Source organism: Quercus lobata, chromosome 5 (genome assembly GCF_001633185.2).
Source record: "Quercus lobata isolate SW786 chromosome 5, ValleyOak3.0 Primary Assembly, whole genome shotgun sequence".
NCBI lineage: Eukaryota > Viridiplantae > Streptophyta > Magnoliopsida > Fagales > Fagaceae > Quercus > Quercus lobata.
In genome coordinates this window covers 18062276-18134364 of record NC_044908.1, presented here as the reverse complement: position 1 = coordinate 18134364, position 72089 = coordinate 18062276, and the positions used below count along the sequence as shown (strand labels likewise).

The following is a 72089-nucleotide window of genomic DNA, read 5'->3' as shown; positions in this document are numbered from 1 at the left end:
TTTCCTGTAGAAGTAAGAAAAGAAGACAACATAGAATCACAAGCAAAGCCAGGACTGAACTCCTGGGGAGACCGCCAATGTAAATGTCCTGCCTGATCAAACAACTCAACTAGGTTAAGACTGCCACCTTTCAGACTAATCCAGCAGAAGATGATAGAAAAAGTATCAGTTGAATTACCATAAAGACCTTTAATTATATCGGGGGATCCCTGGAATTTTTCTTTCACAAACTTCAAATTTCTACACTTAGCTAAAGTAGTTGAAGAACGATCCCACAAATATCTGAAGGATGGCAAAGTGAAGAGATGAAGTGATTACATAACAAGAGTCGCCTTCAACTTCATCCCCATGAAACTGGTCTAGTTGGGAATAGACGTGGCCTAAGAACAAGGGAGCTAAAGGACACTAGGCGCCTCGGGCCAACTTAATTGCCAACTGGAAAAAAATAGACTTGACCCCATACCTGGGGAACTCACTAAATAGGAACTTACTAAGCCAAAATGCTAAGAAACCGGCTCACCTGACTTCCTTATCTTTCTTACGCGAAAGGGTCATAACCCTTATCCCCATTCTGGCCAGCTTACCACTAGGAGAAGCAGTGTGACCACCAAAATGGCTAAATAACTTGTTTTCTACCTCGAGATCCTCTTCAGAAAGACTAATATCAAAAGGATTCTCATCCCCAAACACCGGGAGAAGGAAGTTGTTGACCACATCCTCCAGGGTGATCGTCAACTCACCGACAAAAAAGAAAAAAGTGTGAAGAGAAGGGCACCAACGGCATACCAAATGCCTGAGACCCTTAGCGGCTCTGAAATCCTTAAGATTCCTAGAAATTTCCACTGCTTTCAGGATCCCAACACCCTCCAAGTGACCCAAATCAGAAGATTGGAGAAGAACCAACGTAAAGAGCTGAGTCGGGATCCCTAGAGGCGGCCAAAGGCTTGGGATCCCCGAGGCGTGTAGTACAGCTAAGATAGCTCAAAGGAAATGCCAAAAAACACGAGAAACAAAGAGGAGATACGTCCTTTTCAAGTACCAAAGATCTAGCAAGAAAAAGGAGAAAGCCTAGAGTAACCTCTCACAATGCAAAGGAACGGTACCTCAGGGAACCAGAATAAGAAGCTATAAAAAAAAGGAAGTAGCAGCAAAAAACTTTCAAACCAGCAGAGTTGGATTTCACCCACTTGGGAAAAATGACAAAGAGAAAGGACGGCCAAAAGCTGAACCATAAGGAACGTGACATCAGAAACAAGTGGACTCTGAAATGGAAAGTCAGCCATGGGCTTTCGAAGAAACAACACCAAAAGGAAAAAAAAAAATGAGAAACAGGGAAAGGCTCAACCTTCTGGGCGATGGGCACAAAACGGACTTTGGTACCCAGGGAGCAAAACAGGGGAATCAATAGTTCCCCGGGACTTTAGAATAACACTATAAAAAGGGGGGAAAGCAACCGGCAAGAGGGAGGAATTTTGGTGAAGAAAGCAATAGAAAATCACAACAGAATCATTGAGAAAGTTCTGTCGAAAAACTCAAAGAAAGTAGTAAAATATCTCCCGATATCCCAAAAACAACCACTATAGCACATACTTGGATTCAAAAGGATTCAAACTTTGCAAGTCTTAGAGGCTTGGATAGCCATCTAAGTCTGTAATTTTTGAGCTTATTTGAACCTTGTATCACGTCTTAGTGAGCACATTGTAATCATAATAAAGAAAAATTAATTAAGTATTTATTATTAATTTGAGGATCCCTAATAATTGCTTTGTGTATTTCCTGATTACTTTGCATCCCTTTTGCTGTTTTCATTGTTGTTCAATACAAGTATTCTTGTTTGCTAGTTTATGTGTATTGTAGGAAACATGCCATGTGCACCACTTGGTTCTTTAAAAGCCCTTTAGCTGTGATGAACCAAAGCCCAATCCACCAAACTATAACTATTTGGCCCAGGATCCTTGGGCCTGTGTGCTAAAGAAAAAGGCACTCTCACACATAGTCAGATCCACTTAGAACTTCATCTAATGGCCAATTAAAAAGAGTTGGAACTAGAACTAGGTGGGATAATGATTTTTTTGCAAAATTAGGAGGGTATGACAATGGATGACAGGAAATATTAGGTGTGGGTTCTTGTGAGGGCTGGCTATTATGTGGGCTGGTGGGCTGACAAGTGTTGCCATCATATTCATTCATAGTAATTTCATATAACTTTTCATTGGTTGGGTCATCACCATTCATAAGTCACATCCCCCATGGCACCATTCGCGTCATGACCCTTAGCATCATTCCCTACATCCACCAAATTACCACCCTCCTCAAACTCATCATCAACAAAAGCATCATCCCCATCCTCCACATCAACATCATTATCATCATCATCAACGTCCACATCCACATCCTCCACACCAAAACCATAACCAACCAAATTTGCAGCATCAACAACATTGACATCCTTGATAAATAATTGTTTCTGAACAGGGGTTTCATGTTCTACATAAATGTCTACTTTAAGATCAATGTGGTCAAGACACTTAAATAGCTCCTAAGTATCAGCATCATTGGACAAATATCTTGGGCCATTGTGAAGATCGAACCCACGCAGAACAAAATAAATCTGGACATAATCTGATACCCCCAACTCCGCACAATAATGCTTAAACTCTGGTATAGAAAAGCAGTATGAATCCACATAATCATAAACTTTCACCTTACCACCTATATACTACCTCTTAATCGAGTGGTGTAATACTCCATTGTAATAAATAAACAATGAAAAATTCTGACCAAGCATCTTTCCTGTGACAGTTGTAAATTAAAAAGGCAACACATAACACAACACAAGTATTTTAGCCGACAAAAACAGTATTAAGTACCCCACACACACCAAAATATCAACAGAAAAATAAAGTAGAAAAATAAATTGCTAACCGCTAAGTACCCCACACAACAAACAACTCCAAGTATGGACCAAGTTATTTCGAGATAATAAAACTGCACATGAAGATGTTCAACAAATAGACAAATAAGTAGATTATCCACAAAAAATAAACAACTAAATATAAAGTAGATTATCCCAAAACATTTAATCTCACCTATTAGTCAACAAAATCCAACATAAACAAACAAATGAAATAAAGTTACTCTTCAATAGAAAAATTCACCAGCTCTAAAGAATGCACTGCAAAATCTAACACAAAACCCATCTACTACTAACTATACCCAAAATAACACAAAGCAAAAATTATAGGTTTTCAGAACTTACCCAAATCTATAATTGGTCGGAGCCGAAGCCGGAGCCAGAGCTACCTCTTGAAGCGGCGGAGTAGACCTTAACCTGCTGGAGCGGACAAAGATACCGCAAATTCCCTCTTCTCATTCTCGGTCTCTTCCCCTTTCCCGATATCACTTTCTCTCTCAATCTTAGTCTCGATCTTTCTTTCCCTCACGGTTTTAAATATCTCCCTTTCTCGGTCTCTTAGTCTCTCTCTCCCCCATTTGATCTCTCACTCTCTCTCTCTTTCCCCCTCTTTCTTTCTCCCCAAAATTTCTTAATTAGGGTATCGGGATAGTTTTTGAATTTCATTGGGCAAGGGAACGACGTCATTCCTTTAGCCCTTATTTATTTATTTTTTTTAGTAATTAACGTTTTTAAGTAAAATAAAATTAAGAAATTAAAAAAAAAATCCAAAACAGCGTCATTTTGTTTAGTAAATGGCAACACCTATGGCCTGTTTGGAAGTTTAGAGAGGGAGGAGAGTAGAGGGGAATAGTTATCCTCTACCCTGTTTGGATGTTTTTAAAATTAGTAAGGGAGAAATGGGTAATTAGCCATTCCTCTTGTTTAGATGTTTTAAAAATTAGGATGGAGAGGAGAAGAAATAATTTAAATAGACAAATTTACCCCTATTTGAAAATGAACTTGCAACATTGGTCTATGATTAATTTATCAATTTTGTAAAGTCTTGAACCTGATTATCATTCATCAAAATCTTAGAATATGTTAGTGAATTTTTTTATTATTATTTTTTTTTTTGGAGAAGCATAAATCAAATTAAAAAAAAATTAAAAAAAATAAAGTATATACCCAAAAACTAAAAAAAGAAAAAAAAACATATATATATATACCACTAATACAGAAATAAAAAAATAAACAAATAATCCACACCCACACACACCAATAATTAACCTTTGCTTAAAAAATGAACGTATTTCCATTTTTTTGGGTTCAAATTCTCCATCTTTCAAATACCCATCAAAGAAAACCCCTACTTTACAAAACCCAATTAAGGAAACTACAAAAAATAAATGACTGAAAATGTTCCGTTGACTTTCTATCCCAATATTCTCGGAAAACAAATAGGAATAAAGAGAATTAGAGAAAGAGAGAGAGAGAGGCAGTACAATGAGGGACTGGACGAGAGGGACGATCTCGACGAGGTCTTTGAAAAGGATGCGATCAACATTGTTGCCACTTGGAGTTGGAGCGAGTGAGGAGTGAATCGTTGGGAGGTGAGTCGGGGACGAGTTGATTTGTTGTCGTCGTTGTCACCTGAAAGCCATGACTTTGGGTCTCCGAAATTCGGATTGTCTTGCAAATCCATCAAACACTGCACCTCCAACATTCTTTGGTTTTCTTTGTGATTTGTTTGTGGATCAGTTTTTGTTTGTGGATCAAACGACCCACGACTTGGCGGCGTCTAAATAGTGAGATTTTTTTTTTTTTTTTTTTTTTCATTCACCTTAAATTTTCTCATGAAACAAACAAAGGTTATTTAGAAAATCGGTTTGTAATTTTGTTAATTTAGAAAGGGTAAATTAGAAAATTCATTTGGTCAATAATTTATCTACTCTACTCTCCCTCCAAATCTCTCTAATTTGGGGGAATTAAAAATGATGGGTTAGATGTAGTTGAAACCCCTCCAAATCTCTCCCCCTCATTTCTTAAAAAACTTCCAAACAAGGTAATTGAATTACTCTCACTCCCTTTACTCTACCCCCCCTCCTTTTTTTAACTTCCAAATAGGCCATTAACCAAAGGATAACGAAGGATTGAGGTGACAAATTTGAAACTTAGAGGATTGAAATAGCAAAATTGAAATTTAGAAGACTAAAATGATAAAAAGTAAAACTTAAAGGGTTAGTTTTGAATTTTAGCATTTATTTTATGTCTTTTATTCTTGACCCCCTAGGGCCTAGACTAAAATCAACTTGGGCTTGTCATTGGACCTCCATAATAGGTATTCAGGAAGAACATATATATGTAAATGTTTATGTTGCTTGTTTCTTTTCTTATTTCTCAAAACTGTTGAATATAATAAGCTAAACTATAGTGTAGCACTATAGCCTTTGTTCAAAGATGATTAAAAATGTAGCACAATAGGCAAGATTTAAGAGAAGAAAGCAAAACTGTGTCGTACTATGTGATGAACACAGATCAGAAACATACAGACATGGAACTTGTCCCATTGCTAAGAAAGGGGAATTGACATTTGCTTTCTCTTTTTGGGAAGCATGTGTTTTAGGTTTTGAAAGTTATAAATATTAAAAGGATACAAGGGTAGCCACATTATTGCCTGCTAGAAAACCTTATTTTTTATCAATTTTTGAGAGTTTTTATTTTCTATGGAAGCTTAATTAAGAACCTAAGTTAGGGTTAAGGGTAAATCCCCAATCTTATAAGTTGTTCACTTATCAATCCAAGCATGTCTATAACATTTTGATTATTGAAATTAATTGTTCTCTTTTCATAATTGTTTTGTTAGAATGATCTTTAATCGATAATTCTTTCATAAGTATATTCTTCAATTTTCTTAATATTAGAATAGGGTTTTATAATCTCTCTAGTAAAAAATGATTATCTTATTAGATATTACTTTTGCCATAGTATTGCCTCTAGGGTATGCAATGTTCTTGAGTTTTTCTAGCAAAACTATTATTTTCTAGACTAAACCATTGGAGCAATTGATGAATGTAATCAACTAAAGAGTGTTTTATTATTCAAGTTTATTTCTAAATTTTCCAATCAAATAGTTTATATGTTTACTTACCCAATTGTATACTAAAATTGGATTGGTAGTGGATGCTTAACAATACAAACGGACAAATCCCGATGCTCTAGTATTTTTAATTATTGAATTTTACCAAACTTTAGTTGTGCTACTTTCAATAATATTTTTCTATATATTATTGGTGCTTTTGACTTTTTTTTTTGTTTTCCTTTTCTCGGTGGAACGATAACCTTAGTTACACTACAATTTTCATTACAAAATTGTAAGAAATCAGTGCCAATGTTTAATCACAAGTCAAAACTTAATGCTCCGAGCATTAATGATAGTCAACTTTTTTTTTTTTTTTTTTTTGAGAAAGATAGTCAACCTATTTCTCAATTTGTACATGAAGAAAGATTGGTGGAGTTGAACTATAGTGGTTTTAGTCATGTCTTATTCAAAGAAATTTAGCGAAGGGGATTGGGCCTAGCGTGTCCCAACCTGGATCGCAAAGGACCTTTGGGTCAGGACCCAAGCACTATCCACAAGCTTGCAGATGGACCCAACTAAGCAAATCAATTCGAAATGAACTTCTCTCAAACATGGTAGGGACCTTTGGAATAACTTTTTGGTTAAACAATTAAGTATCATATGAGATGATTTATGAGACTTGCCTGTCATATGTGCAGATCACATATTGTGAAAGGATGGTCTCATGAGATCATCTTGTTCATTCTCTTTGACGACACATAAACCTAAGCATCTTTTACATGTAAGATAAACCATACACAACCCGCACACACCTTTGACTTAATGAACACCCCCAACTAAAGCCCAATAAAAAATCCAAATTTGCATATCCAAGCCCATCACACACAGCTACCAAAATAATTAAGTTCACTAGTCCCCTTTGTCAAATGAATAGTAATGTATACGTAACAAATGCATAAACAATAATTGTAAGTTTATACATGTATCGCAAAAGAAAATTGATATATTTGGTAAAAAGCAACATAGATCGATCATGAGAAAGTCCGAATCACAACATACTAACATAGTGTAACTTAGTAACAAATTACAGATACTACTTTTATTATTGAAACTCTGCTATGTGAAACGAATAATAGAATTAGAATATCACACAAAGATTGATATATTTGGCAGCAAATTACAATACAGTGACACTTTTTTTTGGATATAAGTCATAACTTCATTATACAGAAGCACAGGAAACATTCAACCACCACACACATACACCTCCAAAAAAGGAAGGAGGGACAATTTATTGCAACACATACTAGACCTAATCACAGTAGCAAACTTTGCATGAGCATGGACAACAGAGTTTCCATCTCTTAAAGCCAAAATAAATGAACAATATTCAATTGCAGAAATTCATAATTAAAACGTTGATATATTTGGTAGCAAATTATTACAACATAATAAAACATTGAAACTACGTCACCATTGTACAAACAACTTTTATTCTTGAAATTTGGCTCTCAGGAGTCCTGAAATATGTAAATAGTATCATGGAGAGCCATTCTCAGACTGAGTTTCAACAGGAGTTGCGCAACACTGACAGCAAGAGCCAGGTGGTGCAGGTGTGCAACAAACACAAGCAGGACATATTGGTCCCGAAGCTGCAAGCAAAACAAAAATGAAAATCAAACTTAAAATCTTGTCCCGATTAGTAAGAGTAACACACACACACACATATATATATATATATATATATATATATAAACATTGATGATGAATTATTTATATATATACCTCGTTGAGTAAACCTAACTGCATCACATGTTGATATCGGGGACAAGATGATGGCAAATATGAGAAGGGTCACCAAACTAGAACTCAAAACCTTAGCTGCCATTGCTTATAAGAAAGATATATTTGCTAAGATGAACAAAATATGGTGTAGGATGAACCCTATATATAAAAGATTTGTGGGGGGTTTTAGTTTTTTAGAAACACATATTTTAACTAGATTGGTATGGGAAATGCCGCATAGTCTGAATGTAATTGTTGATTATTCGTGGGATGAATGGATGAAATCTTTGTAACATTTTGCAATTTCATCTTCTTGAATTTTATACAATTAATGGAGTGAATTAATGGACTTCCGCCATATTCAATATTTTCTTCTTTTGACTTGACTGAAGTTATGATTTCTATTTTATAGTTTAAACTTTTCAACTTTCAAGGGCATTTGAGCTGTCGATAAGCTTAAGCTTTGGTTGTTTTCATATTTTAAATTAAAGTCAAACTCAAGACTTGAAGAATTGATAAGTACCCTTACCAGCTGCTATTATAAAATTTACATCATGAATTGAATTATGAAGAATCAAAATAAAAGTCTTGAGAAAACAGGTTTTATAAATGTGTCCCCCCTATTCGATTTCGTTTTATAGTTCTTAAATATTTTTTTGTTGAATGATCGAGCACCTCATTATAAATATTTTAAAATAATACTAAAAAAAGAATTATTGATGTTAGAGATATATTAGCCCATTAGCATAGGCCCAAGCCTAATTCTACTTTCTGTGCAAGCTAAGTCTCCTACTTGTACTAGAAGTCTATTAATTTAGGGTTTAGTCTACTATATATACACATGTTATAATTCATTGTAACACAGGTTATTGTACTACACTCTCATACAATAAAGATATAGCTCTTAAGGGATTCCTCCGTGGATGTAGGTCGTAAGGCTGAACCACGTAACCCTCGTGTTTTCAGTGTTCCTATTCTATGCTTCCTCTTCCGCATCTACTCTAGCATACATAACATGGTATAACACATCACGTTGCTAATATTAATAATAATATTTAACATGGTATCAGAGCCAAACTCCATTCTTGGCATCAAACAAACATCTCTAGCAAGCAAAGAAGATTCTCACATGCACACCACCATCAAAAGTCATATGCTTGTCGGCTGGATCTAGACTCCATGGCATCTCGCAGCCGCTATGGCTCTCACTGCTGTGTCCAGATCTTAAACCCAAGCAATCAGTGTCTCTCCCTATCAGATCTATGCACATCAAGCCTTCGCCTGATGAAACCAACAAGACATACGTGCTCCACGGCATATCGCGACCAAAACCCAGAAACCCGACCTCCAACGGCAGCCGCACGCGCCACCACGCGCGACCAATGGCTCCTGGAACTCTCACACGTGCCGCCGAAGATTCTCGGATCTCAGTCACACGCGCCGCCAAGCCGGCCTTGTCGTCCACCGATCCACTTGGCCTGAGAATCTGGTAATCATACGAGCTCTCACGCGCCTCCACCCGCCGCAGTAGCCTCTGGAAAATCTCCCACGCGCCGCCATAGATTCTTGACTTCTAGATCGTCTTCTGGGCGCACGCGCCGTCCTGTCAGCCTCCTCGTCCGCCGATCTACGAAACCTGAAATTACGGGCCTCAACCGAGCTTACACGTGCCTCCACGCGCCTCACAAGTTTCCGGCATCTCCTCCACGCGCCGGTGAACATCGCACGCTCCTGCCAGGCGCCGGAAAACTCCTGCTGATGTCATCTGACATCACCAGATGACATCATCACTCCACGTCAGTAGCCATGCAAGCACCTCCACATCAGCCCTAGTCCACGTCAGCGACACGTCATCAGCCACGTCAGCAGTGTCATCTCGTCAGCACCACGTCACCTAGCTAACCGTTGACCCGGACCGACCTGACCCGGACCACCCGGATCTGACCCGTGAGCACTTTGACTGTTGACTTGACTCTGGACCAGTTGACTTTGACTTTGACTTTGACTTTTTTGCGTTGACCTTTGACCAAAAGTCAAAAGTTCCAAAAGGGCCTATCTTGCTCAATTTTTCACGTAGATTCCGATTTTGGGCTCCGTTTCTGCATTTGAGACTCTGAAATTGGTCAATTGGAACATTCTTCATTGTGGTTTCTTCAAAGGCTTTTATTCATGGCATCTTCAAGAGATCTTCTCATGCTTATCCAACCTCAAGCCTTCATCGAGCTTCCGCCTTGAGTTTGAGGGAGGGTGTTAGAGATATATATTAGACATATTAGCCCAATGTAATAGGCCTAAGCCCATTCCTGCTTGTATTAGTAGTCTAGGGTTTAGTTGCCTATATATACTCATGTTAGAGTTCATTGTAACATAGGAGGTTATTTTACTACACTCTAATATATTATTGATGTAACCCTTTAGGGTTTCCTCCGTGAATGTAGGCCGTTAGGCTGAACCACGTAACTCTCATGTGTTACTGTGTTCTATACTTGCTTCCGCATCCATACTAGTATATTCAACATGGTGTATCAATGCTAATATTTTAACATGGTATCAGAGCCACCTTCTTGTGGCCATGGTTTTCTGTCCTTACGGTATATTTAAGAGCAATCTTTGTCTTCCTCGGTGTTTTTCTTCGCTGCGTTCATCTTCTTTGGCTTCCTACTACTGCCGTCAAAACTCTCCGGTATAGTCAAGCCACCGTTAGAAGTCGCATCAACACTGTAAGACCATTGCCTTCCTCAAACTACCGTCACAGAGCCAAACTTCATTTAAGGGATCTTCTCAACCTTATCAAATCTCAAGATTTCATCAAGCTTCCATCTTGAGTTTAAGAGGGGATGTTAGAGATATATTAGCCCATTAGCATAGGCCCAAGCCTAATTCTACTTTGTGTGCAAGTCAAGTCTCCTACTTGTACTAGAAGTCTATTAATTTAGGGTTTAGTCTACTATATATACACATGTTATAATTCATTGTAACACAGGATTTGTACTACACTATAATATATTATTGATGTAGCCCTTTAGGGTTTCCTCCGTGGATGTAGGCCGTTAGGCTGAACCACGTAACTCTCTTGTGTTATTATGTTTTATACTTTATGCTTTCAATTCCACATCTATACTAGCATATTCAACATGGTGTATCAATACTAATATTTAACAATTGAAGTATAGAATCCACAGAGAACCAGCAATAAAAGTCTATAAAAGACATAATAATAATAATAATAATCTCAGAGGACTCTACCCAAATCATAAGCAAGGAAGAGCCTTGTTTTGTATAGAGTTACAAAATTGACCACCACTTTCTATTCTAGTTTTGATCTCCGGTCTAATTTTCCTAAGTATGACCTTCATAGATTAATCCTTCCTCCATTTCGGTTTGTCCATAGGAACAAAATATTTTGATAACAGCCTATTTCAATATACCATTTCGATATAACTATTAAAACAAATTATATATATATATATATATATATATATCAAAATCAAGTAATGCACATTCTTAATATCTTCATTACATAATATAAATATATAACATGTCAACTGTTCAACTATAAGTAAAGAAATATTAATGAAGAAAATTATGTCATATGTGAGTAAAGTAAACAAGAAAAACACAAAGGAAAATAATAATAAATTTTCCAAGGGAGACAGTTCCACCTAAATTTTCCATGAAAGACGCATCATACACTACCTGATAGCCATATTGAAGGAACAAACTCAACAGTGTCATTTAGATGCCAATAGTCATGCCAAGGGACACAGTTCCACCTAAACATACCATGAACTTGATGATTGGCCTTGTTATTTATCTTGATTTCAAAATCTTCCTCAAAGACCAAGAGCAATCTGAGGGAATAGTGACTACCCCATGTTGGGTGCACTGCACCATGTTCCAGCCCACACTTTGTCTTAGCTCATTAAATGAGCTTGTTGGACAAGTGTTGAGAAGTCAGCAAAGTGAAATGGGTTTGCTGGAGAAGCTTGTCCGAAAGAGAAGAGTTAGGTTCATCTTTTCCTCAATTATGTATAAAAGTCCAACAACATTTATGAAGGGATGTACAAAAGTCAAGCCACATAAATGATTATGTGATGTTAAACTTGTGAGACACGTTGGAAGGAAGAAAGAAAAGAAAGAAGTAAAAGGCAAGGTCATTCGGCTAAGGGAGAGTTGAAACTGGTTGAAGCTAAGTCAAGATAAGTTGGTTTGCATTTATTGTGACTTGATGTGAAGAGTGTGAAAGGAAGAAAAGAGGTAAAGATGAAGAAATAAAGGTAGAGGCCATTCGGCCATTTGGGCAGAGGTGAAGAAAAGAAGTGAAGTCCCAAAGTGTGAGGACTAGTGCAGTCTTGAAAAGCTGCGTGAGTGAGAGTAAGTAAAAGAGAAAATAAAAATAGAGAGAGTAAGAGAAAGTACACAGTGAGGAAGAGAGCAGTGAGTGAAAAGAAAAAGAAAGTTTTTTTTACTCAAGTTGTATCTCTACATGTTGTAATCTCTATTTAATATAGTGAAATTATTCGGAGTTTGTCTCGTGGTTTTTCCCTTCAAGAAGAAAGGGTTTCCACGTAAATCTTTGTGTTTTTGTGTGATTGTGCTTCCGCTGTGCTTGCTAAAATTTATTCACAGTAATATAGAATTTTTTTCCCAACAAGTGGTATTAGAGCGTAGGTTCGACTGGGAGCAATGGCCGGAGAAGAAGGAAAGACGTCAGGAATCGAGAAGTTTGACGGCACAGACTTTGGCTATTGGAAGATGCAGATCGAAGATTATTTGTATAGGAAGAAATTACATCTTCCTCTTTCGGGAAGGAAACCAAATAGTATGGAAGAAGAAGAATGGAGTCTTCTTGATAGACAAGTGCTAGGAGTTATACGATTAACTCTAACAAGATCAGTTGCACACAACGTTATGAAGGAAAAGACCACAGTGGATCTGATGAAGGCCTTGTCTAGTATGTATGAAAAGCCTTCAGCTAACAATAAGGTGCATCTGATGAAGAAGTTATTTAATCTGAAGATGGTGGATGGTACTCCTGTGGCTCAGCATCTGAATGAGTTTAACACCATCACAAATCAATTGTCCTCTGTGGAGATTTATTTTGACGATGAGATCCGTGCATTAATTGTTTTGGCTTCTTTGCCAAACAGTTAGGAGGCCATGAGAATGGCAGTGAGCAATTCTGCAAAAAAAAGCAAACTCAAATATGATGATATTCGAGATTTGATTCTAAGTGAGGAGGTTCGCAGAAGAGATGCTGGTACAAACAATGCACAAGATCAAGCTCTTGTTATGGAGAACAGGGGCAGAAATAGAAGCAGAGGGCTTGATGATTGGGCCAAATCTAATGACAGGTCACAGTCAAAAGATAGATCTCAGTTTAAAGAGATGAGAGAATGTTTCCATTGTGGGAAAAAGGGTCACATAAAAAGAAATTGTTGGCATTGGAATAAAGAACAAACTGAAGAGAAAGATGAAAAGAATGATGATGAGAAGAATACTGCAACAGTTGTATTTCATGAGGATGTTTTGATGCTCTCTCTTGAAGAGCAAGAATGTAAGCATGTTGCTAAGAATGATGTTGAGTGGGTTGTTGATTCAGCAGCTTCCCACCATGTTATCCCCACAAAAAGGTTGTTCACCACATGCAAAGCAGACGACTTTGGTGTTGTGAAGATGGGTAACTCCAGTTATTCAAAAATTGTGGGAATTGGTGATGTGTGCATCAAGACAAATGTTGGTTGCACGTTGATATTAAAGGATGTGCGGCATGTTCCAGATTTAAGGATGAATGTGTTGTCTACATTGGCTTTGGATCGAGCGGGTTATAGTAACCATCTTGGCAATGGAAGATGGAAACTTTCTAAAGGATTATTGGTTATTGCAAGAGGACGTGCTTGTTGCGGTATGTACAGGACTCATGTGAGGGCTTGCAAGAAAAAGTCCAATGCAGTCAAAGTTTTTGAAAAAACTCAACAGTTGAGAGTTGATATTAATGGTGTTGCAATCAAGAGAGTAAAATTCTCTCTACCTGAAAGTGACTTAAATGAGAAAGTGATATTTGATGAAAAATATCATGATGCAAGGAAGAATGATGAAGTGAAAGATTGTGAAGGTCTTGAGCAGAGGGAGCCAAGAAATTGGATTAAGGATATCCAAGATGAAATAAATTATTTGAAAATGAAAGGTATTAATTTTGATGATATTTTTTCAGTGTTGGTGAAGATAATGAAAAAGGTTGAGTCTAGTGTTGACTTGGCCGGAATGAATTCTAACTGAAGAGTTAGATCGAAGATCTCCTCCATAGTGGGCTGGAGGGGGAGATTGTTGGATGCACTGCACCATGTTCCAGCCCACACTTTGTCTTAGCTCATTAAATGAGCTTGTTGGACAAGTGTTGAGAAGTCAGCAAAGTGAAATGGGTTTGCTGGAGAAGCTTGTCCGAAAGAGAAGAGTTAGGTTCATCTTTTCCTCAATTATGTATAAAAGTCCAACAACATTTATGAAGGGATGTACAAAAGTCAAGCCACATAAATGATTATGTGATGTTAAACTTGTGAGACACGTTGGAAGGAAGAAAGAAAAGAAAGAAGTAAAAGGCAAGGTCATTCGGCTAAGGGAGAGTTGAAACTGGTTGAAGCTAAGTCAAGATAAGTTGGTTTGCATTTATTGTGACTTGATGTGAAGAGTGTGAAAGGAAGAAAAGAGGTAAAGATGAAGAAATAAAGGTAGAGGCCATTCGGCCATTTGGGCAGAGGTGAAGAAAAGAAGTGAAGTCCCAAAGTGTGAGGACTAGTGCAGTCTTGAAGAGTTGCGTGAGTGAGAGTAAGTAAAAGTGAAAAGAAAAATAGAGAGAGTAAGAGAAAATACACAATGAGGAAGAGAGCAGTGAGTGAAAAGAAAAAGAAAGTTTTTTTTTACTCAAGTTGTATCTCTACATGTTGTAATCTCTATTTAATATAGTGAAATTATTCGGAGTTTGTCCCGTGGTTTTTCCCTTCAAGGAGAAAGGGTTTCCACGTAAATCTTTGTGTTTTTGTGTGATTGTGCTTCTGCTGTACTTGCTAAAATTTATTCACAGTAATATAGAATTTTTTCCCAACACCCCAATGACTCTTTCCTTTAAGAAGATTCAAGTGAACTCATGTCATATTGACCTTGCATGAGCAAATAAATTCCGAAACAAATCCCATAATAGCAGCCTTATTCTACTCCTCTAATCTAAAGACAAATTGAGAAACTCTATCTCAAGATGCGTTAGAGAGAGATTTTGTATTTACATATATAGGTGGAATACATGCTGAATCAGTGGGTGAAATACATGCTGAATCAGTGAGAATTTAATACACAGTAGCTGTTATATTCCATTATTAGCGGCTGGAATTGTGGAAGATATGATGCAGAGAAGAGTTGATTCAGAAGCTTTCCAAATCTGTTGCAGCAGATTCTACAGTAGCTTCCATATCAGCACCTTTCCAAATCTGCTGATGTTGACTTTGTTGTAAATTCCATATCTATTATGTTTTCACTCCCCCGCAAACTATGACGAGGGTCAAACACAAGGCCCAGTTTGAGTCTTAAATGAAGGAATAATGCCTTGGATAGGGGCTTGGTGAAAATGTTTGCCAGTTGGTGTTTGGAAGGAACAAAACAAGTTTCAAGAGCACCAAGAGCCACTCTTTCACGTACGTAGTGGTAATCTAATTCAATGTGCTTTGTTCAACCATGGAAGACAGGATTCATAGTCATGTATAATGCACTGAGATTATCACAATGTAAGATAGGAGGGCATGGCAATGGGATACCAAGATCTAGAAGAATGAAGCATAGCCAAGTCAATTATGCTGCACTGGAGGCCATAGCTCGATATTCAGCTTCAGCACTCGAGCGGGCTACTGTGGATTGTTTCTTGGCACTCCAAGAAATGCAATTGCCACCTAGAAAGGTACAAAAATCAGTTATGTATCGCCTAGTGATTAGGCAGCCAGCCCAATCTGCATCAGAGAATCCATACAAGTCAAGGGTGCTTGATTTATGAATGTTTATACCAAGGGTAGTGGTGCCACGAACATAGCAAAGAATGCGTTTGACCATCTTGTAATGACCTATAGTAGGAGCATGCATGAATTGGTAGGCAAAGTTGACACTATAGGAAAGGTCTGGTTTGGTAAATGTTAAGTACTGAAGAGCTCCCACTATGCTTCTATAATGAGATAGATCAGGATATAGCTTCATTGTAACCGATAAGTGTCGTCCTTTTTTAGGCATGGGAGTAGAGATTGGTTTGCATGACTTCATAGAGGCACGACTAAGAATCCTCAGCATATCGTTGTTGGCAAGAAAGAGGACATGCTGACGACGGTGAACTTCAATACCAAGGAGATGGTGAAGGAACCCCAGGTCTTTGATGGAGAATTCCTGACCACGTTTAGTAATGAGCCAATTGATGCGATTAGCATCATTACTACTGATCACCATATCATCAACATAGAGGAGTAATATAAGGAAGTCATGTTGTGAGTGACAAATAAACATGCTGAGATCAGAGATGCTGGAATAAAATCCAAGGTTAAGGAGAAATGTACCGAGTCGATCAAACCAAGCTCAAGGAACTTGTTTAAGTCTATACAAAGCACGGCTGAGTTGGCAAACATGAGTTGTATATTTAGGATCAATATATCCTGGAGGTTGTTGCATATAAACTAGTGTGGAAAGAGGACCATGAAGAAATGTGTTTTTTACATCAAGTTGCCTAAAATTCCAACCTTTGACAATTGCCACTGTGAGAACAAGGCATATGCTAGCAAGTTCGATCACAGGAGAGAATGTTTCTGAGAAATCAATACCATCAACTTGGTTAAACCCCTTAGCCACCAGCCTTGCTTTGAGACATTCAAGGGAGCCATCTACTGTCAATTTAGCTTTGTATACCCATTTACATCCAATGACATTCATATTCGGGCAATGAGGTGCAAGGCAGCAAGTTCTTCATCCATAGCAGCAAGTTCTTCATCCATAGCAGCAAACCATCCAGGGTGTTTCTTGGCAGATGTAATTAACCTTGGTTCAGTAGGTATGATTAGTGGAACTCGTACTGTGTTAAGGCCAAGATACTTGGGATTGGGACATTAAATCCCTCGTTTGGAGTGAGTCACCATGGAATGGCCATTTGGAACTGGAACAAATAGTTCTGGCTGGAGGTCGCTTTGTTCTATAGAAGGAGGAACAAAGCTAGATGGAGTGATGGTAGAGGGTGGAACCAAGCTTTGTTAATTTGATTCAGCTTCAGTTGTAGGGGGCTGAACATGAGGTGTTTCAATTGAGTCTTGGTGACGGTCTATGTGAGAAACGGTTGGTGGTGCAAAACCTGAAATAGGAAGAGCATTAGTCAATTCTGTTGGTAATGAAGATGCCTCCCAATTTGGAAAGGTACTAAGTTCCCCTTCAATTGGATTACCTTCATGTAGTTGTGTTGGGGTGGAGAATGGTAAGATCTTCTCATCAAACACAACATGGCGAGAGATGTAAATTCAGCCAGTGGGTGGATAAAAGCATTTGTATCCTTTGTGCTTGGTGTTACATCCAATGAATACACAAGGGAGAGACTTGGGTTCCAATTTGTTGCTCCTATAATCTCCAAGATATGGGAAGCATTTACAACCTAACACATGAAGTGATGAATAGTCAGGCTATTTTCCATAAGGCTTTGAGAAAGGAGAGTCCATACCAAGTGTTGGTGAAGGTAGATGATTGATCAAGTATACTGCAGTGGAAAAACACTCAATCCAAAACCTGGTGGTAAGTGTGCATGGAACATCATTGTGAGGCTTAATTCTATGATGTTTTGTTGCTTACATTCAGCAATACCATTTTGCTCAGGTGTTTTTGGACAAGCAAATTGATGATGAATACCAAGAGTAGCTAATTTTCTACTAAACTCTCCGCTTGCAAATTCTCCTCCCTCATCACTTTGGAAAATATGAATATTGGCATTGAAATGACAACTTATATACTTATGAAAATGATCAAAGCAATTAGTTAAATTAGATTTCTTGCGCATAGGATAGAACCAAGTGAAATGTCTATAGTCATCAATGAAAATTGCACAAAATCGAAATTGTTCTCGAGACCTCACTAGGGCTAGTCCCCATAGATCACAATGAATCTTATGGAATGGGGTTTTTATGTCATGTTCAACAGATAAGAAAGGAAGTCTACATGACTTTCCCATTTGACAACTAGTACATATGGTAGAGAACTTATTTTTAAGATCAAGAGAGATAAATTTCTTCATACGAAGATGATCTACAACCCTTTGATGAGGATGACCCAAGTGTTGATGCCAACATTCATTGTCAACACGTCTGAATCGAGAAGAAAAGAATTTTGCAGTATTGAAACCATCCTTTGAATCTCCAGCAAGTGCATACAACCCATCCTTCTTGGTTCCCCTTGCTACTATTCTATTGGTTAACCTGTCCTTGATCACAAAACCATCTCCATCAAATTCAAATTTAAGTGGAAGGTCAGATCTAAGTTTACTTACGGATATTAAATCTTCTTTATATCAGGAACTAATAGCACATCATTGAGTTGTAGAGAATTTTTACCAGACTCAATGTTTGCCTGTCCAATATGAGTGATCTGTAAGACATCTCCATTTCCAACCATTACTCCTTCTAAACCAGTATAAGGTGACAAAGAATGGAGATTACTTGAGTTTCTTGTGATGTGATTAGTAGCACTGGTGTTCGAGAACCACTCAGAGTCTTGGCTGTCAGCAATGGTAATGGCAACGAGTGCTTGTGGTATGTTTTTTGGTGTGAAGGAATGATTGAAACGATTGAAGCATTTAAGGGTTGTGTGATTTCATTTGTTGCATATTTGACATATAGGAACTTCATCCTTATTGTTGGATCTAAAAGGATTATTTGCACTTTGAACTTGTGCATCTCATTGATTTGGTTTCCTTGAATGAGATGAGTGTCCTTCAGAAAAAACACGTCCTTTGGAACTGAAGGAGTTCCCCTCCACCCTGCGCGCCTCATTGTTTTTGTTTTTGTTTGTACGTTGGCCATAGAAGGCCATCTGAAGTGTAGGTTGTGTCCAGCTGATGCCTCTCGGAGTGACTCTCCAATAGAGTAACAATCTCTGTGTAAGGTGGGATTGGTGGCTGAAGCATCGTGGTGGTGAACATCTCGTAACCTTTACCAAGACCATTAAGGAGCCACCATGACTTCTTATGGTCTGGTACAGGTTTTCCTATGGTAGCAAGGTTGTCACAAACAGCCTTAAATCTACGTAGATATTCTACCAATTAATATATGGACTAATGCATTCCAGACCTCGACAGCAGTATCGAGACCTACTACAATGCCAAGTACTTCTTTTGAGAGGGTGGCTGTTAGCCATCCCTTTACTAGGCGATCAATCTTTCGCCATTTTATAAAACTGGGATTGAGAATCTTTGACTGTGAGTCAGATTCCTCAATAGTAACAAACTGCGGTGGTTGCTTTGCCTCACCTGTGATGAAGCTCTGAAGATCATAGCTTTCAAGGATGTTTAACATCTGTGACTTCCAAAGAAGAAAGTTTGTGGATGAAAGTTTGAGTGACACAAAATTAGCAACATTCTGTGTCACATGGTAAGGGTATTCTTCAGATTAGGTTGAAGACAAAGAGGAGTTTGTGGTGGAAGACATGTTATAGCTGTGAACAAAGCAAAGAAAAGAAAATCTCTCTATCTCACCTTTAGCTCTGATACCATAAAGACAAATTGAGAAACTCAATCTCAAGATGAGTTAGAGAGAGATTTTGTATTTACGTATATAGGTGAAATACATGTTGAATCAGTGGGTGAAATACATGCTGAATCAGTGAGAATTTAATACACAGTAGCTGTTATATTCCGTTGTCAGAGGCTGGAATTGTGGAAGATATGATGCAGAGAATTATGAAGGAGTTGATTTAGAAGCTTTCCAAATTTGTTGGAGCAGATTCTACAGTAGCTTCCATACAGTACCTTTCCAAATCTGCTGATGTTGACTTTGTTGTAGATTCCATATCTGTTAATCTTCTCTTAAACCACCCTTATATTTTGGTTTTCATATTAGATCCCATTTAATTTGCCCCAAATGCTGAATGGTCAAATCCATTCCACAAAAACTCCCCTGAGCTTTTGTTCCGCAATCTTAACAACCATTTTTGGAAGGATGAAGATTATGGTTTAGTACACTTAAAAGGCTAAAAAAGATTTACTTAATCAATTGCAACCTTCCAGCATAGGGCAGAGACTTAGAAGACCATGAATTTACTATTGCAATATTCTTATTTATAAGAGGACTACATTCTTTTTCAATGAGCTTGCTAGATATGAGAGGCACTCTAAGCTAGCTAACTGGAAATTTGGAGCATGTCAAGAATCTATTGCTAAACAACTCACTCTTGGAACATGGAAGCATTGGCTTATAAGCCAAAAGACTTATAAAATCTTCTAAGGCCTTTTTCACCTCTACTACAGACTAGATATTAGCAAATTTGTGGGAACACCAATAGTTAACAAGCAGTGAAGTATAAAGTGCAATTCAGCAGAATCGCATGCTTTCATTATATCAATTTTCAAGGTACACCTAGGCTGCGTCTATTCTTATGATAGTTCTTCACTATTTCCTGCATTAGTAACACTTTTTTCTGTTATGTTTCTTCCCGGATAAAGGCAGGCTGATATTTGCCAATCACTTCATTCAAAGAAGGTTTCAATTTGATGGCTGAGATAGTAGTAATGCACTTATAAATGATATTACTGAATTTACAGTGACATATAAGAGTGAACTCAGATATTTTGGAAGGATAGGGATCAAGGCCACAACAATAGCATTGACTTCCCCCCATGAACTTGCTAGATTTACAAAATGACTGTATATCTTTAATTATAGACATCCTCATGAATATTAGACAAAGCCATTTTGAAAAACTGTGCTACGACTTCAGCTGGACTACACGCTTTAGCATCATCCATACAAAAAATAGCATTTCTTATATATTGAAGGGTAGAACGGAAAATTTCAACTCCTCTATTATTTGGATTGGAAACTCATGAACTATTCCCTTCTCATTAAGCTTGATGTTTGATGCTAAAATCATACTTAGCAAAAATTCAAGATCAGTAATATTGTTGCCATTAATTACTGTCAAGTAGACATTCGACTATGCTTATAGAAACTTTCCTCAACTTGGACAAGGGACTAACACAAGTGCAGACGATCCAGACAAGAGCTTTCGTCATCAGATATCAATTTTCTCCTTTAAAGTCCCTTTAAGAGCTTTTAGCTTGTTGTATAGCTTAAGCATGGGAACACATTTCACATCAATATCCCAGACATTTTTGATCCAGACAAGAAAATTTTTATGCGCATTTATTAATACAATATTGTCAACAGAGATTATTAAAGGGCAATAAAAGTAGAACTGCACAATATTATCAAAAAAAGATTATTATAAGGTAAAAAAGTAGAACTGCACAGAGCACAACTATTGCCTTTTATTAATACAACATATTAATTACCAAACATAGGAAATATACATCATCTCAAAAAGTAAGATCATCTCTTCTTCAATCGCTAGCTAGAAGCAAATCACTGTCATGCATCGACTCATCAAACTTCAAAGCTCTCAACTTTTCACCATTTTAGCTTCACAGGGAAGTACTGTAACAAGTTAACCCATAGAACAAATAAGAAACCAGTAATTGAGCTGATAAAGAAACTTGTAATCTTCAAATAATACTCACCTTTTCAATCAGAGAGATATAGTATGGCTTGACCTTCTCAACATCAATTCGAACTTTGCTCTTGCTATAGAGGTCATATTTGCTACATTAAAAGAACAAGAAAAGAGAAATTGACATTTAGTATTTATAATTTAAGGAGAAAGTGACAATCATTCATCATCCAAATAGAGTCTTACTTGAATATTTGAAGCCATTTCAGATTCTCAACATCCTCCTCATTCATTAAGTGCTTATATGCCCCCGATCTATGTAAGGCTGCAATATCAAATATTTCCATTAGATCATTTAATAAGAAAATAGGGCATATTTCATGTAAATGGGGAGCTTATACTTATAGCATTTGTCCATATTTCCTACTTACCATAGAATGAGTGGTATCTGATGACGAAAAGACCTGCTGAAGGTAGAGTGGTCTTATTTTCCTTGGCCACCTGACAATGACATACCAAAGTTACAGATTCTTTCATTCTAGTTTATGAATAATACATTGATTTTCATGTATATAATGAAATTTAAACTAATTTTTTAGAGTTCAAAGATGTACCAAATACATGTAGTCATCGTGTCCCCATGACATCATTACATTGTTGAGTCCACATCCCTCAGAGTAAACTCCATATTTAGTATTGTAAGCAGGATTGTAGTGGTCTGGATTTTCCTTGAAATACTGTGGTCAGAATGTAACATTAGGTCAGATGTTTGAACTTTGATCCACCAAAGACTAGAATGTTTCGTAAATTTTTAGTCAAAAGCTTTGTAACCATGTATCTCTTGAAGGGTAAAATTTGTGGAAAAAGCTACCTTGTGATGGACAATTGATTCATCATAAGCACAGCCGACTGGGAATGTGTCCCCTGCATAACGGATTTGAGATTGTGTAACTAAGATTGGCAAATTGGAATGGTATTCTATTTTCTTAGTATCATATATTCCTATAGTCAAACGCAATACTCACCAACAACAGCCCATTGTGGAAGTTCCCCAAAGCTAGGAAGAAGAAGCACCTTTCCAAGATCTAGAACACAAGCAGGAACCAAATTAGATGATAGCTCCTATTATTCACTCTAAATAACAGCAATAACAACCAAGCCTTAGTTCCAGAATTCTTGAGGCAGCTATGGATGCTCAATAGAATTGGCCACATATATTCATTTCCACCATTCATAGTGTGAAATCTAAACAATGGTTATCTATTGCATATGAAAGTTGCCCAAGAACCCCAAGCCAAAGGCATTCCAAAGTCTTAGCTTAAGTAGATGAATAAATTTCAAGTCAGTCCTGGTCATGAATAAGTCTGTCTTGCTTCATTAAAAAAGGAAACATTTTTACCAAGGGTATTATAGTTGCTTACCAAAAACTGCACTGCGCCTACCATGGTAATATTTATTTCTAGCATTTTTTTTTTTTTTTTTGGTGATTTGAATATTTAATTATTTATTTATTTTGAGGATAAATAACGATGTATCATATGTGGTCCTAGCTATAAACGTAACACAAACCGAAATGTCTAATCATAGCAGGATAAATACCATGGATAAGGCCAGTGAGGTGTAGCCAATCTTCATCAGGATAGTCCCTTCTAATGGCTTCAGCGGTTTGCAACAAATGCTCAATTTGGGGCTCGTCCAAGTCCGGGTCACTCTCGTCAACAACTTCATTAAGAAGTTCACAACATTCCCATATGCTCATCTCCACCCTGTCCAATTTTCCATACTGTTCTCTCATCTTCTTAACCTGTAGTTACATGATTACTTATAAACACAACGTTTATACAAATTTCAATTCCTAAGAAAGTTGTGACATGGGTATGAAGTAAATGTAATGCAAGGGTAAGTTGCATACAAAGTCATAAGTCTGGTGAATGTGATTGGTATGGTAGAAGTTCTCCACGCCCTGCCGTCTCTCACTTTCAGCATCATAGTCCCTATATTGCATTTGTGCACAAGATTAGAACTACATTAATCATTAACCAAAAATAGTGAAATTTCTAAGATAAAGACTACTGTTAATAGGCAAAAGGGTGATTATAATTATATAACTCTTTCACTCAATTTCATTAAAAAAAAAAATTACCTTGTTCAGTCAAAAAAAAAAATGATCACATGACATGACATGCACATGAGCAGCACTATTGCCTAGATCTAAAGCCTGATGTGAATCATGTTATGACAGCTGACGTTAATTGGGCTTTGTCCTACTTCTAGGATGGAAGTGACAAGGATTGAAATTAGGCCACGAAAAATAATTCACTATGGTTTTTCATTTTATATAATTAGGAAATTATGACCTCTTTGGCTAATAAATTCAATAAATTTAGTGACAAATTCATAACTAGCTGATTTAAGTAATGGACACTTTCCACTAGTGATTATATAGGCTCACTATTTTTTAAATTTGGATTATATATCTAGTGATTACACAAGTAATTCGGTGTGTTCCCATAGTATTGTTACAATAAATGAGGATGCATCAAAATTATGAACTCAAGGTATCTTATTTTTATTTTTAAAAATTTTTCTGGTAAGTTATAAAAGTATCTAGTAGTTTTTGAACTATTATGAGAGAAAAAAGTTATCGAGTTCTTCAACAGAAATCGATACAAAATTTTTCCAAAAGGGCAAAAAAAGTGAACGATTTCTTTTTTAATAAAAATTTAAATTTAAATTTTTTTTTTTTTTTTTTGGTTGTTGTTGTTGTTGAAGTAACAGAGGATAAGCATGACACTAGAGTCCAAGGCTTAGCAGGATAGGTTTAAAGCTTAATGGCCAGGGCCTCAGGCTTGAAACTGGTCTTATACAGTAATACCATCTCAAAAGGCCTTATGGACCAAATCAGAGAACAAATACAGGCCCAGATTTGGATCGTAACAATTACCATAACTTTTGACAACATCATAAATTTCAACAATTTACACACAAAAAAGAAGAAGAGAGAGACAAGATCAAGAAGAACAATCATAATAATAACTGAAAAAAAAAAAAAATAATAATAACAACTGCTGATCACTCCCTACATGATCTACATTTTTGTTTAAGTCTTCGGATCATGTATCTTAATCTAACTCACTGATCATTCCTGCTATTTTATTGTCAAAAAAACACAAAAGGAAATATCACTGCCAATCTCTCAATCAAGATTTGAATATCATGTTTTGGAAATTTCAAACTGTCAAAATAACAAAATAAGTGAATAGAGATCACGAGAAACCTATGACCAGGAGAAAAGTAAATGAGCTTATTATATTTGCCGGAAAATATGAATCTCCCTTATATATTTAGAGCCCACACCAAGTCCAAAGTCCCATACCCTTATCCAAATTTTTTTTTTTTTTAAATCTCAAGCCCCTAATAATTTATTGGCTTGGCTTTCAAACAGAAGATAAAAGTGCTGCTCGGCCTTTTTGTGTTCAATAGTGAAGCCTATCATTTAAGCCCGTATCAAAGTTCTGTGCTGAATGATTAGATAAGAACAACCACTGCTTTTGACCTTAGACCAAGAGCCAAGATACGTATTCTCACAAACCTATGTCCAACACAATATTTAGATAGTTTTGCTCATAAACATGATCTACATGCAGAATTGCAGATTACAGATAATTTATAGAACACTTTTATTTTCAGTGATTATATAAAAAAAAAATATATATATATATATATATATATTATAGATCTCGGGGCTCAATAGGCTAGAAAATTGCAGTTCCAGTTTTTTGTTTTGTGGGGTTTAAAAAAAAATAAAATTAATGAAAAAGGAGCAAACCTAAAGGTGTGGCCAAATGAATTGATCTGTGGAACAACAAATCCACCATCCAACACCAATTCTTTTTCATCAACAGGGACCTTCGTTTCCTCAGCTTCAACTCCTGTGTGATTTAACCAAAGTCAATTTTAAACAGTGTGTGGAAATTATATATGGGTTTTCTATTTAAACATAACCAGTCAATTTTATTTTGATAAAAATCATAAAATCATGGCATATCCAGATATCAAAATTTTAACTAAAATACCAAGTAAAATAAAGAATTCTTTTCAACAAAAATAAAGAATGCTGTGTAGGATTTATTAAAAAAAAATTAAAAGAACTACAAAGGAAGAAAATTTTCAAAGCCTATTTAGAAAAGTAAACTAAACTCAGAATTTAAATATTTAAAAATAAAAAAGGATGAACAGTGAGATTATAAACAAGAAGCAGTGAAAAAAAAAAACAGTAAGAAAAAAATTACCAAATTCAGGCTGCTCAATGAGAATAGTCATCCTGACTCAAAAATAAAGCAAAAATGAGAGAAATCTAAGAGATAAGTTTTAAGAATATGAGTTTTGGTGGCATTGTGGGTGTGATAAGTGGTTGGTATTTATAATTGGCCGGAGAGTCCTTCCCTGAGAATTGGAATGTCCCGAGTCCTTACCTGAAAATTTAAATTCCTTTCTTTTTTTTTTTTCTTTTTTTTATTTATTAATTCCAATATATATTAGATAATTTATGATATTGATAAACGTTTATCTTACAACAAAGTTAAATAAGAAAGTTAGACAAAGTTGGAAACAGAAGGAACTCCCATTCAAGTTGGCAACGGACGGACACAAAGGGAGATAATTTCCTATAAACAAAAAATAAAAATAATAGGAGATATTGTGGGTGTGTAAATTTGATTGAAAATTTCTCTATATTTATTTTAGTATAAAAGCTTATTTTATTTATACTTTTAACAATTATTTTTCCAAAACTATATTATCTATTACAATCTATTTTATTCAAATATTTTTTATTTATTTTATATAATAAATACAAAATAAATAATATCAATATAAATTTAAACGATATTGTAATAATTTTACAAATTTTACTTACCTTTGATTTGATTGATATAAGTAATTTTGGAACATAAACTTGTAAAATCAAGCCTTTTTTTTTTTTTTGTATTATCTGATGTAAATACTCTAAGTGTAAGTATAATTAAGAGATTTTAAATAAATTTTATAATTATAACATTTTTATAATAATTTTACAGTAAATTGTAAGCTATAGTTTTTCATTGAACTACTGTTGTGTCGGTACTCGGTAGTACTACTCAAAGATATTTTTCATGCAAGTGTCTCATTAGTTAGCTAATCGTTTTTGTTTCTTTGATAATTATAATCTTTAAGGGGCCCATTTGAGCAATCTTTTCGTCATTTCTGAGTCAGCTTAGAGTTGGACATCACAATCTCATACTATTAACTATTTTTGTAGGTTCCCCACCTGACGTGTCATCTAGTCAAGACGGTTACCTACATTTCTTGTTTTTATCAGGAACTTTTTTTTTTTTTTAATAATCTATCAGGCATTTTTTGTTCTTTTAAGAGAGTATTTCAGCTTATGGATCTGCTCTTAATAATAATTTTTTTTATTATTAAATCAAAATATTAATTGATTTTTGGTATAAATAGAAATTGATTTTGGGGTCTCTTATTCACCTCTTCAAAACTTTACCGGACCACTTATTTTTATTTTGATAATCTATCTGACACTTGTTATTTTCATTTTCCACTGCTTTGTTTTTTTCCTACCGCCAAGCCACTTTGTTTTAGTCAACCACTGATACGGGCATGAGCGTGCCACGTGTCATGATCTTGCCACAGCACCTATGTTAAGTGTTGACACGTGTGGCAGAATCTACACGTGTTTAGGTCAAATGTACTTTATTGTAATAAAATTAAGAGGGATGCTCCGTCTACGATATTTTTAAAACAAATCATAAGTGGTTATTTATTATTGGTTCAAATTTCAAACTAAAGCTAAGATTACTTTTTTGCCCTAACAATAACAATTAGTAACAACTTGCCACTTATGATTTGTTGTAAAAAAGTTGTAAACATATTATTTTTCTAAAATTAATTTTGATATTTAATTAGGTGTGAAAATTCAAAAACCGACTTCTACAAGATTTATTATATATGGAGACCAAAGGCAAGAGATTTGGGTATGTTCAAGACTTTCAAAGCATTGAAAAAAAAAAAAAAAAAAAAATTCAGGGGTTGTTTGGTAGACTTGATTAAACACATATTTTCAGTTTTTAAATAACATTACACGTATTTTTACACATTTTCAAACACATGTAACTAACACCCCCTCAATTTTCAAGGCCAATTTGATTGTCCTATATAGAAAATGGTCAAGAATGACATAAATTGAAGCACCATAAGAGATGAGGATTGACAATGTGATAGGTTTCTCTAAGAAGTGTGACATTAAAAATGAAGGAGTTTGAACTTTGAATATGAGTTTGTCCATTAACAGAAAGGAACAAGTTTGAAAAACTTAGCTTGATAAGATAAGTTTAATACTTTTACCCACTTCTAATTACCAAACAAACAAAAGAAATTAAAAAGTTAAAGCCTGCAAGAAAATCAAATAGACTTTTAATTTCTTTGGTGAAGAATTTATTCAACTAAGCCTTTGTTATTAATCTTATAAAAAAAAGGGCGTTATTATTATTATTTGTTGAAATTAAGAATATATTCGACTAGAAAAAGTCTATGAATTATAAACATCATTCGAAGTCCATGACTAATAATAATATATCCATAAAGTTAATGTACATAATTTTTGTCATAATTTTTTTCCACAACTTTTTCAACAAGATGATGAAAAAAACAAGACAAAATTTTGTGTCGCTTAATTTATTGATATTTTCATAACTTTTTCCTTTTTTTTTTCACCAAACAAGTGTAATGTTTTGCTTCGAATACATTTCACATTTTTTAAGTTGGAATCATTTCCAAATCAATTAATTGTTCATTTGATCTCACTTGATTATTATAATGCAAGCATCAATCTCCGTTCTCGATTATGATTCATCATATTTACTTCATTAACTCACTTAAAAAAAATAACATTGTATATTTTTCCCCCTTTTTTTTTTTTTCAAAATTACATCACTTGTTGGGTGGATTAACAACAAAACTCCAACCTATATTAACAGAAGAAATAAGTTAATATTTTTATAATACTAGTGATTGAGATTTTTAAGTTTTATAACTAGGAAAGATTTAGGAGGAATCTCAAATTTAAACAATGTATATAGTATCTAAATTTATTGTTTTTAAATCTGAATATAGTTGTCAAAACTTTGGAATGTGACACCATTGAAAAGTGAAAAATGAAGCTAAAAAACTAAGAGTGATATTTAGGATGTTACAAATTTCAATTAAAAAAAATGTTACAAATTTTATTATTTAAGATTTATATACAAACTGATGTGCCATCAATAACAATAAATTAATTTAAATATTCATTAATTAGGTTGTTTAATTTACCAATCACATTCATTATTATCATGTATGATGTAAACATATTTTGTAATAAATTTAGTAATTTCTTTTTTCTTTAAAAAAAAAAAAAAACTGCTGACAATAAAAAAAAAATATATATTTTGCCAATTGAAAGTTACAAGTGCAATAACTATCTCCACCCATAACCATAAGCCGAAAGAAGAGTATCAATTAACAGGGATGAAGTATTTGACTATTTGTCTCCTCATTGCTGTAAGAGAAGTTGTAATATCTCAAACAAGGATGAAGTGTTTCTCAATATCATGAAACATATCAAGAAATTAAGATGATTGTAATGTAATTTACTCACTAAGCTACTAGCTTTCACTTCACCCGATCAAAATCTCTCATTTTATTAGTGGAAATTTTAACATTTAAGCTCAACTTTGTTCACAAGTCTTTCCCTATATCATGAAACATCAAAATCACTTAGGGAAAAGCACGTACGTTGCTGTCAAAGTTGTTAATGTCACAAAAGTTTTCCACCCGAAAGTCATATCACATTTGTAGTGAGAGAAAGAGAATAGTGGGATTTGGAGTTGGAAAAACCATCTATAGGGTATGGTGAAAATTTCTATTTTGATCCCAATGCTTTTTTTTTTTTTTTTTACAAGATAGAAATTCAACTCTACCATAATATAAGTGTATATGTGTGTAAAACTTTTTTCTAGAAACTCGAACCCCAGCCATTATCCTCCACATCCCACAAACACTTAGCATCTTTACCTTCTTTTCATTAAAGTTTTTTAACTTCTAAACTTCTACCCAATAGTTCATAGTAAAATCTTTACTATTATCCAATAAATCATAGTAATCCCAAAGTTTATCACTAATCCTAACATTAAGCTTTCACCTCTTGCTATTCTCAACTCTTGCTATTCTGGTACTTATGTCTCTTCTCTTTTCCTTACGTTTGGTCATGCAAGAGGTTTTGTTCAAGTTACTCTTTCTTTTTCCATTTTTGCCACTTTTTCCAATGTTCTCGAATCTCCTCATGTTTCTTTATATACGTTCCATGCATGATTTGGACCTTTGTTTCTTATGTTTGGATTTGCTTTATCATATTTGGTATCATCCTCATCCAAATGCTTCTACTAAATACATCAATTAATCTGAAATCTGTTGTTCATGTTTAGCCTTAATAGTGGCTCTTCACTAGTACAGTACAAGTACAATGCTGTGGATCATTCCTACCATGCTAAATATGTGTGTCAACCCTTTTGGTCTTGCTTCGATAATTTCTTCTCTCCTTGGATGCTATAAGTGCTTCAATCGTGCCTATTCTCACTTTAATTTTAATGTATTTAATCTGATGGTATGCCAAATTGTGAGAAGCATTTTTGGAAACTAGAATTACATAAATATTATATTATTGTTGTTCAAGTGTGTGTCTTTGGTTTCATTTGTGCAATAGTGCCCGTCTCAATTCTTACTGTCTCTATACTAAAGGGTTCATTTTTGCTTCTTATATTTTTTTGAATGTCTAATAAAAAACCAAAAAATAAAAATAAAAATCACTAATTTCAAATGTTGGACATGAGGACAAACTTCTTTACAGATTAGAAGCCCCAATTTTTTCCTTCAACTACTTTCTTAGTAACTTGAGAGAAAAAAAAAAAAAAAATGGTGTCTATGGCTTAGTGGAATAGGAGATGAAAACCAGCGTTAAAATCATTCATGCTAGGTTATCTTTTTTTGTTCATATAATTCAAATTCTTTGATTTTCTAGACATATATGTGTGTGTATATATTTGTTTTATATATATATATATATATATATATATTTTTTTTTTTTTTTGTTGAAGTTTTGTTGTTTCATTGCTAGCTAAGTTTTGTTACTCATATATTTAAATTGTTTGATTTTTCAGATATATATTTGTTTGTAGTTTTATCATTTGATCGTAAGGTTAAAGTATGTTTTTTTGTACCTTCAATTGTGATGGAAATTACGATTTCACTATAGAAAAAAAATTTCTTTGCTTGGCTGATGAGGAAGTTTGAGGAATAAAAATTGAAGCTTTTTACCTTTTTCTATTGTTTGTTCTTTAGGGAATTGATCAATCAAATTGGACATATAATTGTAAACAATTGAAAATTATTAGGTTTTAAATCTATATTTGCTTTCACATTCCCCTATATTTCTCATTTAGAATAACAAGAAACCTATGAAATTTATGTAAGAAGATATGAATTTCAAGCATTCATTTACCCAAATATTTACATAGAAAGTAGCATCTCGGAAAATTTTTTTCCTGAAAATATTCCTACCAAACTTCTTTATATACACCTATACATAATCTTTCATGTCATCCCATATCAAATACACACAGATTAAAACGATGTTATTTACTTTCAATCTTTGACATCTACCTAGCCCCATTATTGTTGTCCTATCTAATATTAACCTGTATGAGTTGGCTACAATCAAGGAAGGGAGTTTGCATTTTATATTGAGTGACAACTGCAATTACGATTTTGATCAAAGTTAAGGTCGAACATTGTGGACTTGAGGGTTTTTTAAAGGCCGTGATGACTATGGGTATTTGGGATGTTAATGTGGGAAATTCATAAGTGTATTTTGTTTTAGAATTAAGGAAAAAGAGAAAGTCACATTCTATATCAATTTTTATTCTACAGTATTATTCCAAAGTTATATTTTTATTGTTCATTACTTAAACTAAATAATTATGATTAATGTGTATGCAATTTATAATTATTGTTTTTATGATGAACTCAACACTATCAAACTTATTTAACAATTATGCTATAATATATGTAAAACATTCTTCAAAATCATCTTACAAAAAACATTACAACATATATTATTCGTGCATCGTATGGGCAACTTATTAGTTATTAGTAATTGAGAGACATTTAACTGAGCTTTTATACTAATCCTTCACATCTAGTAGATCATATTCAAAAGAATAAAATGTAATTTCTTTTCCAGCTTATATGGATGGATAATATAAAAGCTGAACTGCGTAAAATGGGAAAAAGTATAAGTTTTCTACATCTTAATAAATAAATAAATCACTAATTATAATTATAATAATAATAAAGGATGGAATTTTTGTTGTTGATCCTTACTAACTATAACCAAGTTATTCAGTGGGAGAAAAAAAAAATACTAAGTATACCCTGCTCAAGGTTAATGGTTTTAAGTTCGTAAAGAGATCAGACAAAGTTGCTGCGGAAGTACTTACATTTGCATGTATGTTTGCGTGTTTGAGAAACAAAGAGATGGCAATATATGGGTGCGAATGAAACTGTGACTCTGTGAATATAATATCTATCTTTACACATGTAAATGTAAGGTCATTTTCATGCTAGCTGTTTCTTGCTAGTATATAGTGTACATTTCTTTCCTCTCCTAATAATCCACGGCATAGAGTTGCACATATTAGCTGGAACCCATGGCCTAGAAGTTGCTACATGTTCGATTTTCTTACCAATAAGATTCACAATTCTTTATAAAAAATTTGTTTTCACAACTGTTAAGTTAGTATTGCTGTGTGATTGATGCTAAAAAAGATAGTTGTCAATGGTATACTATGGAAATAGAAGAAGAAAAAAATGCTAAAAGTTTGGTGTCTTATACTAACATATCACTTTATTTTTATTTCTTTCAGCAAATTAGGCATAATATCATGTTGTTTTCATGACCAAGCCAGCGAGAATGGATAATAGTAAGTTTTTAGACCCCAAACACACAATGTTTAACCTAATTTTATTGCCAAGTTGATACTTAAGTCAATTATGTAAATTTAGGTTAAACACTCATCACACATATCTTACAACGGAAAAGTAAATAAGATAAAGATATCATTATCCTAAAAAACCAATGAAACAATTCAATTTCAAGGTAAAATAATCTAGGGGGGTCAATTCCAAGAAGAACAATTCACGTAGCTAATGACTACAACTCTCATTAAAAACTCTAGTCATTATTATCATTATTCTTCGTATTATGATAATTTTATGTCACATAATTAAATTTTGTATGATTTCATGGAAATACTAAAAAATATTTGATTTATCATAAACCTAGTATGCACGAGGTAATTATCTAAAACCAAAGTTTATATACCAGATTAGTCCTCACCATAATGTCTAATACTATAATAGCATTAGAAAAGATCCAATAAAAAAAATTAAAAGCAAGAAAGAATACATGTAAATTCACCTCTTATTAGTTAAGAAAAGAAAAGGAAAAGAATCATAACAGTTTTGGTGTTTTCTTAAAAATATCTGGAGCTGTTGGCCAAAGATTATATATTTATAATAAAATAGGTGCCAGTTTGATAGGTCTGTATTTATAAATCCCATACTTCCTTCAGGCTTCAGGTGAAATTGTTTAGTGCACCGAATCTATTATAACATAGATCTTTCATTCATATATGGATCCCACCTATAAGTTTTTTACATCAAGGGTATATCTTATATGAGAGAATTATAGTATTCTCAATGCACAATATATATATAATTTCTACACTTTCACATCATATGATAAAAAAACTGTAAAAACAAAAAGCAAATTCTGTGTTTGGGTATATTCTTTGTGGACAGGACAAGACACAACTAGCTGTAGTTCATTGTTCAATAAAATATTAAAAACTGAGGATAGGAGTTAGTAAGCTTAATGACTAAGTAGGCCTATCACAAATGAAACGAGTGCTAACAGAGTGTATTTCTTCTTTTTCATTTTTTTTTTTTTTTTTTTTTTTTTGCCTGAATGCTAACAGAGTGTAGTTGTGATCAAAAGTTGAAGAGCTCTCATAGCTCCATAACCAAACTCCCTCAAAACTTGATATAGGCACTGGAGTTTCAGTTAATCTCACTCAAGAAAAACCTATATATACCACCACAAGTCAGAAAATATTGGAGGAATGTTCAGTGTTCACAAGAAACAGTGATTCATATATTCCTATTTCGAACTCAAGAAACCAAAGAATTAACAGAATTCTAGGAATTAATAAGCTATTTATCTTGCAAGTTTGGATCCTTAGCACTCGAATCTCACTCAGTGTTGCATGTTTGAATTTCTTGGTGTGATGATGCATCATCATCATTATTATGCAATTATAGAAGGAAGAGATAGGAAAATGTGAAGGAATATTAATACCATCTTATTGCCTTTTAAGTTACAATTGAAATCGGCTTCAAAAAAATAAAAAAATAAAAAAAATAACAATTGAAATCCGAGATGAATTTGTATCTTATACTTACCTTTTTAATCCATGTTGAGGAAGGGCTCAGCCAATCATGACACTTCAAAAGAACATTTTCTCATTAAGGAAGTTTTAGGATAATTGGGGATAATGACACTAGCTTAAAATTCAATTACATGAAAGCAACTCTTTAATTAGGTTCTAATACTTTTTATTTTTTTAATGAAGTTTGTCTCTCATAAAAAAAAAAAAAATATATATATATATATATATATATATAAATAAATAAATAAATTTAAAATACTTATTGATCCCCCAAGTTTTGGTTCTTTGTTATTTTGGTCCATTAAGTATAAAACCTTGCAACGAACATCTCTTACTTTAAAATCGTTGTCAATGTTATCTTCTTGTCAAGATCTAATCATGGTTAATTGATTTTAACTGAATGATCACACATTTGACAACCATTTCAAAGTTGAGGGTATTAATTACTAGTTTAGGCTGTGTTTGGTTCGCGTAAAATCATTTTCCGGAAAATATGCTATTTTCCAGAAAGGAAAACGTTTTCATGTGTTTGGCTGTCACAAAATTCATTTTACGGAAAATTAATTTTGGTGTTTGGTTCGTTTAATCAGTTTACCAAAAAATACATCAAATCCGGCGAAACGCTCGTCCGACGAGCGGCGCTCGTCGATCGACGATCGCGATGGACGAGCGCGCTCGTCGATCGACGAACGCGCTCGTCGATCGCGCTCGTCGATCGACGAACGCGCTCGTCGATCGCGCTCGTCGATCGACGAGAGACGAGCGCGCTCGTCGATCGCGTTGCTCGATCGTCAGACGAGCGGCGCGATCGTCGATTGCGCCGCTCGTCGGCGCGATCGTCCCTCTCTCTCTCTGATCTGGGCTCTCTCTTCTCTCTCTCTCTTTTTCCGGAAGTCAATTGAAGTGAAAATGAAGACAGAAATCATTTTCCGTGGTCAAGGCTGAAAATTTCGGTCAACAGGAAATCAATTTCCGGAAAATAATATTTTCCGTGACAGCCAAACACAGAATTTTCCGGAAATTGATTTCCGGAATTGGTTTGAAGTCGATTCAAACGCACCCTTAGCTTCAAACCATTAGAGCTATATTCCTCTAACCCACTATATGGCAATTAAAAAAATCTATATGTAGTTTTAGTCACTTGAATTTTTAAATGAATCATATGAGATGTTTAAATACACATAAATAGTTTTTAAAAATATATAAACAGTTTTTTAAATTGTCACATGATGGATTTGAAGAGATAACTCCAACTTGGAGCTAAATTAATAATTAATACCTTCAATGTTAGAATACTTATCCATGTGATCATTCGATTAAAATCAATTAACCATGAGAAGTTAAATGTCACATGGATAATTTTTATACAATTATGATATATGAGAAACCCAAATAATAATGATGGAAAAGCTATAGGGACCAAGAGATAATCTAGCCATTTAATAATTACTTATGAAAAAGAAAAGGATGATTTTTTTTGCGTTTTTTTTAATAATTTAATAATTGAGGTGAAACTATTTGAACCTAAGATATTATCGTCTAAAGATCGAGAGGTACTAGTTATTGGCAAAAGATGACCTTTCTAAGTTTTAAGTACCACATTAATATTCAGTTTGGAAGGGTCAATATCATTTTGGGTCGAACTAGCAACATAGGAGCTAACCCAGAAAACCCTTTTTTTTTTATTTTTTTTTTTTATTTGTACCGATCTAAGTTATCTACTCCAGTAGCCATGCAACAACCACAAAAGGATACTATACGCTCAATCCCACCATTGACATGAATACCTCTCCTATATACATTAACTTTAACCTCCATATATGAACTATCATTATCAATCCAAAAAAAGAAAAGAAAGAACCTTCTCATCACCTAAAACAATAAAATCAATATTAATCCTACACATCTCACACCAATTTAATACCTTCTTAGCTCAAATAGGGGGTGGGGGGAGAGAGAGAGGAATTGGAAACACTTAAAAAAGAAAAAAAGTACCGAACACTTGCTTGGAGTTGAATGGAACTGATTGAACAAATTGCACATGTTGTATATCCCTGATCCTTTTCAATCTAATTTGACCAGCTGTATGTAAAATGCTTTACCTAGTCATCAAATGTAGAAATGTTAATTAGCATTCATGTTCATGTCAAACGACTACAATGTTCATGTTCCTACAAAACTGATTAGAATGATTTACACATTTTATGAAAGTAAATTTTATAGACGGAACTTTCAGTATTAAGGTTTAAAAGATAAATAAACATATAAAGAAAATGCTGTTAGTGTGTTAGTTGACATTTAAGTCAGGGAAACGGATGTTATTCAAAATTTCATTCTTTTAGGAGGACCTTGATCAATAATGGGATCAACTGGAGGAGGTTGTACTTCTCCAGATTGCTGCACTTCGGGTGCTTTCTCTGTGTCTGCACTGGCAGGAGGAACATAACCTTCTGGAGCTGGTGGTGGCGGAGGAGCTGGTGGTGGCAGAGGTACAAATGTTTGACAAGCAATTAAATTTACATTCCTTGAAAATATATCTGACTTCTAACCAAACTGAGACCTAACTTATCCAATTGTAAGAATCATAATCCCACAATCATAGTATTGCATTATTAGATTCTGCTTCCATATATAGCTATAGTTTTGTCAGGATTTCAATTAGCCAATGGAAAAAAGTTAACGGGAAAAATGATTCTTCCCATAATAAAAGATAAGAAGTATGCAAATGCCTTGATGGTTACATTTACCACTGACTCAAATACACTGTAATGCAAAGGCTATTCAATTGAATTGATTTCAAGCATAGATTTGAAATAGTCACAAGTATCTCAGCTATCTAATCATTTCACTTCTATGGTAATGCCCACCAACACCCCCCCCTCTTCCCACAAAAAGTAAATAAATAAATAAATAAATAAAACTTCAGTGAATAACATGGAGGAAAATTTCTAGAGATATACAGAATTTACCTTTCGTTGCAAGGATGCAAGTATATGATCTATTCGCTTAACTTCCTTAAATCAATTGTCTCTTTAGCAACCTTTGATTCCAAGGCTACACTCTCATCAACATCAACTGCATCAGGAAGGACAACAAACAAATCAACATGATAAGAAAAAGATAATTAACACAAATTTAAAAGAGAAAAGACCACAATTAAATCATATGGTAATTGTATAAATGCACATGTTCCTATGCACATAGAGAGACAGAGAGAGATTGATGGCAAAAGACTTCCTCTTCTTCTATTAGATGTAATAAAAATGTATTTAAAAAAGAGTAAAAGGGCTTTGCCGCCTAGGGCACTGGAGTTCAAACAAAACCCTTCTAACATTTGAAGAATTGAAGTTTTGAAAAAAAAAAAAAAAAAATCATCATTTATAGAATTATCAAGGCTGGATATCTGTTATCTTTGATATCATAATACAACCAAGCCAGCCACCCATGCTTTAGACACAAGATTGCCAAGATTCTAACCAAGGCTGTTTAATTTCAGCCCCTTTTTTTGCACTTTTCAATTAAATTTTATTACTTATCTAACAAGATTATTAGAAGGTAAGACAATAAAAGGTGAAATAAGAAATGAATCAACATAGACACCAGATACTGCACCAATCAGACAGGAGAATGTTGGACACATGTTTGAGCCAGTACAGGTAAAAATCAATGATTACACCGTCAAAATATTAAAGTTAGATGTGCAATCAGGAGGGGTTAAGACCAAACGACCTATAACTAAACAACGAAGGCCCTAAATTGAAAGGCTTTGTTGAGTTTGTTCATTAGTGACTATTCCTCTATAAATCTCTCAATCCATAAGGAACTTGCAATAACACAACCAAGATTCTCATATTCATTATAACAAATCTCAATAATGAAACATGAGGTAAAGCTGTAATGATTACCATAATTAAGCGATACTTGAAACTATCAAACAGTGATCTATAACGAAAATATTAGTTGCAAAATCAGAGGTTCAGTTCCCAAAATTCAGGCCCTAGCCCAACTGTTACATAAAAGTAAGTAAATACGAGTTAATTAGAGAATTGTTTGTTTCAAATGTTTTCAATCAGTCCTACTCTTCTTCTCCCCAGTGCCCCAACATCCAGCAAAATCAGGGATCAAAGGTACAACTTGACAACACCAAGATCTATTGCTTACTTAAAATCCCCCAAGGCCATGTTATGAGAACATAGCGTATCCAAACAAGACATTTCTCTTTTAATCTGGAAAGATTATAGGGGTATTAGATACAATAAAAATTAACAACTCTTAGTAAGATTATGGGGGTATTAAACATATTTATTGCTTTCTACGAGGCCTTTCAACTTTGTACAGCTTAGTTGTAGGTATATTAGATAAAATAAAAATGAACAACTTTTAGTAACAATGTGAAAGCACATAAAAGGTCAAAAGCAATGCACATAAAAGAAGAAGAAGAAGATTCTTAACAGTTTAAGCAATGCACCTCCAAAAACCAAGATCTTATACTAACACAAAAGGTCAAAAGCACATACGCCATCCCAAGATGAATTTTCTTTTTGAAAAAGACACTATAGATAAACAATAGGTCAATAAATGCATTGAGTTAAACTTTGGCTTTTACAGTAATGTCCTTCTTTGATATCTAATGTAAACAACTTTTTTTTTTTTTTTTTGGAATCAAGGAGTGGCAAGAATTTAAAATTTACTTATACCTTTGATAATTGAAAATAATTTTGGCAAAAACAAACAAGGAGAAATGTCCATTTTGGAGGCAGGGAACATGATGAAAAGAAGCAAAGTATGTAACAAGCAGTTACCATATCCAATCTTCTCCAACTTTGAAGCAGCAATAGTAAAAGCTTTGGATATATGATAAAGAGACCGGCTCTGCAACAGAGTACATAATCAATATCATATGAAGGTTATTTTTCTAAAATTAAAATAAAAAACTATGAAGAATATTTTCAATGCAGTCTTTCTAGTATTATAAGCAGGATGTAAACATCCAATATTCTGCTGTATCACTATCTGGCCTCTGCAATGACATTTACTACATATTCTACAATAACAAATAGTGACAATTTTTTTTTTTTTGGTAAGTACGCACCCAATGGGTCTTTAACCCATAACCTTTCCCTCCATCCATTATTACAAGTGAGGGTAGTGCCAGTTGAGCTATAGCTCATCGGGAGAAGAGTGACTAACTTTGGCTTCCATATGTCCAGCGCATACCCTAAGTATGAATTTGAAATCTTTTGCTCTTAGGAAACTGAGATTTTCATCATATCCCAAAAGTTACCAATGTATATTTTATTCAAATTAGTGCTGACATACTAACATTGTCTATAGTTTCAAGAATATCAGTGAGCAAAGAGATGTTTAAAAAAGAAAAAGAAAAAGGAACTTACAATTCGAGCAGCAAAAACATTACAAAGCTGCGGCGCTTGGTAAATTGAACCATCCAAAATATAGTAAGTCAGCATTGGTGTAACTTTTTCAGGACCATCCCTCTTTTGCTTGCGGATGACAAATAAATGGGGCTCCATAACTTCATACTGTCATTTTTCTGTTCAATAAAAACAATAACAATCTTTAACTGTGCCATACTTTAAACAGTTGGGGCTGGCCTGCCACATGAACCAAAATCTTTAATATTGCCTTTAAAATGGGATCTCCATAAGTTCAAAAAGTTACTATCACCTCACATAAAAATAACTGAAAAACAACAGAAGTTTTTGGTTACTCATGCTAACCACCATTATATTAAAGGAGGAAGATTAGTTTTCTGCTATATGAAAGTAGTTGAAGCTCTTCCTAGAAGACTAATATAACCTTAAGGGTGATTAGTAATGTATCAAATTGTAATTTACACGTGTACATGAGTCAGTTAGTTTGCTGTATAAATATTGGAACAGAGCTTTGTATCATTTGGTTAAGCTCAATGCAAAAGATCAGTTTCTAGATATTTTCTTCTCTAAGATTTCTCTCTAGATTTTTTTTATATGGTATCAGAGGTTGCATTAAGCCTCACCTCTTAGTGTCAATATCTTCTTCATTCTCAAGCTATTTCCTTGGCATCCGATGCTAATCCCAACACCAACAATTTGAATGCAAATTCTATTTCCAATCTCAATTCTAGTTCTGCTTCAGGAACAACCAGAGATGATTCTACCAATCCTTATCTGCTTCAAAGTGGAGATAATCCAGGAAATGTCTTGGGTTCTCAGCTTTTGATTGGTGACAATTATCCTACCTGGAGCAGAATAATGCTTTTAACACTAACCATTGGATTCAAGTGTTCCAAACTTCTGGGCTTGGAGAAGATGCAACAATTTGGTGCTGTCATGGATCTTGATCTCAATTTCCAAAGAGATTGGCAACAGTGAAATTTATGCAAGCACAGCTTGCGAAGTGTGGCTAGATCTGAAGGATAGGTTCACTCAGAAGAACAGGCCAAGAATCTTTGAATTGAAGAAAGCCATTGCTTCCTTGAATCAGAAACAATCCTCAGTTAGTGCATAGTTCACAAACCTCAAGTCTCTTTGGGAAGAACTGGCTAGTTACCGTAATTTACCTATATGTCCATGTGGGGTTACAAAGGATATTCATGAAATTTTCCATCAAGAGTATGTTTTGCAATTCCTAATGGGATTGGATGATCTTATTAATGGGGCCTATGCCTACAATTAGCAAATTTTTCTCTCTTGTTCATCAAGAAGAGAAACAGAGAGCTGTTGGATTTCCAACCACTACTGTGTCAGTTGAGCCTGCAGCCTTGTTGAGCTAATCTGAGAACTATAATTCCAGATTTGAGAATTCTAATTCCAAGAATAATACCTCTGGAAAGTTTGAAAAACAAAGACAAACCTGGATGCACTCACCGTGGATTGAAAACCACACAGTAGACAAATACTAGAAACTCCATGGTTATCCACCAGGATTTTGTAGCAAAGGTAGAAAATCTTGGCAATCCTCACAGGTCAATCAAGTATCATCTATGCAGACTCGATCAAATGAGGCTGCTTCACAATTTGCATCTCCAAGGCAGTTTTCAGCACCAAGGTTATCTCAGAGTTCATGCCAAGAATTGATGGCCTTTCTGAATGCTCAAGCCAAAATTGGTAACTTTCAACCTGAGAATTCTTCCACATCTGCCAATCTTGTTAATCAAGTCTCCACTGAAGGCTATAATCCTTTTCTGCACATGTCAGGTATTCCAAAAAATTTGAACACTCAGTTTTCTCTACTACATTTTCCCAGCATTCGCTCATGTCTGCTAATGATTGGATTTTGGATACAGGTGCAATAGATCATATGGTCAATTCCATGTCCCTTTTCACTACTGTCAGTTCAGTTTCTCACCTTAGTGTTAAACTACCAAATGGTCAAACTGCTGTAGTCACTCATATAGGGACTATCCATATTACATCTACCTTGACTTTAACCAATGTTCTTTGCATTCCTTCTTTTTCATTCAATCTAATTTCTGTTTCATAAATTGACCAAGACCTTGTCTTGTTGCCATATATTTTTGGACACATTATGTTTCATTCAGGACCTGCAAAATTGGAAAAAAAAAAAAAAAAGATTGGATTGGGTAAAGAAAAGGGAAGCTTATATGTTTTGGAAATTCATTCAAAAATCCTTCAATTTCCTTTGCCCAAGACATGCTTATCTTCCAATGTTCCTGCACACTCCTTGAAATCTTCTGCCAATGTTTCTTCTTAGTCCTTTTCTGCTTTTTCCAATAAGCCATCTGTATGTAAACATTGGCATTCAAGGTTGGGACAACCTTTCTGGTCTCATCTAGTTTTTTTTATCTTTCACTGTACCTCAGTTGAATGCTGTTAATAATGCTGGTCTTGTATGCGATATATGTCCTTTGGCCAAGTGAAACAGACTCCCATTTCCTAATGTAAAACATTTGTGCAAATTCCCTTTTGATTTTATACATATTGATACTTGGGGTCCTTTTTCAGTTCCCACATTAGCTGGTTTTCGATATATCTTGACTATTGTTGATGATTGCACTAGAACAATATGGGTTTATTTGATGAAGCATAATTTTGACGCTAAATTTCTGTTAGAGACATTTTTTACAATGGTTGAAACTCAATTTCATTGCAAAATTAAGTCTCTTAGATCAGACAATGCACCTGAGTTTGAACTCAAAACCTTTTTGGCTCCTCAAGGAACCCTTCATCAACATAGCTGTGTTGGTACCCCACAACAAAACTCTGTTGTGGAAAGAAAACACCAACATCTTCTTGCAGTAGCTAGAGCTCTCAAGTTTGAGTCCAACATTCCCATTCATTTTTGGGTGGACTGTGATCTTACTTCTGTGCCTCTCATCAACAGAAGTCCTTCACCATTACTCAACAATAGAAGTCCCTATGAACCTCTTTTCCAACCATCCCATCCTACTCTCATTTAAAGGTTTTTGGCTGCCTTTGTTTTGCATCTACTCTTCCTAATCATAGACTGAAATTTGATCCTATAGCTAACACTTGTGTATTTATTGGATACCCTTTTGGTGTTAAAGGTTACAAATTACTTGACCTTTCCACCAATACAACTCGTCTCTAGAGATTTTATTTTTCACGAACATATATTCCCTCAGTCCTATGTTTCTCCTTCAAAAAGTCTATTCTATGCCTTTAGTTCAGGATATATTCAGTTTTCCCTTGGCTTCATTTCTGTCATCCAATTCTGCAGACATTTCTTTAGACGTTCCTGCAGTTTCTGATCTTGATCTTGCAGCTCCCATTCCTGATACTAATCATAGCACTGATATTCTCTCATTTATACCACATGCATCGCCTGCACAACCTGAACCTTTAATCCACCTGAACCATCTGCCCAACCCGACCAACCTGTTCTTAGAAGATCTATTAGATCTCACACAGCTCCCACATATCTCCAAGATTACCACTGTGACCTGGCTACAAATCCAACTACTGTGGTTCCAAATGAAACTCAATCCTATCCTATCTCCCATTATCTTTCCTACTCCAAACTCTCACAATCCTATAAAGCCTTTACTGTAGCTCTCTCTTCCCAAACTAAACCAGCAACTTACCATCATGCTATTCAGTCTTCTCATTGGGGAGAGGGTATGGATGCTGAAATCTCAGCTTTGCAATCCAATAATACTTGGGTTCTCACTCCCCTTCCCCACAAACAACCTATAGGTTCAAAGTGGGTTTACAAAACCAAATACAATGCAGATGGTAGTATTGAAAGATATAAGACAACACTTGTTGCCAAGGGTTTCACCCAACAAGAAGGCCTTGGCTACCTTGAGACCTTCTCACCAGTGGCTAAGTTTGTGACTGTGAGGACCATTTTGGCCTTGGATGCAATTAAAAATTGGCACCTCATTCAATTAGATGTCAACAATGCATTTCTCCATGTAGATTGACAAAATCATTCTATGGGTTGAAGCAAGCGAGCAGGAAATTGTTTGCCAAACTCACCGCCGCCATACTAACTCGGGGGATTCACTCTGTCCAAATCTGATTATTCATTGTTTACAAAGAATCAAAATGGCACCTTTCTTGCTATCCTAGTATATGTGGATGTCATATTGGTGGCAAGCAATAATTTGGTGGCTGTAAAACAGTTAAGAGTTTTCTTCATGATCAATTTAAGTTGAAGGATCTTTTTTTTTTTTTGAAAGTAAGAATGATATATGTATGAAAGACTACTCTATGCACGAAAAGCACAAAGCAAACCCAAAAATTACAAGAAGGAAAAAAAAAAATAGAGAAAATACATAAAAGAAAACCAAGCAACAGATTAATTACAAAAGAGAAAGAGAGCTAAGAAAAGAAGGGAGAGAATAATTAGTTGTGAGTCCCCAAGCCCAAGACTAATCAAAAAGAGTTTCACTAAAAGAAGCAAATATCTGATCACCGAAACTATCCAAATCCTCAAAGTCCGCCAATTCCGTTCCTTCCAAAAACATCATAGTATGCACAACGGAACTAAATTCCATATCTGAGATGAATGCTTCCCCAACCAATTCCACCAGCCAAAAAGCAAATCTGGAATTGATCTAGGTATGACACACGACAATCCAAAAGTTATAAAAACAAAGCTCCACAACCGATAAGCTATCTCACAATGAAGAAGTAAGTGGTCCACCGTCTCCCCACAGTGTCGACACATAATGCACCAGTCCACAAAATCTAAGCCCCTCAATCTCAAGTTATCATCCATTAGGATCTTATTCCAAGCTGCACACCAAACGAAAAAAGAAACACTCCTATGAACCTTAACTCTCCATATACCTTTCCAAGGAAAGACAACTGACGGAGAATCCCGCAATTTGTTATAATATGATCGGATGTCAAAATTTCCATTAGACTTCAACTTCCATCTCGTCCGGTCCCCCACATCCATTGGAGTATTGGCTCCCAAGATATGAAGAAAATGCAGCCCTTCATCCATCTCCCAATCATTAAATTTCTGAATAAAACGAACATCCCAAATTCTTCTATCCTCCGCCCCCTACCTTGACAAAGAAGCTTCTACACAGGTCTCCTTGTCAATAGCAATACTATATAGCCATGGGAAAGCCAATTGGAAAGGTTGATCTCCATACCACCTATCTTGCCAAAATCTCACTCTATTCCCCAATCCAACAACAAACTTAGCATTTTTGCTAAAATCCTCCCAGCCCATATGAATACCTCTCCACAAACCACACTTATGAACTACCCTACCTAGCTTATAAGTCCATCCTCCCCCCCCCCCCCCCCAAAAAAAAAAAAAAAAAAAAACACTCTTCCCCAAACTTTGAAGCTACCACCCTCCTCCACAGCCGATTCTCCTCTTAAACCACCATAGCCATTTCCCCAATAAGGCCTTATTGAAAGTAGTAAGTTTCCTTATACCTAAAACACTGTTGGCTATAATCACACAAACTTTATCCCATCTTACCAAATGAGTCTTGCTATCACCCCATAGAAAATCCCTTTACAACTTTTCAATTCTATTAGGCACATAAGTAGAAATGGTGAATAGCGATAAAAATAGGTAGAAAGACTAGATAATGTACTCTTGAGTAGCGTCAATCTACCCCCCTTGGACAAATACAACTTCTTCCACCCAACCAACTTAAGCTCAATTTTTTCCAAGATAAGATTCCAAATTGAAGGAGAGTTATGCGAAGCCCCCAACGGCATGCCAAGATAAGACATAGGCAAAGTTCCAACTCTGCAACCCAAAATTTCAGCCAAAGCATGCACATCATCTACCTCCCCTTTTGGAACCATTTCACTCTTCTGCACATTGACCTTCAAACCTATCACAGCCTGAAAACAAAGTAACAACAACCGAATATGAAGAATTTGCTCCACATCTTAATCACAAAATAGACTAGTATCATTTGCAAATAATAGATGTGAAACACATTTCCCACCACCCCTCCTGCCCTTAACTTTAAAACCATGGAATAAGCCAACTCCCTCCACTCTTCTCAACATCCTACTGAAAACCTCTATCATAATAAAAAACAGCATAGGAGATAGCGGATCCCCTTGTCTTAAACCCCTTGAGCTACCAAAAAAATCAACTAAAGACCTATTAATCAAAACAAAAAACTGAACTGTGGATATACAAGTGTGAATCCACTTACACCACTTCACCCCAAATCCCATTTTATTCAACAAATCCAAAAAAGCCTCCCAATTCACATTATCGTAGGCTTTCTCAATATCAAATTTACATATGACCCCAAGCATCCGACTCATCCGACTCTTCACTCAGCTATCAATACATTCATTCGCAATAAGAACCGAATCAAGGATTTGTCTCCCACCCACAAAGCTATTCTGAGTCTCAAAGATCAACTGATCTAAAACCATTCTCAGACAATTTGCCAAAACCTTAGCCAAGATTTTATACGCACTCCCCACCAAGCTAATAGGCCGGAAATCTCTAATATTAGAGGCATCATTCTTTTTTGGAATTAAAGCAATGAAAGTAACATTAAGAGATTTTTCAAACTTAAAATGTTGAAAAAACACTTTAAAGACTACTAAGATATCTTTCTCCACTACTCTCCAACAATGACGATAAAAAGCCATAGTAAACCCATCTGAACCTGGAGCTTTGTCCCATTCCAAGTCTCTTACAACTTGAAAAATCTCCTCTCTCAAACTTCCTTTCAAGCCAAACCCTCTCCATATCCCCAATACAATCAAATTCCAAACCCTCCACAAAAGACCTCCACCCCTAAGACTCCTTATACAAATTTTTATAAAACTGTACTACCTGAGCAGTTACCTCGGATTCCTCCTCAAAAACCACCCATCTACCTCCAAGACCCTCAGATGATTATACCTTCTATGGGAGTTTGCCATCTTATGGAAGAAGTTGGTGTTATTATCCCCTTCCTTAATACATAACATCCTAGATTTTTGTCTTTAGAAAATTTCTTCCAAAGAGAGAAGATGCTCCACCTGGGGCCTCAAATCTACCCTATAAAATTTATCCCCATCAGTGAACCCAAGCTCCTCTTCCTTAGCATCTAAAATTTTCAACTCCTCCAGCAATTGTTTCTTTTGACGATCTATATTACCAAACTCTCTAAGATTCCACTGAATTATGTCCTCTTTCAATGCCTTTAATTTCTTGGAAAGCAAAAAACTAGGTGTACCTACAAATGAATGCTGATTTCACAAGAATTGAACTCTATCCACAAACCTATCTGTCTTCAACCACATGTTTCCAAACCTAAAAGGACTCTTCGCCCTCACCATTCCCCTTGCCTCCAAAAGAATTGGACTATGATCTAAAATGAGACGAGTTAAAATCCTTTGAATAACATCCAAGTAGTGTTCCTCCCAATCATGAGTGATCAAAGCTCTATCAATCTTAGACATTGATGGTTGATCTGTACCACTAGACCAAGTATAGCTACCTCCTTCCAACGGCAAGTCAATCAAATTAAGGTCCTCAATAAATTCAGAGAATCTTTCCATAGCCAGAGTTAGAAGTGTCCCACCCAAACATTCACTTGGAAACCGTACAATATTAAAGTCTCCAAAACAACACCACGGTATCCTCCAATATTGTTGAATATCGACCAACTAATCCCACGTGTCCCCTCTCATTGTTATCATTTGGGCCATAAACCCCTAAGCATGCCCATATAAAACCATCTACCACCCCTTGCCACTTAACCGATACTGAGAAAGAACCAACCATGGCCTCCATCTTTTCCAAAGCCCTCTTATCCCACATAATCAATACCCCACCAGTAGTCTGATCCACCTCCAAAGCAACCCAATCCACACACAAACAACTCCACAAACTACAAACCATTTGTCTATCCATCCTAGCAATCTTCGTCTCCTGTAAACATACTACGTCACACTTCCACTCCCATAACAAATTTTTCACTACCAAACGTTTCTGATGATCATTTAAACCTCTAACATTCCATGAAATCATTTTTAGCTTCATAACAACTAGAGTCTCCCAGCTACTGACAGAAGCACCAATTAAAAATTCTATCTCCCATCATAATTCACAGAAGAGACCAAATTTCTTAGCTCTCTTCTTCCCTTGTTCTTAAATTTAACAACTTTTTGATTACCACTGACTTCCCTATGTAACACATTGGCTGCCTCCATCTCAGATTCCAGCCTTTGTAAAAGAGCAATGCATAGTTTCTCATGACGGCTCATAGAAAGCCCATCCAATTTACTGAAACCAAGAATTCTGTGCTTCACCCATCCAAAAATATTCAACTTAGCCTCAAAACTCAAAACCTTAGACCCCCTCATGTTCTACCAAAGTAGTCAACCCATTTGGAGCAATAATCTTCAGAGAAGCACAATTTGAAAATTCCTCACTCTCACCAAAACCCACTGATAAATAAAACTATTGCATCTACCGCTAAAAAGAAAACCCCAAGTAGGCTAAGAGAATCTACATGAAACATTGCATTTGCCTCCCCACCCATATCTACCAAGCTTGAAAGACCAACTCTTAACAACCCCATAAGAAGATCAGAGAAAGAAGGGCTAACCAATCGCGACAACAAGATGAGGTTCGACAACCATAGAACTGTCGAAACCAATCCTCCATTCATCAACTTGAAGCCAAAAGCACAAATTCTATCACTGATGACACTCTCTACCTTCTTCTGAGGCTTCTTGAGATAGTGTGTCACCTTTTCCGACAATTCTATACTCACCGAAGACACCAAAGGACTCTCTTCATCCTTCTCGGCGTCACAACAAACTTTCCGAGGCTTAGCGGGTCAGTGTACCACTTGTGTCGGCGTCACAACACTCGTCGAAGACACTGAAAGGCTCTCTCTAGCCTTCTCAGCCTCATCACAATCCTTTTGAGGCATCACGATGCATCGCGCCACCTATATCGGCAAAACAATACTCAGCAAAGGCACTAAGAGACTCTTTCTAGCCTTCTCGGCCTCAACCCGTGACTTCTGTGGCATCATGAGACATCCAGCCACCAGTGCCGGCACCACAGAATTCGTCGAAGGCACCAAAGGGCTCTACCTAACCTTCTCGACACCAAGGGCAGAGAAACAAGGCCCTATGGAATCTTTGGAGCACTCCTCAAGCTCAAAAGAGTTTGGGCTTGTGGTACTTGGGCCTAAACTGGAAGTACTAAATGTCTGTTGGGCTAACAACTGGTTAGGGCCCAAACCCAACTTACACTTGCCAAGTTCTATAGAGGCCCGTGCTACCCATTTAAAAATTTTTACTCCCCCTTTAGTGCTATCCCAATCCTCATCAACCTCCACAATTAATACACTCCCTATCCAGCATGATCTCCTAACATCACTCCCCTTCCCATTTTCATTTGATTTTGAATTCGAACTGAAACTTAATGGGAATCGTTTCCTATTTTCTATCGGGATTTTCTCTCCTAAATTAGTATCCACATTAATGGACTAATCCCTCCTATCCCCTCCTCCCACCACTATCGTACCAGGCTTGCCCGCCAAAATATCCCCCACCTTAGCACCTGTAAGTTTTGGATTCATCGCCAGTAACCCCCTTGACTAATTTTGCCTCTTCTCCACAAACTCCTCTTGAATCATATTCTTATCTTTATCCTTGGTTGTAATATGTTGTGACTGAATCACATCCCTTGACTGCACCTGACCCTTCAATGTCTCGACAAAAGTCGGAGAGGGATGAAACCCTGACATTCTCCTCTGTGGCCGAGACCTGGCCTGAACAACCTAAAGCATATTGGTCAAGTTCCAACATCTTCCTCAATTCAAGCCCAAAGACCTTCCAACCATTTTGTGCTTTGCCTCCAGGGATTATGACAGACCTTTGACGCCCGCCAACTTTGAGTTCAGACACTAAAAGGAACTAACCAAAAGAGTTTGATCCCCACTGCAAAGTGTACGCAATATCTCCTTCCCTAAGCGTAAAAAACTGTTTGGGATTGATTCCAACCATAATGTGTTCTATATTCTTCATCAGCCATAACGCTGCATTCTTGCCCATGAATACAGACTTCATGAAGTGTTTGTCCCGTTCAAAAATACATAATGAGAAAAAATTTCCTCCTTCCTCAACCACCAATTGAAAAAGCTTAAATTCAATGAAAAAACTACGAATCCCACCCATACTGATCAAAGCGAGAAAAAGTTGTATGGAAAATTATCTAATTAATTTGAGGTAGCCGAGCCTCTCTTCACCATGATGATAGAGAAAAAGGGGAGTGTGTCTTGGTTCCTTAAAGTACTTTCTTGGATTGGAGGTGGCTAGATCTTCAAAAGGGATTTCATTGTGTCAAAGAAAATATACACTAGAGCTCATAGTAGAAGCAGGCGCATTTAGATCCAAAACATTGAAGACTCCAATGTAACAAAAGTGTAAACTCTCTAAGTAATTAGTATGAAGGTGAACTACTTAAGGATCCTTCCATGTATAGAAGAATTGTTGGTAAACTGCTATATCTCACTCTAACCAGACCTGATCTGAACTATAGTGTTCACTGGTTGAATCAGTTCATGGATAAGCCTAGGCTACCCCACTTACATGCCTATAGAGTTCTCAGTACCTTAAAGAGTGTCCAGGACAAGGAATCTTCTTTGATGCAAATTCAGCTTTACACATTAAGGCCTAAACTGATTCTGACTGGGCAAGCTGTCCAGACACAAGATAATCTCTTACTGGGTACTCTGTCTTCATTGGTAACTTTTTAGTTTCATGGAGAACAAAGAAACAACAAATCATTTAAATCTTCAGCTGAAGCTGAATATCGAGCAATGACAGCTACAGCTTGTGAAGTGATATGATTAAGAGACTTACAAATTCCACATCCACAATCTATCTTGCCGTACTGTGATAGTCAGACAGCATTACATATAGCTGCAAACCCAATATTTCATGAGAGAATGATGGGGACAAGGAAGAGCTCAAGGAAAAAGAAGATTAAATACACCAATATTCAAGAATTGTGGTCCAGTTTTGATGTTGGACCCTCTTAGCACCTTTGATAGGTCATTTTAGTTATTAGTATTGAGTCTTTTAGGTTGAGAAGCTGCTGGATCAGTTTTAATTAAGTTCTATTAGAATAAGGGCAATTTGGTAATTTCCAGAAATCTGGAATGGGCTGTCTTTGGCTGTACCAAAGGCCCATGAGTCTTATTTTATGTTTACATATTATTAAGTCTTTTATTTAATTATTATTAGTATTCCTATTCATTCTAGGAATAGGTTATTTAGAGTCCAAGAACTACAAAGAAAAGGATAAATATAGCGTCTAGTGTTTGCTTAGGAAGAACTAGGTGTGATTGCCTAGTGTTTTATTTATGTTATTTTCTGTTTATCCCCTATTTCAGCCCCACAACCATCAACATTCATTCTTTCTAACCTAAATTCTTAAACATCAATCTTTATTCAAAAATTCATCAAGAAACCTATTATAGTGCTGAACTTCTTAATGACCCTGCATCAGAGAACCAAGCATATTAAAGTGGATTGCCACTTTGTGAGAGAAAGAGTTCAAAGTGGTTTCATTAAAACCTTCCACATATCAACAAGATTTCAATTAGCAGACATATTTACTAAAGCCCTTGGAATATACAACAGTTTTCAAAGCTACTAAGCAAGATAGGTGTCATTTATATCTTCGCCCCATCTTTAGGGGTACGACAGTAGTTTAATGTATCATATTGTAATTTCCTATTTACACGTGTACATGAGTCGGTTAGTTTGCTGTATAAATATTGGAACAGAGCTTTGTATTCCTTTGGTTAAGCTTAATGCAAAAGATCAGTTTCTAGATATTTTCTTCTCCAAGTTTTCTCTGGATTTTTGATACATTAGCTATGAAATGGATTAAAATTATTTTTACTCACTTGAGCTCGTGGGCAGTTCTCCCCTTTGCCATCACTTTCAAAGTTCATTATCCTATTTCCAAATAAAAAAAGATCCGAGTCAATGAATTTCACAACCAAATTTTAAAACAATATTCTCAAAAATTGCCTTATTATCTTAAAACTCCAAAAGAAAGATTTCCCCTTGCATTTTACCCCTTTCCCTAATTCCATCCTAAATATCTAATCAAACACCATAAGAAGAACAAGGAAACAATTCAAAATCTATAACTTTTTATTCACCCGTTCATTCAACAACCAAATGGGCACCACTCAAAAACTTACATAACCTCACAGACCCCAAAATCAAAACCGCAACAAAATTCTAAACTACACTTCCACCAAATCAAAGTATCCAAATTTATCACATTTTCTTGCTCCCTTTACTCAGCAACCAAATGAGCAACACTCAAAACTTCAAAAAAATACAAAAAGCAAAGCAAACCCATGTGCCAAAATACCCCAGCAAAGCTTCTAAAACTACAAATCCAACCAAATCAAACACATACCCACAATTACAAATTGGACAAAAAGTAGAAATAAACTCATAAAGTTGGCCACTTACGAGAGGTGAGACAGGTCGAGTGGGTGAATGGAGCGCATGCGGAGTTGCTCATTATTGCAAGTCCAGTCGTAGAATGGTGAGAGAGCAAAGTAATCGAACACCAAGTTTCGGTCCAGAGGGTTAGTGTTGAGCCACAACTGGTCCTTGAAGCATACATGTCTGTCCCCGGTGCCGGAGCCACCGCCGTTAGAACCTCCGGGTTCATTGCCGGACCACCAGCCACCGGCAGCGTCGCCATGGTAATATATTAGTCCCACTCGTAGGGTTCTCTCTCAGTAGTTTGAGGAGCTTTGGTTCGACTGAAGAGAAACTGAGAGAAAGTGGGAAACAGAGAAAACCCATCTGTAATTAGGCAAAAATGGCCCATTAGCATTAATTTTTGAAATATTTAGCTGTTTCGGAAATAAAGAGCGAAATGCCACTTGTTCCGAAAACGCCGCTATAGGGCCCGAAAACGTCACTATAGGGCTTAAAAAACGCCACTATAGGGCCCTTTGAACCTGTTATGGGGACTTATAAAAAAAATTTTGCAGGAAAACGCCGCTATAGGGCCCAAAAACGTCACTATAGGGCTTAAAAACGCCACTATAGGGCCCCTTGAAACTGTTATGGGACTTCAAAAAAATTTTGCAGGAAAACGCCGCTATAGGGACCAAAAACGTCACTATAGGGCTTAAAAACGCCACTATAGGGCCCCTTGAACCTGTTATGGGACTTATAAAAAAAATTTTCAGGAAAACGCCGCTATAGGCCCGAAAAAGTGGTAGATTGCTATATGGTTCAGAAACAGTGTTTCTGAGCAAATTATTTCCAAAATTGATGGTAATGGGCCATTTTTGCCTCTGTAATTATGTAAGAAAAAGTGCTTGAACTCAAGTGGGCTTGAATTCGGCCCAAGAACATTGTGAAGTGTAAACTATTGCGAAATCTTCATTAACCAAAGTTGGCCCTCAAGCTTTCGAGATAGTGGATGTATTTGCGGGTACCTCGGAAAGTGAGCACGGAGGAAGATTTACGTTTGGGCTATGAAAATTCTTTGTTGGGGTTTTTTTTTTTTTTTTTTTTTGATTACTAATTACTAGCTAAAGATTGGATTTTTAGTAGTTCTTCTCTTTACTTTAGTAATAAATTTCAATTTTTTTAAAAAAAATAATTTTTATTAGTTGCTTTGGATTTTTATTATTTTATTACATTTTGTTTTAAGTTTATGCAATTTCAGATTTTAAAGAATTTCTTTTAATTATTTAAAACTTTTTAGGCTATTAAATTTGACGTAGAATAGTCAATAACATGCATCATGATTTGATTGGATCAAATAATACACATGACATGGTAATGTGTCACTTCAAAAAAATTATCAACATTTTTCTAGCAAATGAACTAAAAAAAAAATTATATTTAATTTTAGAAAATAAATCCATATTTTGAAATTTCAAAGTGTAATATTATAACAAATATATATATATATATATATTGATAAGTTCAAGTTATACATGATGTAACTCCATAAAAGCTACACATTTTTTAAGCCATAGATTTCTAAGAGATCTAATTATTGAAAAAATATCATTAAATGTTAATACTTTCTATCTTATTATCTAATTAATACTCGCATTTTTTTTCCCTCTCCTTATTTATTACCTTCCACTTGATTAAAGGGCACTACCATTTTCAATAACCTACAAACCTTACATTTACTAGCACCCCATCATAGCCAACCTCCCACATCTCCGCAAAGAAGCTATTGAACAGGTACTCTATAGAAAATGTTGGTTGGACTTTCTGCTTCACATTCCAATTAATAAAGAACTGGTCGTGGTAATAATAATGTCCACACGTGCGCGCGCACACACACATATATATAAAATTTTCATTAAAATATCAACCAAATGATGACTAACTATTACCTTTACATAATAGTTTTGATTACGAACTATAATTTAAAGGCGAAGGAAAAATATATATTAAACATAGTAATCTATGAACTATCAAATTACTGATTCATGTGACAAAATAAATTAAACATAGATACAATAGAATAAAATAGTTCATATCTACGACAAAGTCTAGAAACGTGGAGATAGAGAACAACTAAAAGCAATAGTTGTGTTATTCAACAAAGCCAGCAGCAGTGGCTTTTTTTTTTTGTTGCTACCAGTGCCGGTGACTTAGCCGTGGAGGTGGAAGAGCTGTGGAGGAGATAGAAAGAAATGTGCAAAGAGAAAAAGAGAGAAACATGCAAGTGGAGAGAGAAAGAGTCAGATGTATAATTTTTTTTGGGTTTAGAAATAAATGTGGAATATATTAAATAAAAGATAATAAATGAAATCAATTAGAATATTAACATTAATGAGGGTCTTTTTTTTACCGTTGGATTTACTTAAATCCATTGGTTTTAAAAAGGTGTAACTTGAATCCAACTATATATGAGTTGGGTTCAAGTTACACCTGGTGTAACTCTAAACAATGTTACACTACTCAATATTTTTTAATTGGATGCGAATATTGACAAATCTGCCATTAGAGTACATTATCTTTGTATATTCTTTATGCTTACAAAATTTCAAGATGATCAAAAATTAATATCCATGTCATCAATCAATTGTTAAAATTCAAATTTTTATAATTTAAAATAATGCATAAAATATGAGTTTATAGATCAAATGGTAAATAGCATCCGATTGATATGAAAATTGGCATGCATGTTAAGAACATATAGAATATGTAATTCAACAATTGGATTTTCAAAATATTAACTCAATAACAAGGGTGGTGTTACATTTCTTAGAGTTACACCAGGTGTAACTTGAATCCAACTATATATATATATATGTGTGTGTGTGTGTGTGTGTGTGTGTGTATGTGTGTGTTTCTTATATCTTTTCTTATAGACAAAAACAAAAGCAGTATTAGCATGTGCATAATGTGTGTTAATAGCTCCAGTATTAACTATTAAGTAGAAAGATAATTTTTTTTTTTTTTTTTTTTTTTGCTGAAGAAAGATAAATTCTTTTGAATGACAAAGATTTTCTCTTATGTATTATTATATGATATTCAATCATAAAAGAATGGTATGGTAATTGCAGATTGGTTACAAATTTTGGCAGTTTCAACTCGACAGGTTAGGTGGGTTCAGCGGGTTGGCATTAACAATATTCTTTTAAAAAAATTATCACAAACTACAATTTGTTATTGAATAATCTCAAAATATAACTAATGCACACAAAAAATTTAAAGGTGGATTTCATTGAATAATCTCAATTCCAACACAAACATAGGATCAATGAAAAAGAGATATATAATCTCTAATAGACCTTGTCTCCATGCATAAATAAATTTAAAAAAAAAAAGTAGGTTGTTGCTTTACAACCAGGGGGAATTAAATCAACAAACCCAAAGTCTTAACGTTCCCAAAGTCACATCAATGATTTAAAATAATAACATACCAACATAACAAATAAACTTCAAAATGGTATGCAAGTTCTTAAAAACAATTATCACAAACTACATTTAGTTACTGAATACAGAGTATATATATATATATATATATATATACTTTTAATAAACTATGGAATATATATAACCAACCTTGGTGCCTAAACTAACCGTATTACAAACTATAAGAACCAATAAGAGTATTACACCTGCACAATAATATAACTAACTCTATTATTAGAAACTAAATGACCTTCAGCTTTTCAAAAATGTCAAGGAAGAAAAAAAAAAAAAAACAAAACAAAACAACAAGAAAAAGGGAGGGAGAGGAAGCGGTTGAAGGTGAAGGCTAAATACAAAGTGTAGTATATGGCTGAAATGAGTGCATGGTTTCAATGTTGACTTTTTTATATTTTGTTTAAGGAATTGATTACTGATTAGCGGTAAAAATTGATTAGGCAAATTGATTAACTTTAACTACAGAATATACAGTTGAACAATTTGAACTAATATTTGTGTGTGTATATATATATATATATATATATATATATATATTGAAAGCTCAAATAGTGTAAAACACTATAACTTGTTTAGACCCCCAATTTTAAAAAATTGGCTTAATTGCTTTTACTCTAACTTATCTAAGTGCAGAATAAGAGTAAATGAGACGCAATAACCATAACAACTCTCTAAGCCATAACCACAAGCAAACAACAATAAATATAAAACTTAAAGAGCAATAAAAGAGAGATGCAAACACAAGATAACACCGAGACGTGTTATCGAAAATGAAACCTAAGTACTCAACAAAAAACTTCTCCCGACCCTTCAAGCCGAAAAGTTTTGAAAGTATGTCTTGAGCTATGAGAACTATGTGAGCATTTGGGTAGAAATTATCTACCCTGCGTCTGTGTTTCATGCCTTTTTTTTTTTTTTAATGCACGCGTTTCAGTGGGTAGGAGACAAAGTGCACTGTTCACAGGACCCACAACCACTTTATTCAGAAAAAAATATATATTAAAAATGGGTCCCACGGCACTATTCACACATTTAAAAATTATTTTACTACAGTGTTTTCAGTTTTCAGCAAAATAAACTGTATCCAAACGGACCCTATATATAAGATGGTATATCCTCTACATACCTCCTCCATATAACTCAATATGTAAGCTTAATTTATAAGCATCTTGAAAATTATATGATTTTACCATTCAAGCCATACTATAAGTAACTTGCTAGATATCTAAATATATTCAGATTAAATAACAATTTTAGCATTCAAGAAACTTTAACGTGTGGGTGGTCATAAGGGTGGTCATAAAGGATTAATGGCTTTTCATCACATGGTCTAAATAACAATGATTATTAACAAACTATGAGTTAATAATTATCTGCCCAAATTCAGACAATATACACAATCACTCATGCACTTTATCAAACACATTGTGAGCAGTACTTCGATATTTTAAAATTCTAGGAAAACAACCCTCAAGTCAAAAACCCATTCACAAATAACATGACATTACTTAATAAAAATCACAACCTCTTAAACACACAAACCAATCATCAATCATATCAGCTACAAAATCATAAACATGTATAAGAACCTAGTTATTAGATATAAACTAAAAATCAACCAAAATCTTAAAATCCCATAAATAAAAATCACAATTTCTATAGAACCCGTTTACCAAAACCGTAGAATACATATGTCAAGACCCAAATCCATGGAAAATGGATTTAGATGCATGACTAACTTATTGATCTTGCATATCTCAATAAACATAATTAATTCCAAATTAAATAAAATTCCAAATAAAAAATGCCCTTAACAAACCTCATACAATATCTAAAATCCATAAAGTAGAAATCTCCAAATATGGTAAAATCTTAAGCGAAATAGAAATAGCTAAAAATTCTATAAGGCTTCAAGCATTATTGAAGACACCTAAAAACTCCCACACTCTACCTTGCACCTTACAAAGATCCAAATATTATGTTTCCCAACTAAACTTTAATATGAAAATTATAATTGATGGGGTGAGTGGGCCACACATCTAGTAAATAATTATACACAATACACAATAGAATAGAGTCAAACAAAGCATGAGTATTTAGATTTCACAAATCCACTCAATGATATCAAATATATATTTCCAAACATATAGTGAGCCACTTAATACATATGTAATCAATCTTAAAATCATTCGAAAACACATATAGATAATTGATAAGCGAAATAGAAATAGCTAAAAATTCTATAAGGCTTCAAGCATTATTGAAGACGCCTAAAAACTTCCACACTCTACCTTGCACCTTACAAAGATCCAAATATTCTGTTTCCCAACTAAACTTTAATCTAAAAATTGTAATTGATAGGGTGAGTGGGCCACACATCTAGTAAACAATTATACACAATACACAACAGAATAGAGTCAAACAAAGCACGAGTATTTAGATTTCACAAATCCACTCAATGATATCAAATATATATTTCCAAACATATAGTGAGCCACTTAATACATATGTAATCAATCTTAAAATCATTTGAAAACACAAATAGATAATTGATCAGAGCATAATATCGCATATTCTTAGATACAATCTTGTAAGCGAATACCAACATCTAACCCCTATTGGTAAGGGTTCAACACATATTCTCACATTCAACCCTGTGAATGGGCTCACACATATATCTGATCAATTTTAAAAGCATTTAATGAGTCACATATCACGAAAACAAAGTTTATACAAAGTAGAATAATCTACTTAATAGTAACAATCACTCCAAATATAGAGGCTTATTGAAGATCACAATATCAAATTGAACATAAATCAAAGGATGCTTGACTCTCTTATGGAATGAATAGGAACTGAGAAGTTTATATAAATATTTTACAATTCTTGAGTAACATTGAAAAATCAATTTTCTAAAAGAAACGTTTTAAATACCATTTGGAAGAATAGGAATATGATTTTGAAATCACTTGGTCTTAAACAAATTTAAAGAACAAGAATCTTTTTAGAAAATTTACCTTGGAACTCAATTCTTTTCTGAAAATAGTTTAATTCATAAATCATCTTTTAAATGAGATTCGGACATTCAAAATGTTATTTAAAATTCAAAGTTTCTCTTTAAACCATTATTTAAAAGTCAAAATTTCTCTTTCGATGGTGTAAAAATGCTTTTGATAAACTTTAGACAACGTATGCTTAAAAAAACATAACAACCTTTGACTTCTAAGAACCTAATGGACAAAACTTGTGAATACTATGCATAATTACTTACCATTCTTGCTAATACTTGTAGTCTAGATCCAAAATCAAATGAGCTCTTCCTCCACACCCAAAAGTAAAGGAGTAACACAATTATATAATTAATCCACCTTGCTGTATACCATAAGGATGTAAGGGACACTTCCTAATAATTTACTAGTCTTTAAACATCTCTACAATCCTCCACAATATATTACTTCTCCTTACTATTATGTCTTTGAGGCTAATAGAAGCATTACCACCCGTAAGCATATCATCTAATGAGAATATGCATGCTAGCGGTTCACCAGGATTTTCATCAAATCCTAATAGGTTAATACCAATACAACCATTGTCTATTTATGTGTCAAATTCATATTTTCTTCAAGATTTAAATGCCTGTGGACACAAGAAATGAGTCACCACCTAGTTTTTGCAATCGTCTAGGAACCATATATATATCGTCCTTTTTGAGGAAGGACCTTTGATCTTACTACTAGAGTATGGGTTTGGAGTTTAGATGGAAGGTGTTAGGCACCCAAGATCACCCAACCCTAAGGTTGGTCTCCCATCATTGTGTCTTATGTCTTAACCTTATTAAAAAAAAAATCAACATTTGTATTCTAACTCACACACGCTAGCATGCATCTAACATACAACATGACATCATTCATCCCAAAACACATATCTATCCATAAAGCAATAAAGAGTCAAACCGCACACTTATACAAACCCTAACATTCATCTAACATGTGAAAACCTTATCATACATCTAACGCAAGACATCAACTTAGTCATAGGAATCACAAGATCATGTAAACATCCATACTCAAAACCAAACATCATACAAGCATATTCATCACAAAAGATGCATGTTCAATGCATGACCTACCTTTACTTACCTTGCAGTAACTCAGCACCTATGACATTAATGCATGGGCATGTGAATGAATAGCACGGTATTAAGATTAAGAAACAAGAAGACAAACCCTAATCTAGCATATGAGAGATACCAACAAATAAAGCATGTGAACCAGAGACTCAAATACGTATATACATATGAAAAGGGTTTAAACAGAGGCAAGACATGTGAAGTAAGCAAACCAAACAATATAAGAGATTTGAATTAGGGTTTCTGGACAAGTGCCTACATACCCAGCTAGAGATCTGCATATGCAGGGTTTAATCTACGTTCGCATGCTTATGGCATGCGTGCGTGGGACTTGTTCAAAACCCTAACCCAGAAACACAAAATAGAAAAACAGAGTACAAAACAAAACCTTAATTCTAACAACCTAGCATCAAACAAGCATAAAACTAAACAAAGCAAACATGTTATAACACAAACAAAGCAAGAAAAATATATTAAACAGCAAAAGAAAGACTAAAAAGAGAAAAGGAAGGTTGAAACTTAATACCTCAAAAAGGAGTTCCCAAGCTTTGATTTTGAATGTACCTCTCAGCCAAATTTATCACAAGTCATTAAACAAACTATTAACAATATTAAATTAAAAGGATTGGGTCAGAAAAGGTCTCAATCAATTAAAATTGACTTGAGTGTGTTCTGTGAAAAACTCTCTTTTGATTCACTATTAAAACTTTCTTTTAAATTTTTAATACAACGATAATTCCAACGGAAAAAACTATAACATCTCCAATATTCATAACCCTAATTATCTAATTTACTTATAAATAACTTTTTCGTGATTCATTTATAAATTGTCATTATCATTCTTCATGTCATTGCACTCAATAATCCACAGGCCCCACTTAATGATTATAACTATACAAAATACATATTATATTGAAACCAACACTTCAAAATATTGTTTTTCCACACAATTAAAGTCTTGAACAATTAGTCATTCAAAATAGTCTTTGATCAATTTTTCTCGGTGAAAATAACAACTTTAAAAATGAATGACTATATATACATTCCTAGCTTTGAAAGAGTATAGAGGTTGAAAAAAAAAAATCACTGATTGGAATGCTATAATAATGTGGGTTGTAAGAGACAATAATAAAGGCTAACATGGTTAATAATAAGAGACAAACTATTTGGTACAGTAATTGAACACATTAACAAGTGACACAAGAAACTTTAAAGAGTTTGGGTTTAAGGATCCACATCGACTTATTTGGAGAAAGAAAGTTGTCATTAGGCATGGTTGTGGCCAAAATGGCCAAATGGCCATAAAATCGTAAGTATATAGTTAGTAGACCCAGTTTACAAACATTATAATTTACTAGCATGTCAAGTCTCAAAGACTCGATTTTGGGACTATAAATCGAGTCTTTGAAGCTCGGTTTGTATGTTTGGATCAAATCTGATGTGGCATTTTTTTCCACGTGGTGTACTTGAAAATCGAGTCTCTAAGACTCGATTTCTAACCCAAAATTTTTAAAAAATTTTTTAAGTTTGTACATGCCGAAATACCCAAAACAAATTTAAGAAACCGCTACTCAGATCAGATCAGAGGGAGAGAAAGAACTTAGAGGGAGAGAACCGATCAGATCAGAGGGAGAGAAAGAGCTCAGAGGGAGAGAACCTCACCGCTAAACCTCACCAGCGCGGCCTAGGGCTCGCGCTGGCCAGCGTCGCGCGCGGCCAGGGGCTCGCACAAGCCTGGGTCCCACGCGGCCTAGGGCAGGCTCGCGCGAGCCCCAGGCCGGCGCGAGTCCCTGGCCGTGCGCGACCCAGGCTCGCGCGGGCCTGGGTTGCGCGTGGCCTAGGGATTGCGCAAGCCTGGGTCTCTGGTCAGTTTCTAGTCATGCCGCGCGCCTGGGTCTCCGATCTCGATCTTCTCTCTCTTTCTATTTCTGGTTTTCTTTTTTTTTTTTTCTCTGGGTTTTCCTCTGATGTTCTGGTGTTTGCTCTGAGTCGGTCCTATTTATAGGGGTTAGAAATCGAGTCTTAGAGACTCGATTTCTATGTGGTCTACGTGGAAAAATATGCCACATCAGATGTAATTAGAGCATGGAAATCGAGTCTATGATACTCGATTTATAGGTCAAAATCGAGTCTTTGGGACTCGAGATACTAGTAAATTATAATGTTTGCAAACTGGGTCTACTAACTATATACTTACGATTTTATGGCCATTTGGCCATTTTGGCCCATGGTTGTTGATGAATAGAAACTGATAAAACTATAGTTTAATAATGGCGGAAAAGGAAAACAATGAGAGAGAGAGAGAGATTAGTGAGAGAATGAAAAGATCAGCAACACTAACTCATTATTGTGTACATCAATACATATATACATATATATATATATATATATATGTATGTATGTATAGCATATACAGAATCTATGATGGCTTAAGCTAACTTCTTAACTATAATTCCGTAAAGTTTGGGTGCAGTTATTCCCCCATCACACACGTGATCAACATGTCATTAACTGAACAATATCTAGCTTCTAGAATAATCTCATAACCATTACTGCCATTCACTGTGAGGAGAACACTGAGTCTCTGATTCCCGTGGAAGAAGATAAGACCAGAGACCAGGGCTTAAAACGACATCGTGCAGTGCCAGATAATCAACAGCTAAACTTTCTGTCCAAAACGTCATCGTCTAATTTAATGAGAAACGATGCCGTTTTGGTGTTGAAACAAAATGTATCCGTTGATTTGAAAAAATAGCCGTTGGGCAGTTCTTCTATTAGTTGATTCGATGCCAATCATCATGCCACCAAAAATGCTAGAAAACGTATTGAAAGAGATATTATAATAATAATAATAATTGTGGGTACCTAAGGCATGCTTAGGCATGCTTGCAACGTCCTTGACCGTCCTCGACATGTTTAGCAACGTCCTAGACATTCCACATGGAAGAGAAATCCCCTCACTTTCTACCTTTTAAGCTTTGAAGCGAAGGAGTAGTGTACCACTACTTCTTTAAAGATTACCACTACTCTACTCTTTCGCTTCAAAGCTTAAAATGTAGAAAGTGGGGGGATTTCTCTTCGATGTGGGACGCCTAGGACGTTGTAAGTATGCCGAGGACGGCCAAGGACGTTGCAAGCATGCCTAAGTATGCCTTAGGTACCCACAAAAATAATAATAATAATAATGATAATAATAATAAAATTTTTAATGTTATATTGATAATATTAACAATAACAATAACAATGACAATAATTATAACAACACTAATTATTTAAAAAAATATAAATTTTATTAATGTTTATGATTCAAAAATTTTCATAACCCCATATATATGATTTATTCAAAATTGATGACTATGTAAATAATATAATCCAGGTTTTTAATTTTCTTTTTCAATTTGACATTGTCGTTATTTTCCTTAAGATGGAATGCCAACCATATTTGAGGGAGATCATAAACCAATCACAAGCAAAATCCACATTAATTACAATGGTTTTGATGGTTTTGGATATTGTATGACATTTTTTTAGCACACACAATGTACATTCCGTGTGTGCCTAGTATTAATCATCACAATGTTGAAAATTGCCTTAATCCCCCCTCTACTTGTTTTGTATTATATAGGCATAGGCACCAAGAAAAAATCACACAAAAACCAAAACTACTTGACAAACAAATCTCTCTCTCTCTCTCTCTCTCTCTCTCATTTACATCTCTTGAACCTAGCAAAAAACTCGAAATAAAAGCTCTTGATGACTTATGTGGGGTAACAATAGATTTAAGGTTAAATATGTTATAAACTTCTATTCTATGATAATGGATATATATGTTTCCTTGGTAATGGTGAATAAATCCTCAGAGAGATTTTTCCTTCTAGGCTTTTCTCTTTACCTTTATACCACGTGTCTAATTTTATTTCTGCTGTTTATTATTTACAATACGGTATATGATTGTTTGACTGAGGTTCAAATTATTTGAGCATAATTGTTTAATTAAATACACTTAGTTTTAAAGGATCTAAATCTTCCAAAACATTTTGTTTATATTTGCGAGGCTCCAAAAATATAAAAATACTAAAGAAGAGACTGGCTAAAAGCAGGAGCCTGGTAAATCATCAAGTAGTGTCCTTGTTTATGACTGTTATTCCTTGTGACTTTCTTCAATTGATATCCAGTTGTTGAAACTGCATGAGGGATATTGTGCAGGCTTTGTGTGTATAAAATTGGAGATAGTAGCTCAAAATCAAAGAAGGGATAGTTTGTTTTTATTAGATGGTGCAAGATTGGGCTAGACAACCAATACATCTCTTATCACCTTTAAAGGATAGAGATGCCATTTTGGTTACAAGGCCCATGCTTATAGTATAAGTTTCTCATTGATGACATCATAATGGTTCAATAAATGGTGCAAGGAAAAGTTCACCTTTTGGCAAATGTTTGATGTCCTTTAGGGCCAATTCTTTCCAAAAGCTCTGTCTCCCAAACAATCATCAAGCACATTTCGCGACATCACAAGCTCAGCATCAAGATCCCTCAGGTGGGGTAGTTATGAATCCTTCACATTTCAGTAGAGATATTCCACTAACGGCCCAAGTCTCAGTCTAACTGATAATCTCATCTCCAATCTTGCCATTCTAGGCAACATCATGTATAGACTTTCCTTGAAATGGGACCATCAGAAAGTATTGACTATGTATGGGACCATCAGAAAGTATTGACTATGTACAATTAGCACACTAGCACCAGTAGGTTACAGGATTACAGTAAAGCACATGGATATGCCCAATTTAAGTTTCTTTTCCTCCAGCGAATTTATTCTAATAAAAAAAAAATGTTTAATTCACTGACCATATACATTCTTTCAATTGTACTAGTTCATGAATGATTCTACCAACAATGCCACAACATATTTTACTTGATGTAGTAGTGAAAGAATCTGACAAATCAGCAAAACAGACTTGTAAAAGAAGGATGACAAGTAACAGAAGAATAGTAAGACAATTAGTAGTAGTAATCAGTGGTGTTCCAAATTAGAGGCATCTAGCAGCTAGTCTCCAACCCAAGAGATGACATTGTTCCTGCAACCAGATTCTGTATTTTAGAATAAAAAACCACAACTATTCAGGTATACCAAGTTGCATCAGACTGAATTAAAAACTTACAAATGAATCATAATAATTATTCCTCCCACTGTGACAATAGGTGCTTCCATATGACACTGAAGAATAAAGTTTTCAGTCAGCAAAAACCATTGGCCTAATTAGTACTTAAATCCCATATTTTAAATTGAAATGCAGCAGCGTCAACTTAATACATAGATTCTGCACTTTAGATTGAAGTGCAGCGGCTTCATTTTGTACATTAGCCTACTTCAGTATCCTGTTTCATGCTGAACTGGATAGACCTTAACAAACTTATATGAACAGTAATATATTGTACATTCTTATTTTCCTTCAGATTATAAAGTTTCCGCTCCATTCATACAAGAGTGCTGTCAGAATATTAAATTTATCAAGTACTATATTTTAAACCAGCATTAGGCTTACTATTTGCAGGCATGAGTCTTTTCCATTTTACATAATTGTCTACATAATGAGATTTTTGTTTGCAAGTGAAAGTAGGACTTTGGTACTGGGAACCTTTCTTTTTTCCCTACCTAGTTCGTGGGCTTTTTCTAGTTAAATGCTGTGAAATACTGGTTTCAATTATGAAATATCATTTTGTGCATCTTTGATCTTTCGCTGTTGTTGAGTCCTATTAATGAAACTTAAAATGCTCCATTTCCCTACCGTTTGACCATGTCTTAATACAAAAAACCTAATATAAAAGTTATACAATTAAATCTAGTCTCTATTTTATATGGCCTTTAGGTAGTTACAAATGCAGCCTAAGATCTTAAATCAACTGAAGCAGAGTATAAAGGAAGAACCAGAGAAACAAGTTAATGTACATAAAACATCCCCCCCTCCCCCCATCCCCTTTTTTTGGGTATCAAGCTTAACGACTTGATTGAATTAGTAACCCAAAAAAAGAAAATGCTCAATGCAGATAGCAGACAGTCGTATTAGCTTCAAACAGATTATAACAAGTGAACATCTAACAAAGCATGATGCAAATCGCTTTGATTAAAATATTATATGCTTATAAATTGGAAATAACATTGATTTTGACGCTCAAAATGTTATGATCATGAAATGGAAAATTTAAACCATTAATAACTAGAAATAAAATGAATGAATTATTGATCTGAGTATAGGCAAAATTAAAGAGATTTGAGAAAAGAATATGGAATATGGAATATGAAATGAAGATTCCAAGGTCAAAGAATAAAATAATGAACAAATGAGTTAAGGTGCACCTCTAGAACCATTAAACTCAGCGGCAGCAGCAGTAAAAGTTAGAAACCATCTGCATGATTCTCCCGTCTACCATACTGTGAAACCATGAATTGTCTAAGATACTGAAGCTTCTTCAGAATTTCCACCACTTCTTGCCTTTTTCCTTTTGTGATATAGGTACATCTAGATGTGAAATAGCATCTAGAAAGAAAATTAATTTAAATTATTTATACAACTTGGTGAAATAACTATAGCTGCATTGTCATGTTACTGGAAAGTTGTTATTATCAGGAGGCAACAGTTCAATATACATTTAGATTAAATATATAGCCTATGCTGCCCCTTCTTTAACTCATTATTCCATCCCTTTTAATAGATTTCTGGAAGTATTTTTGGTATTAGTATCAACTCAAGCTAGGGACTACTACTGCATAGCCGCCTTCATTTAGCAGCCCATATTTTGAGGTGTGTTTCCAAGTAGTGCTTTCCCCTTTTATTTACAATGGTCATTTTGAAGTGGGATTAATTGGCAAGAGAGAGTATTTTGTTTTGGGAATCTAGCTTCCCTTCTACTTGATTCTTCTTATGCAGGCTAGGAGCATACTTTTAAGTCCACTAATAGAATGGATCCTAAGGTGGGTTATCTAACCACAAAGCTCAGCATATGTTGAGTTATGAAGTTTATAGTTATATAGATGTTTACCTGCTTCTGGATTAATTGAATTGTAATGGGTCTCTGCCCAAAAGCTTAACATAAGAACTGCAAAATCCACAATTCATTAATTTCATATTTACAGTTTACCAAATATAAAATTAAGGCATGGCCCAAAAAGTAAGGGGCATGAAGTTGCCACTTTATATAAGAATGAATTAGGAAAAGTCATTTGAGTGAAAAATTAAAAGTGGGTCCTAATAAAAAGTCTTGACATATCTAGCAATTAGAACTATTATGAACTTGATATAAGTTTGTAATTCGCATCAAGTTTCATAGGGATAAAATGAGTATTTGTAAAAAGTTTACCTCTTTTGGACTTTTGAATGTGGGGAAGAATCTCAATGTAACAAGTATCCTTAAAGGAAGTAATCAAAAATATCTTGACACCAAACTACAATCACAAGGTAAACATGCATCAGTTATCAGAAGAAGAAGAAGAACTAGTATAGTGGCAATCAAATTAACAAAGAAAAAAAAATGGTAAATCACAAATGTACATCAGTACATCATAGGTTGCATGAACCCATACAGAAAAAAAGGAAATTTCTATAAAAATCACAAGAAAGTGATGATGAAAAAACATTAAGGCACTTAGTGTTTTCCTAATCAATAATTGACCAATTTATTTACAATTAGATAAAGGTAAATTTTGAGTTTAGAAATAAATTGCTCTCATAAATTTTTTTCCACCAATAAAATTCTGAATTTTGCAATTTGAACTTCCGCATCCAAATTTTAATGTCAAAGTTGTTAGCAATTTGTAATCATAAAATAGCTAAAATGAAATTAAGGAAGAACTGTTAATTAGGACCCTCTAAGCAGAAACTAATAAATGTGACCTCATACAAATTTTTGTGGCTATGAAGTAATAGAGGGTTCAATGACCTAACATGTTCAAAATTTTCTAAGGACAGGACAGCTGAAAGCAAATGGAGAATATAGAAAGGTTTGAGAAGCTCCTCTTACCCGATCTGCGGCAGCCTGTAATGTGACATGATCACCCCATTCACCTTCCCTATTTTATTTATGTCAAAGAGTAAGTATGAAATAGTTCCAAGTAAACATTCATGAATGCTATAACTTGAAAAGAGAGAATGCCAAAAATACTTGCTCATTTTCTCCAAGTAGTCATTATAAGACATAGGAACGTAATTCTGGTAAAGTTCCAGCTGAGACTTGAGCTGTTGACATCAACACCCCAAAAAAATCAAACTTTGACTTGCTTCTGGACATTAGGACTCAAATTCCTTTATAAAAGAGTAACTTTATTGGAATAGAAACCAACCTGTTCAATAACCTGTTCTCTTACAAATGTATGCAGGTCAGGATCACCATATAGCTGATCTGCTAAAGCACGAAACTGGAAGAGTACAAAAGTAATGACATATCTTTTGATTTAGTAATATTGAGGACACATGATCATTACTACTAAGGTTTTGCAATAGAAAGAAAGAAACACATGTCAATAAAAGTCATACATAAGGCTGAACTAAAACTACTTAGAAATCATGGCAAAAGATTGCTAGACAAAATTTGGAAGCAAAGAAGAATTTATGCCCATGTTGATGATCAACTGAAATATTATTTTTGCATGTAATAAACTTTAGCATTAAGTTGTAGAGCTGACATGTTAAAGGTAATGGGAAAAAAATTATATAGTCAAAATGTTTGGAACAGTCAAGATTAAGTTATGTTACGGTTATTATGCAGTAATTTATGAAAAGCCATCTTGAACTTAAGGTAAGGATTGACCTGACAGTTGCCATCTCCTTTGACCTCATTCTCAACCAGATTGTACAACTTCAGTCTGAAAGATAAAACAATTCTAACATCAGATATACAACATTTTAATATCAGTTACACTGATACAAAGTACACAAAAAGAAATATAAACATCTTACAAGTTTTATAACCTTAAATGTGAGGAAATAACTATAGGTTTGCAGGAAATGATGATCTTGGTTTTAGTTAAGATACTAAAACTTTCTTACCATATTGTATTTAATTGTGAATGGATAATTCTTTATTCAACTATCTATACAGCACTCAAAGGTAAAGTTACATAGTGAGTCATTTTTTTTCCCCAAAAATGTACTTGATGTGTAATCTTGTATATGTTTTTATTAATTGCTCTACCATTCACTATACTTATAATTTTAATGTAGCAACATCAGGGAGGAATTAGCACTGAACCTTTCTAGCAGTAGTTGATGATCGGATTTCACATCATTAGCTGAGGGAACTTTTGCATTTGTTTTAGGAACGAACTGCCAAAAAATAAAACGAGAATAAGGCTAACCCACAAAATGCCTGTATAACTTACCAGTAAGAAAAAGATGAAAGAAAGGAAATATTACAACTTATTTTAGACCAGAATACAGCATCAAAACACTAATTCAGATAACAAATGAAATCATTGTATGTTCAACTACTAGTTCTAGTTGCTTCAAATTTTTTTTTTTTTTTTTGATGAACAGTTGCTTCAATTAAATAACACACACACATATATATATGTATGTATGTATAGAGAGAGAGACAAAGATAGAGAGAGTAGAATATGATGGAAAATTTTAAACTTCTAATTTAATTAAATGTCCATAAATGTTTTTTGGATAATTTATGTCATTTATCTTGTCTTATTGTTAAATCACTTTTAATTAAAAAAATAAGTTATTTTTGGAAGTACAAATAAGTGAAAATGAAAGACTAAGGAGTTCTATTCAAATTGTGTATAGAGAAGATTAAACTTTTATTTTCTGTTGGCAATAAAAGACTGTACAAAAGCAATACTTACACCGACAGTATTAATCTGCTTGTTCATTCTTCTGTTCAAATAATCATCCGTAGCAAAAATGTCCCTTATTTCGAATGATCTTAACAATTCCTCGGCACCACTTAGTAATTTTCCTAACGGAGTAGAACACAGACAGGGGATTTCGATTTCGGTTACTCGTCTTCTTGGATCATATGATGTTTTCAGACAACTAAAATGACCTACACACATCACAAAAAATTTTCCTAGCATTGTATGTAAGCGAAAGAAATATATAAATCACAGTCCAAGGTGCTAACCCAAACTGCAAGTACAAAGGCTAGGGTATCTTCTTGGTGCACCAACACAACTATGTGCCAAAATATTTGAAGTTTGGAAATGCTCTTGCCTAGCACCAAAGTGCTCTTCTTCTTGAAGAGCATGTGCTATAGACTCGTCATTCTCCATCTCAGTATGGATATCTTGAACTTGTGTGACAAATTGTATTGTCCACCTCATTGTACTTGCCAATCTTTATAAAAAGACATCCAAAGGGCAAGAAAAAGTTGACAAAAAATAAACCCATGTGGTATGTACTATGTACCAAGAAAGGGGAAAAAAAAAAAAAAAATCAAACTTCAAATTCTTGGTATATAGTTAAAAGAAATCAAAGCTAACCTTGTTAACAAATGGAGGGATTTAATCTCTGTTTGCAGAACCGTGATGACAAAAAGGATTATTGGAGGGGATTACTTTGTAAGTGGTGATAAAGTTATATATTTTCTTAAAAATCTATTCCTATATATATATTGCTCACTTGCATGCCTTCTTTATTAACCACATTTATAACAATAACAAAAATAAGGTCCAGGCATGCGCAATATCTGCAGACATGATTCTCATTCAGATACACTTTAATCCCTCATGCACAATCATTGTCAATATGATTCTCATTTATTGGAATGCCAAATTTTAAAATTTAATTATTTTCTCAAAAGAAATTATTATTATTATTATTGAAATTGAAATCACATATGGAATGGCAAGAGTGGGACCGAGTTTGATCATTAGGGGCCCATGTCCTATCTCCTCTCTGGACTAGAAAAAATCTATGCATGAAGGAAGTAAAATGGATTAGAGGTATTTCACCATGCCTAACAAGGTGGTTCTAATATTGATGAAATAGAGTTGAAAGAGACAGGAGAGAGATGGCCATGGGAATGCAAAGTGAGAGAGAGAAGTTTTTAATATATATATATATATATATAAATTAAATTATATATAAAACTATTAAACTATGATATATAAAACTATTAAACTATTAAACTATGATATGTCTTAGGGCACACATTAAGTTATCCATTTTTGGAAACATTTTCTCGGAAATTGAAAAAACTATCAATACTTTTTCAATTCCCGAGAAATTTTTTCTAAAAATGATTTATTATTGTGTGCCCTTAGGGCACACATTAACAAAATCCATAAAGATAAGAGGGAAAGGGTTTAATAGGAGAAGAAACCTAATTGTGTCTTGACTTAATGATAAAAGGCAGTCATCATAAATGATTATTTGTATTATTTTTAACATCACTGGATGTTGCATTAAAAAAAAAAAATCACTCAAATGTTAAAACCTCACATAACAAATATATTTTCATTCTTTTTTTGAATCAGCAAATACAATTTCAAATATACTACTTTCAAAATTGTGAACCAAAATCCCAATGGTTTTTAATTTTTGTACCAAAATTAGATAGCCTTTTCTTTTTCTTTTGAAGTTTAATAACAAGTTTAAAATTGATTTCCGTTGATAAAACCAAAAGAAACTTGTGCCTATTTAGAAAATATCAAATTTAATAAAAATCTTTTGTTCATTGAATGGTAAAGAAGCAAAAAGGCAAAGTTTCTGATGATGAAACCGAGAGCATCTTGGGTCAGCCTTGTGTCCGACTCTCCCTCATAGAGAGTGACTCCGTCCAAATCTTGAAGTGTAGTGCTCCAAATGTTTTTGGGGTTGTAAATCGTGGAGGTCTCTCTGGCGAGCTCTTGGTTCTCTTACATTAGTCCACAACGACTACCATGACAGCCAAAGTGCTAAACTGCTAATACCACATTGAGACCAAAGATTTTTTTTTTTTTTGGAAAGTAAGAAGTGAACACAAGTGACAAGTACACATTTACATGAGATAGAAATGCTCACCACTCTCAGGAATCCAACTAAGAGATACAAACGAAAAAGCTCACTATCTATCAAAATCCATTATAGACTAAGAGTATAACAAGAAGAATCCTTCTTTTTCTTCATACAAGGTAAAGGATGGATATTAGAAAAGGGAAAAGTTATCGGAGGTACCAAAGTTATTGGTTTAAAAATTACTTTAAGAATTTTTATTTTATTTTATTTTATTTTTTATGATAAAAAGAAAAAGTAAAACTTTTTAAAAATAGTTCATTAACAAATGACCTAAGAGTATCCATTAAATAGATTCATTAGAAAATACAATTGAAAAACCAAATAGACACAGCTAAGAGCAATAGAATCCAAAATTCGCCCTTTCCCAAGTACATTAGTTCAACCCAAACAATCTGTAAAAAAAGAAAGTTATAACTCCTACAAAGCTCCAATTACATAATGCTTGGTGCATGGGAGACTAGAGTCTTACTGGCTAACTAACTGATTCAGAATAATTCTAG

General features: G+C 34.7%; 2 protein-coding genes across 5 annotated transcripts; both read right to left on the bottom strand.

Moving 5' to 3' along the window:
- Nucleotides 1-21151: 21151 nt before the first annotated feature.
- Nucleotides 21152-25802, bottom strand: LOC115991981 (inositol oxygenase 1-like). The gene is made up of 11 exons (XM_031115998.1): nucleotides 25772-25802; nucleotides 25309-25411; nucleotides 23392-23473; nucleotides 23079-23283; nucleotides 22505-22564; nucleotides 22351-22403; nucleotides 22094-22216; nucleotides 21911-21980; nucleotides 21726-21804; nucleotides 21550-21631; nucleotides 21152-21466 (listed from the first exon to the last, which is right to left on the bottom strand). Exons 1-11 carry the CDS (start codon nucleotides 25800-25802, stop codon nucleotides 21440-21442), a joined length of 915 nt encoding a protein of 304 aa, XP_030971858.1. The 3' UTR covers nucleotides 21152-21439.
- Nucleotides 25803-35707: 9905 nt separating this feature from the next.
- LOC115991787 (mediator of RNA polymerase II transcription subunit 6-like) lies at nucleotides 35708-52355 on the bottom strand. 4 transcript variants are annotated; one of them, XR_004092335.1, is made up of 7 exons: nucleotides 52009-52355; nucleotides 51426-51477; nucleotides 50374-50433; nucleotides 39469-39626; nucleotides 38878-38947; nucleotides 37045-37150; nucleotides 35708-36177 (listed from the first exon to the last, which is right to left on the bottom strand). XR_004092335.1 is itself a non-coding variant. In XM_031115707.1 (5 exons), the coding sequence occupies exons 3-5, from the start codon at nucleotides 39604-39606 to the stop codon at nucleotides 37074-37076; spliced, it is 285 nt and encodes a 94-aa protein (XP_030971567.1). In that variant the 5' UTR covers nucleotides 39607-39626; nucleotides 51426-51477; nucleotides 52009-52355; the 3' UTR covers nucleotides 36988-37073. The 4 variants fall into 4 exon arrangements, 1 of the variants encoding a protein (XP_030971567.1); XR_004092333.1 differs by lacking the exon at nucleotides 50374-50433; XR_004092334.1 differs by lacking the exons at nucleotides 35708-36177; nucleotides 50374-50433 and adding an exon at nucleotides 36184-36549.
- Nucleotides 52356-72089: the final 19734 nt, after the last annotated feature.

Bases quoted from the DNA above. Each gene is read 5' to 3' on its own strand.
- LOC115991787 (XM_031115707.1), bottom strand. From the start codon at position 39,606: ATGGAGCCCCATTTATTTGTCATCCGCAAGCAAAAGAGGGATGGTCCT. The intron at 38,948-39,468 runs GTAAGTTCCTTT...ACTCTGTTGCAG, and splicing joins ATGTTTTTGCTGCTCGAATT to AGCCGGTCTCTTTATCATAT. The intron at 37,151-38,877 runs GTAACTGCTTGT...TTCCTGATGCAG, and splicing joins GTTGGAGAAGATTGGATATG to TTGATGTTGATGAGAGTGTA.
- LOC115991981 (XM_031115998.1), bottom strand. From the start codon at position 25,802: ATGACTATTCTCATTGAGCAGCCTGAATTTG. The intron at 21,805-21,910 runs GTAAGTAGGAAA...TTGATATTGCAG, and splicing joins CAGATACCACTCATTCTATG to CCTTACATAGATCGGGGGCA. The intron at 21,632-21,725 runs GTAAGACTCTAT...CTTTTAATGTAG, and splicing joins AAATGGCTTCAAATATTCAA to CAAATATGACCTCTATAGCA.